Source organism: Petromyzon marinus, unplaced genomic scaffold (genome assembly GCF_048934315.1).
Source record: "Petromyzon marinus isolate PM22_M1 ecotype Great Lakes invasive population unplaced genomic scaffold, UKy_Petmar_22M1.pri1.0 PM_G_Scaffold_88, whole genome shotgun sequence".
Lineage (NCBI taxonomy): Eukaryota > Metazoa > Chordata > Hyperoartia > Petromyzontiformes > Petromyzontidae > Petromyzon > Petromyzon marinus.
In genome coordinates, this window is record NW_027423044.1 from 758,277 (window position 1) to 830,365 (window position 72,089).

Below are 72,089 nucleotides of genomic sequence, written 5' to 3' on the forward strand. Positions count from 1 at the left end.
ATTAAAACAACGGTTCAAAATTAAAATGCAATAACAAGAATAAGCTAAAGTTAGCGGTCCTCGTGCTCACTCCAATTAAGACCAGGCCACCAGATACATCAGTGAATTATTATCCAATAATTAATTCGCTATCAAATGATTTTCACCTTTAATACTTTTACTGTTAAAACAAAGCTTGGAGCAGGAATACCGAGTCACATCAAAGGTTATCGAGAAGGAATGAGACAACGAGCAAACTTGCGAAAGAGTTTAAAAAATATTCCAAGCAACCCCGACCACCTTTGTCTCTCTCACAGCGCGGAGAAGCAGGAATTACACCTTATCACAAGGGGCCATCTGGAAAAGCCAGCCGGGTTTGATGAGGAGACACACCCACCCCACACACGGCAACCAGGCAAAGAAAGTTTTAAAGAAAATTGCAAAATAATATTAATAATAACAACGCGTTAACCTTACACGACATTCCATTATAGAACCTTATAGAACCAAGGGATATGGATTCCAACAATCAAGAAATGGACCTCTTAAACTCAGGATGATAATTATTTTTCTTTTTAATAATTCCATCATAACAATTCGAACCTCGGTAAAACCGAGAGGTGTCGGGAAGACGTAGTTACAAACACGAGTCTTGGCGAACATGGGACCAAATGGTATTTGAGAAATATAAGTCGAAAGTATAAAGAGGTGCTCCCGACCACCTTTGTCTCTCCCGACCACCTTTGTCTCTCCCGAAGAGCGCGAGAGAGGAATTTCACGCCAGGGCAACCAGATCGTTATCGCGGGGACCATCTGCCACACACGGAACTTAGTAGTAGCCCCCACCCCACCCTGCACACGGGCAGCAAAAGAGCGAGCGAGCTTTAAGTTAAACTGTCACACATTTATAAACGCACAAAGTGACGAAAATTAATAAACTAAGTAAGAGCCAAGGTAACGGGGTGGATTAGGCTGGTAGAATGTGGAGTCGAAATGATATTTGCAAAGTATAGAGAGATGGGAAGATCCCGGCCACCTTTGTCTTTCCCTGCAGCACGTGATAAAATGCATACGCTCGGAAGAGCATCTTCACTTGGAAATAAATCAAATACTATTAATCACAAGCAGGATCATAACTGTGTATGATAAGATACCAACTGTGATGTGAAATGTTAAGCTTAAAAAAAAAAATCTTAACCATTTCTTTGTGCGTCGGAATGCGTACGGAAAAGGGGGGGGGGGGGGAACCCGCCCCTCTCTCTGGGTGGAGGGATTAGACAACCAGACGCCACCAAGATGAATCGAGGTGTCTGTTGTCTTGATGTTTATGGCTTGAGGAAAGACCCGAACAGGACCGTGTCATAAATGACACACACACAAACATACACACTGACACACGAACCCCCCCCACCACCGACACACGAACCCCCCCCCACCGACATACGATCAGATCAAAGATAGCTCCGCCTCGTGAGGGGGAGCCGAGAAGGAGAGAGATTTTTGGCATAAAAAGGAGCCGTTCCAGCATTGAAATCAGCTCATCAGCCCTCGGGGCCAACTCATCAGCCCTCGGGGGCAGCTCAACAGAAGAAGACTCATCTCAACTCAGCTCAACAGAAGAAGACTCATCTCTACTCATCTCAGCAGAAGACCCGCTCAACTCATCTCAGCAGAAGACCAGCCATCACCGACGCCGGAGACGTCTCTACAACTCGCCGAATTGGCGAGTGTCGCCGATTGGCGACCCGCTGCCGCTGTTAGCGGCCAGCGCCACCACGAGCGAATCGTGAGCCTGCAATCTACAACCGACGACGGAGCACCAGCGCGCCGCTGCGGGCGTGCTTCTAACGCCGTCTACCAGACGGTCATCTCAGCTACAACAACGCATCTACTCGTTCACCAACGTCCGTCGAGTCAGAACCAACTACTGAAAGAAGAATCAACTGATACGTATGATACACTGCCCCCCACTACACGACAAACCAGACGTCTGCTTGACGCAAAGAATCGATTCCGAACATTGGCCTACTCTTTCACCACTCATACCATTCAACACACACACACGGGTCATTAACAAAGCCTAAAAACCTCAAGCCATTGAACCATCCGTGATTGTGGAAACATCGCAACGACCGAGTGAATAATCCATCGTTTTTAAGAGTGTTCATAATTTTTCTCTGTAATATTGTGCTGGGGCTGTACTTCTAACCGCATAAATTACCAACTGACCCATTAACAAGGATTAATTCTTGACACCTCACCACGGAGCACCGCTCGCGGGGATAGAGAGCGTGTTCAACCGGTTCCCTGTCAGGGGTCTGGCCACAATTAATTAAAAGATTGGCCCGAGATAAGGATATCAAAAGGAAACATCGCCACCCATTGAGTCGCGTTGAGAAGTGGATTAGAAATACTTGAGTCGTTCGTTAATATTTGTCTTTCTGCATAATCTTGCTGGTATCCATGAATGAAATAACGAATGCAAACGCATATTTGTGCCTCCAAGAATAATACTGGTTGGAGTGCCCTGTCAACGAGTATCGTTGCATAATAATCAGTCATCCTATTGTGAACAACGTGACAATAATTGCATTAAGGGCCGCGCATGATCAATGACCGAATGCTGTGTTGTGTGACAATTCAAGTAACGAAGCATTGTGGCCATCGAGTGGTGTTGATAAGGCAATTCGAAGTATTTCAGTCGAACGCTTTAAATTCATAATCGTTATGAATCAATGAACGAACATCAACGTGGTACTGTGCTGACGATTTCAAGCATAATAACTTCGCATATCAGAATGTATTAAGGATTGGATACGAATCAAAGACCAAGTGCCGTGTTGTGTAACAATTCAAGCATACGAGTTTGCATATTATAAAGTTAAGGTTTGATAGAATAGTTCGCATGTTTTTAATCTCTCTCTCAACAACCGATTGATTGCGTTACGCGTCGGGAATTAACCACAGGTGCCGCTATCGAGGTGAAACAACGTAATCGTGATGGTATCATGTTCACGCTGTGTTGAAATTCCAAAATCCCGAGATTGAGTTTTCATATTATCCAAAAATTAAAGTTAGCTAGAAAATAAAATTGATTAAAGCAGAAGGTTTGTGTGTGATTCTTCCTGAAATTCTGCCTAATATTGTTCTGCGTATGAGATCTGAATCCTGGGGACCTATCATAAGCACACTATCACCACACATAATCCATAACACACATAATCCGTAATGTTCAATCGAGAGTAATCGTATCCTTATCGATAATACGGAATTAAAGAGCAGAGTCGAATCGACTCTCTCTCATTCACGCTCACAACGCCTGCGTCACTGCATACGATTAATTGCGTCATTCCATAATTCATAACACAATCCTCGTCACCAAGGCTCGACCTGATAATCCATAGCGACCTGCATTATCATAACCACGCCCACTCGCATAAATTAATACAATTATCTCTCGAATCAGCATAATTTATGCGCATAATTATACTGATTAACATAATTTCGGATAAATTATGCAAATCTCAAATTTAATTTAATTTTCATTATTTTCATCAATTTTCATAACACCTATATATACAACATATTGGGCGCGTCGTCCGGGATCTCTCGCAGACAGTTTATGCTTGAATTAAGGAACAAATCACTGTTGTAATAACCAAGGTTTTATGATCTAACGCTACCCTGTGACTGTAACGGGTGTAAAACAAACAAAAAAACGCACTCTGAAGGGAAATTCCAGAGTAGCAGGGTATAACAAAGACAATTGAAGTAAGATTATTTGCTCGAGTCAAACTGACCACATCCTGTGATACAAGTGTTTTTATATGTACTCTGAAGGGAATACCAGAGTCACACGAGTCGAACTGATGCATTCTGGATACAACTGTTTTGATATGCACTCTGAAGTGAAATTCCAGAGATGCTCGTATTAAGAGTATTTTTTGAGTGGATTGCGGGATATTGGGAACTTGTACCAAAAAGGTCAGGCCGATCTGCTACAGAGCAAACAAATCATGGAGACACATGGAAAGGGAGCTGTATTGATGACATTGGGACACTGCTTAAGAACTGGATAAAATGGTACAAAAGCGAACACGATGTAAAAACCTCAGGAATAGCTACGCTGAACTCAGACCCTCTCGCACAGACAGACAAACAGAGATTATGGAATGAGGAAAAATTCGGAAAAGAAACGGGTGGGGCTGATTACCCCGAAGTCAGAGTGAGACAGAATATTAAAACCAAGTCACTCGGGGATTCTGTACTGATAACGCGAGAAAGGGCGGAGCCGAAGCTCCGAGGCAACTCTCCAGGAAAACGCACACCACGCACAGACGGCCGACACAAACATCGCGACAGGCACGACGCACCAGACAAATATAAAGCAAACACCCCACAAAAACCACATAAGTATGAGCCATGGGACAAACATGAGTCACCGAGCAAAGTTGACCCACGTTACAGGCGCAAAATACGCTACAAAAATCATGTTAAGCAACGCCACCGTGATGTTAATGACTCATCCGAATTTGACTCGGATGACGATGATCAACTTTCCGAATACTCGTTCAGTAGTAACACTCTGAAATTGATGGACAAAGCTCTCGTCAGAATTCCCTATTTTGATCCACACAATAAGAACAGGGACATTCACACTCACATCGCAACGGTAGAAGCAGAAGCAATGATCAGGGGTCTGAGGAAAACTGATGAAAAAGCGAGTTTGCTGAAACGCAGCTTGCATGGACAGTCCATATCATGGGTAAAGTCGCTACCATACGAGGTTCGGAACGATTTCAAAAAGCTGAGCCTGGCAGTGATTTGGAAGTTTGGAGAATATCTAACACTGTCTGAGGGATTTAACGCTGCAAAATCTATGATCCAGTGCGCAGACGAGGATCCTCGGGATTACCTCATGCGATTTAAAAGAGCGTACTACGCAGGCGATGTGGATCAGTATCACGAAGGTGACAAAAGGTTCAAAATTATGTTTTTTGGATCTTTGAGTCCAGAGATTACAGAAATTGTGGGAATGGTCTTGAGTCCAGAGACAGCCTCCTTAGACCACATAGTGGATCGGGCACACATGGCTTGGCAGTACCGGGCTAAAAACAATGATTCCACAGCACACAGAGAATGGGGCAAGGTAACCGGCCTATCAGAGGAAAAGAAAAAACATGTGAGGCATTTGATGCACGCAGGCCCACAGTGCAGAAAACAAGAAGCACCCACGGATTACCAACATAATTACATGCACGGGTGGTCAGATAACAATTACACGAGACAATGGCACACAGACCAGGAGCGATCGCAGCATGTAGGGACGCGTATTTGCGAGAATCGCAACGCGTGGAGACCACGAGCAAAGTCAGACCAGTGCCCAATTCCACGGCACACAGGCCAGGAGCGTTCGCAGCGTGCAGAGACGCGTATTTGCGACAATCGCCACGGGTGGAAGCAAAGAGCAGGACCATATCTTCACCCAATGCAGCGGCACACAGCCGGCCAAAATTACCCACACAGATGGCAAGATAACAATTACGGTCGACAGTGGCACATAGAGAATGGGCGGCCACGACACACAAAGACACATAATCGCGAGAATCACGGCGTGTATAGGCCAAGAGCAGAATCACGCCGATTCCCCATTCCACGATACAGAAGGGGCACACATGGCTTGGCTGTAACAAAGAGGGTGACATGGGCACGTGATAAATCGCTCACACTGGTTGAGAGGAAAATGACAGGGAAAGAGGTGTCCGCTGATCTGAAAAAAAATCACAGCCCTTGGAAAAAATCAAGCAGGTTTGCCTCTCGACCAATCGGATCGCTGGCCCTCCCCCCCTCCCCACTTTGGCACGCGGCGACCAATCAGATCGCGGGGAGGACGCTACCATTTTTAATGCCCTACACGCTGAACGCCGCGCGCCCATGTGCGTGTGAGTGTTTAGTTTTGTTTAATTATTTTAATCATTAAAGTTCGCGAGTGTCAAAGTAAGCTACGTTGACTTTTTTTTAAAGCATTTTCTCAAGAGAACCGTTGTTGCTGCTGCTGCGGCTGTTGTTGTGAAAGGCACGGTACACCCTGAGGCCTTGCCTAGACTAGGACAGCCTTGATGTCACGTGGGTCCACACTCTTTGATTCTTTCGGTAAAGTCACGGAGGTAGAAAATAAAGTTATTTATTATTTAATTTAATTACATTTTATCTTATACCTACGTTAAATTAAATTTAAAATTTTAATTAAGTTAATTGAAACTTATTTTATACCTACGTATTTTTTTTTGTAAATGAATGAGTTTTTATAATTTAAATTTATTTAATTGTATTTTATACCTACGTTAAATTTAATTTAAATTTGTAATAAATTCAATTTTATTTAAATTTATTTTATTTTATACCTACGTTAAATTAAATTGAAATTTTTAATAAATGTATTTTATTTAAATTATATTTATTTCATTTAATACCTACGTTTAATTTAATTTTTAAAATAAATTACATTATTTTATTTAAATAAATTTTATTTTATACCTACGTTCAATTAAATTTTTAATAAATTAAATTATTTTATTTAAATTAAAAAATTTAATAAATGACATTTATTTTATTTAAATTACATTTATTTTATACCTACGTTAAATTAAATTAAATGTTTTAATAACTAAAATTTATTTTATTTTAATTACATTTATTTTATTTCATACCTACACATGTACAGTCATTTTAACTGCTCTGACTGCTACAAGCTAAGTGCGGCCTGGAAGCGTATTATTAAGTAATGCATTTTACAATTACAATTCCTTATAGAGGAACCCCATACTAATGAACTGACTACGTATCTATATAATTAAAAGACCGCACGCAGATATCGCAAAAGCGGACCCCGTTGTCAATGATATAATTTGATGTACGTACACCAGTTGCTGTACGTACATCATTAAAATTACACCGATTGCAATACGTCACCAAAGACACAATTTTAATTTGACCCCCGGGTCTGATCGCGTTAACTGTGCAGTGGGTGGGGGTTGAGAGGTTACTTGCACGTGTGTGCAGCTTGTTGAATATTGACGTGCGATGACTTGTGGAGAGGAAGAATGATGATGATGGCGATGCAAGTCTTGAAGTCTGACGTTGTTCTCCGGGTCGTGTAGCCGACCGCGTGCAACTTTGGGGATTGCTGCGTAATGTCATTTTAGTTTCCTCTGTGGAACTTTTTATTTTGTTGATTCTAACGATGTAACTAACGTAGGGCGGGCTTGGGAGCGGCGTTGACGATGTGTTTTGGCGTTACACCAACCAGCACCTTTGCATTCAGAAGTTGGAGGTGCTTTGATTGTTACGGCGAGCGGTGGAATCGTCACCGCCATCGTCATGGGTTTAAGTGGGCACGGAGCCCGTCAAGGGAATGGGTAGGTAGAGGAATGGGGTTGGAGAGTATACACAACTTGCATTTCTAGTCATTTCAACAATTTATGGGCATGCGCATCATTAACAGTATCCTGATTTTTTTCGATTTAAAGCTTTCGTGACTGCAATGATTCATCTTCTTTGGTTCTTTCGGTAAAGTCACGTAGAATGAGAATAAAATAATAAATTGATAAAATAAAATAACACAATAATATTCTCACGACGTTTCGGCCACAACACAAGCGGCCTTCATCAGGTGAAGGGACGAGACTGTCTGGTAGGACAGCGCTGGAGTGAAAGAGCCACGTTCAGATCACGGCTTTTAAGCTGTGTGAGAGGAACAAAGCGCCCTCAACTTCAGCACCACGGATAGCTACAGCTCAACTTCAGCACCACGGATAGCTACAGCTATCCGTGGTGCTGAAGTTGAGGGCGCTTTGTTCCTCTCACACAGCTTAAAAGCCGTGATCTGAACGTGACGCTGTCCTACCAGACAGTCTCGTCCCTTCACCTGATGAAGGCTGCTTGTGTTGTGGCCGAAACGTCGTGAGAATATTAATTGTGTTATTTTATTTTATCAATTTATTATTTTATTCTCATTCTACGTGACTTTACCGAAAGAACCAAAGAAGAAGTATCCTGATTGATGAGCAAAACAAAGTCATCAATCTATTGTCATAAATGAGTCCGAAATATCAATAGTCATGCTCAAAACCGTATTCCTATTATAAAAAATAATTTAACCCCCACTCATGATGACAATTCCAATATGGTCATTATGATGCTCAGAATTACACTTATATTCTCAGAATCATGAACATTTATTAAAACAGCAGTGTGCTCAAAATGCAAATTTACCAATTTCAACATGTACATAATCAATTCTAAGATTCTAATCAAAGTAAGTCCTATGTATCTTGGTGTTTTCATGCTTATCCATTATTGCGCGCCCCCCAAAAAAATATACAAAAGTGTATTTTTATGTTTGCACGGTGTACAGTCTGGAAATTACCCACATGGCAAATTTCAAGCTTGGTGCGTGTCGGGAAGTACGCTAAACATTTTGAACAGACACACACATTCACAACTTTGCCTTTGATATATATGGAGATTAGTAATAAATTGTTAATTTAACTACTTTCATGTTGACGGATTGGAACTATGAATAGCACTGTCTCACCACGGGGCTTATCGCGTGGTATCTGGGCACTTTATTTGAAACGTAAACCCCACAGTGTGTGAGTGCAATTCCTCGCAAGTTGCGTCCACAGAAACAGACTGACAATGACGTTTCTAGGTAAGAGTAAGAAATGAATCTACGTGTCGAGGAGAGACGAGAGAGCCAAGAGGTCACCTCGGGAGACGGGGCGGCGCGGCAACCTTAGTCACGTGACTGAAGGAGTGTGGGCGTGCCGTGCGTACGTGTGTGTACTGTGTGTGTGTGTCCCGTGCGTGTGTGTACCGTGTGTGTGTACTGTGTGTGTGTGTACTGTGTGTGTGTGTGTGTACCGTGTGTGTGTGTACTGTGTGTGTGTACTGTGTGTGTGTGTACCGTGCGTGTGTGTACTGTGTGTGTGTGTGTACTGTGTATGTGTGTAACGTGCGTGTGTGTGTACCGTGCGTGTGTGTGTGTACTGTGTGTGTGTAGTGTGTGTGTGTGTACTGTGTGTGTGTACTGTGTGTGTGTAACGTGTGTGTGTGTACTGTGTGTGTGTGTGTGTAACGTGTGTGGTGGTAGTCTAGCGGTTAGTGCACTGTACTACGAACATAACGACCCGAGTTTGATTCCCGCTCACAGCCAACACACAGTGACGATTATTTGAACCGGTTCTGGGCCTCCCCTAGGTCGACTCAGCCTCAAATGTGTGTGTGTGTGTACGTACACTACACACACACACACTGTGTGTGTACGTACACACAATAATGTCCACGTTGTTGTTGCTGAGTTCACGCACCCAAGGGAGGGGGCAATGGAAAATGAATCTAAATCAACTTAAACTCCATCCCCGCTCTGTGACGTCACCACTCAGCATGACCTCATCGGCATGAAGTGCCAGCGGGAGGTGTACCTCGCTAGTGACGTCATGTCACCAAGGTATTCACACTCCCCCAACCCCGTCCACGGCGCTCTTGAGCGTGACGTCACCTCCCCTTGGGTCACTGCAGATATTAATCCAGTGGCAATCCTTATTTGGGCAAAGCTACGCCCAGTGACGGCGGTTCATTAACATAATGTATCCGTTGAAGCCGTCGGGTTAAGCAGCCACGCCCCAGCCCTCGACATATGGCCAGTTAACATTAACATAATTTATTCAATTACAGAGCCGCTCATGTGAGGGGCGTGTCTCTTACCCCGGAAGTGACGTCACGTTACCTGCTTACCCGCGTGACGTCGCGAGGTAACAGGAGGCTGCCGATCCACGCTTGCACTGAAATCCGAGGTGAGATTCTCATGGTGGTGGTGGTGGTGGTCTTTGTTGTTGTTGTTTACCAAGGTAGAGCCTCGCTCTCTCTCGAAGAATGTCAGTTGAGTAGCAGCGAGCATGGGAATCGATGTCCAGGTTGGAACTTTACAACGCGGGGCCTAGCCACGCGGGGCCTTGCCTCCTGCCCTCGCCTGATTGCGTTCACTTTAATTATCTCGCTTAAGTTTAATTTGTCTTCACCCGGCTCGCCACTTTGTAACTTTTTTATTGTAAATATTCACGCAGTTTTTATTTTCTTTTGTTAGCAGGCCAAGCCCGCTTGAGCTGCTATACCGCTCTTGTTATCAGAAGCGACCTGCCCACAACAACACAAGGTGAGGCTTTGTCAACGTGTGTGAATGTTTTGACTTAAAACTTTGGTGACTGCAGGAATTAATATTCTTGGTTCTTTCGGTAAAGTCACGTAGATAGAAAATAAAATAAAAAATAAAAATAAATTGTAAATAAAGCAAAAAAACTCACGTTTTGATCGCAACACAAGTGGTCTTTATTTAATGTAATTGTATTATCTGTTGTTATTTTCTATCTACGTAACTTTACCGAAATCAACAAGAATACGTGTGTCAATGTCTATCGGTCAAAGACACTCAGCGGAGAGACGCGTAAACTCCAAATATACAGCAGGCGTCAGGGTCGGGATCGAGCCCACGACTTCCTGTATACCAGGTGAGGTAGTTAACATCTCACCACGGAGAGAGACACGCAAACTCCAGTTAGCCTCGGCTATGTTCGTTGATCCTCAATTAATTACTTGGTGGAGTGAGGAAGCATTAATGCTGAGCAGATGAAGGTGGCCAGGCATGATTCTAGACACGCCACCGCCTGTTTGCCCAGTGACAGTGTACAGTTTGTGTTTGCAGTAACATCTATTAACTCTGTTGAACACGGAGGTTATATCATGACAGTAGTTTACTTTTGTTTTCCTCTGGAACTCTTTGTAAGAATGGAAACAGGAGGTGAACACAGCACACACATGCAGCTGAAGTCGGAACTGTTGATCCCAGCATTTAAGGACATCTGAGCCTGGATTCACACCTCTAAGTTGTGATTGAACATTAATTTATGCATTTCTGCCTAACACAAATAGTATTGTTTTCAACACCCTCTGCTATGTCAGCTGAATTTAGCTCTCGTAAATATTCCTTTTGTAGCCAGACAGCCGAAATTGTGTGCTCGGAGTTTTGGGTTAACATTCATTTTGAAGATACGAGGGTTTCCAGGCATATTAATGACATTTGCCCTCTCATTGTTTGCCATGACAGCCCGTGTGAGGAATTTGGGAAACTTTTTCACTGCATCATGAATATATGAATAAGTATAGACGTGTAAGTCACATGTGACTATATATGCATTCCTCTGTGCCTCGATACTGACGTGTAGATGGTGTGGATATTCTTATTTTCTGTCTGCAGCTGACGCTGGTCTGATGGAGCAAAGGCAGTCAGCACAGCAGCTCGGTACGACAAGTCAACAATGCGACCAGCGTGCATACAGCACGGATCGGACTGGAAATTTTACACAGCACCAGAGAACTCACACAGGAGAGAAACCCTTCAAGTGCACTGTGTGTGGGAAGGCATTGTCACGGTCATCTGCTCTTAAAAGACACCAGAGAACACACACGGGAGAGAAACCCTTCAAGTGCAGTGTGTGTGGGAAGGCATTTGCACAGTCATCTGCTCTTAAAAAACACCAGAGAACACACACAGGAGAGAAACCCTTCAAGTGCAATGTGTGTGGGAAGGCGTTTTCACATTCATTTGCTCTTGTAAGACACCAGAGAACACACACGGGAGAGAAACCCTTCAAGTGCACTCTGTGCGGGAAGCCATTTGCACTTTTATCACATCTTCAAGTACACCAGAGAACTCACACGGGAGAGAAACCCTTCAGGTGCACTCCGTGCGGGAAGGCGTTTACACAGCAACCACATCTTCAAGGACACCAGAGAACACGGAAGCATCAGAAGATCCACAATGAGTGGAGTCTGAAATCGGCTTGTGAAAGTCAAAGTGCCACAATAAGCCCATCGGTCATGAAACAAGAACCGGAAGAAAATCCCAGCTTGTACACTTTTAAAGTTATCAAGGTGAAATATGAAGAGGTGATGGTGAAGAGGGAAAAAGCGATGGTGAAGAGTGAAGAAGTGATGGTGAAGAGGGAAGAAGTGATGGTGAATAGTGAAGAAGTGAAGGTGAAATGTGAAGATAAAGATTCAAGTCCAAAATGGGACCTTCACATCGATGGAGGCAACGTGAAGCAGGAGGAGAATTCTGACTGTGAGGCAGAGCGAGGCAACTCCCAGCAGTTTGTGGAAGTGGAGGTGTGGGTGGACTTCCTCCGAGACAATCCAAAGTCAAGTGGAGACGCGGTAGATGTGAAAGCTTGAGACGATGTCGCTCCAATAGATGCACCTTTGTCACAGGCCTTTAATGACAAGAATGTGAAGTTGAACACTCAGTTGCTAGGTTCAACCTGCAGAGTAAGAGCGGCCAGTCTTTGTGGACCTGTGGGTTGGGTCAATCTCACCAGGAGCGAGAGCTAATAAGCTCCCAAGCATTCACGATGTTCTCGTGACAATTGCTTTTACGCTTTGCTCGCTTAATCGCCTCGGCATCTCGGAGTTTCGTGTCTATCTCATCTGAAACACTTGAAGAGCATCCCCAAGTAGCAGCTGCCCCTGTGTGGCACCAGGTGGCCCTGCACCGGCCTGCATGTGACCAAGAGCCTGTCAATAGGGGGCGATGATTGATGCGTTATCTCAGTTGTGTAGTTTGTAGACAATCTGCATTCGAAGCTTTTGTGACTGCAGGAATCCACACTCTCTAGTTATTTCGGTAAAGTCACCACGTGGGTAGAAACATAACAGATCACGGCGTTTAGATCACAACACAAGCAATCGTCATCAGGTGGGACAACCACAGCAAGAAGAAGACGCTGAAGTAGGCGCCTACTTCAGTTTTGTCTTCTTGCTGCTGTGGTTGTCCCACCTGATGACGATTGCTTGTGTTACGATCTAAACTCCTTGATCTATTTGTAGCTAATGTTTAGAATTTGCTACATTTTGACCCAGACGCCAGCATGCAATGGCCTACTCGTTTTGAATGACACTACAATAGTACGTTGTACATACACTGTTAAGCAGGCGGTGCGTATTTTTAAAATAGCCTCTTGTTAATACGATGTAACCTGATGCAGTCAATTTCACTGCAGTAATTCAATTTTGTTAATATGCCTGTCAATAATTACGAATGAATACTTGTCTGTGCCTATTTTAAATGTTATTCTTTTATAAGGTGATGTTGATATCGAAAACTGACACATAACCGGCATGCCATAAATAGGAAATTAACTCTGCTTATTCGAATCAATGTATTCATATATGTTGATAAACTGTTTTCAAGCAGATTTTGTCTCTAACGGCGACTACAGGGACCACGTGATTGTTTAAAAATGTCTTTGATTATAACTATAATTGCCTACAATTCGTCATGTGTAGCTTATTTAGACTATAATTTATTCACTACCCAAACTGTATTTACTTGAAAACATAGAGCTGATATTTGTAAGCAGTCTTTTTTATTTATACGTTTGAAAAAAATATTTGCACAAATTGAACTTGTTCAAATACAAGGTGAATTCACAAGGCGTTGTAAAAAATGCAATATCTCAGAATTTTTGTCTTAACGGAGAATATTTTTTTAAATGTTGGTAAAAATACAGATTAAGAAATATATATTGTGCCGTGTCTACAATTTTATTGTAAAGTGGAATTGGTAAAAAAAATTGATGGTTTAATGAGCCACTCTGTCTACGGGAAAGGTACACATACGGATGCTTACCTGAAACCGGATTCCCACCACCATCCATCCCAGAAGAATTCCCTCATCAAGACTCTGCACCATAGAGCCCAATGCATATCCGACCAGGAACACAGCCTGTGAACTCAAGCACGTACACCAAGCTCTTAAGGCTAATGGTTACTCCGACTACACAATCTGCAAAGCTATCACTCCAACCATGAAGAAGGACCCTCTTGAGGAGCCTTTCAAAACCATCACTTTACCCTACATTGCGGGATCACAAAAAAGATCTCCAAAATCTTGAATAAACACAAGATCCAGGTCCATTTCAACACATTACATAAAATCCGTGATCTGGTTCCGTCTGTAAAAGATGTGATTCCGGACATACAGTACCCTGGTGTCTACAAACTAAGTTGCCTCTGTGGTAGTAGTTACATTGGAGAAACCAAACGCCATGTCTCGGACCGCATTCGTGAACACAAAGCAGACCTTAAACACGGTAGGACCAACACCTCGGCCGTGGCAGATCACTGTTATAATTCAGTAGGCTTACATGGCATTGTATTCTCCAAGACGGAGGTTCTCTGCAATCCATCTGGCTACCATGAGAGATTCGTTCATGAGGCTATCCACATATACAAGCACAGAGACAATTTTAACCGAGAAGATGGATTCTGGCTTAGCAATCATTGGAAGGATTTGATAAACCATTTCCGGTCTTAATTGATTGTTCACGCTTACGGTGGCTTTCAGACAGCATACATTAATTTTTCGTCTACCCCCTCCTCTTTTCAGAACATAGATGGACTAGTCCTTCTAAATTGCCAAATCGCTCTCCGTGGTGCTAACGTTTAAAAATAAATAAATACAAACCGCCACTTCTTTCAAATGTTTCTTGCCGTTGGTTTTCACACCTGATGATGACTGATTGTGTTACAGTCGAAACGTGAGAATTTTATTATTTTATATATCTTTTTATTGTTTCCCTTCAACGTGACTTTACCGAAAGAACCAAGAATATAATTCATTGTTATGTTCGTGTTACATTTTAAACAGAAAATGTTTACGTTTGCGGGACCTCTTTGGCCCATAATTAAAATGGTGACATAGAAAGGGACGTGGCGTGAACACCTACACACACTCAGTGTACACACACACAGAGTGTACACACACAGTGCACACACATAGTGTACACACACAGTACACACAAACACACAGTGTACACACACAGAGTGTATACACACAGTGTAAACACACAGTATACACACAGTGTACACACACAGTGTAAACACAGTATAAACACACACAGTGTACACACACAGTGCACACACACAGTGTAAACACAGTGTAAACACACACAGTGTACACACACAGTGCACACACACAGTGTAAACACAGTGTAAACACACACAGTATACACACAGTGTACACACACAGTGTATACACATAGTGTACACACACACAGTGTACACACACACAGTGTATACACACAGAGTGTACACACACAGTGTAAACACACAGTGTACACACACAGTGCACACACACAGTGTACACACACACAGCGTATACACACAGTGTACACACACAGTTTATACACACAGTGTACACACACAGTGTATACACACAGTGTACACACACACACATTGTGTACACACACAGTGTACACACACACAGTGTACACACACACAGTACACACACACAGTGTATACACACAGTGTGTGTACATACAGTGTACACACACAGTGTACACACACAGTGTACACACACACACAGTGTGTACACAAACACAGTGTACACACAGACACAGTGTATACACACACATTGTACACACACACAGTGTACACACACACACAGTGTACGCACACAGACAGTGTACACACACACAGTGTACACACAGTGTATATACACACAGTGTACACACACACAGTGTACACACACACAGTGTATACATACACACACAGTGTACACACAATAATGTCCACGTTGTTGTTGTAGCTGAGCCCACGCACCCAAGGGAGGGAGCAATGTAAAATCAATCTAAATCAACTTAAACTCCAATCTCGCTCTGTGATGTCAACACTCAGCATTACTTCACTGGCGTGAAACGCCAGGGGGAGGTGTACCTCGCTATTGACGTCATGTCACCAAGGTATTCCACCACGCTCTTGAGCGTGACGTCACCTCCGCCTGGGTTCATAGTTCATTTAGTTCATAGTTCATTTATTTGGTATAGCCCTGTGAGCCATTCGGCTCTTGAATCGGGTGCAACCGCAACAAACAAAAAACATGAACAAGAAAAACGTCTTAAAGTGATTATGTGACTGTGCAAACAGAAAATACAGGACAAAAACATCAAAATATTCCTGAAATAGCACCGTACACCAACGCTGTGTGCAAAAATCCCAGTGGGATGCAAGTCAAACAACAACAACAACAAGACAACTAAGATTAAAACCATCAGTCTAACTCCGTACTACAATAAACAAAAACATGGCCGATTGCGTTCCAGTGCCAATCCTTATTTGGGCAAAGCACGGCCCAGTGACTGGCGGTTCATTAACATAATGTATTCGTTAAAGCCGTCGCGAGTTTATTGCGACGGGTTCATTGCCCACGACATATGGGACGAGTTACATTAACATAATTTATCCACTCTCTAATTTATTTAGTTACAGAGGCACTCATTGTGGGAGGAGCGTGTCTCGTACCCCGGAAGTGACGTCATGTCACCTGCTGCTGCGGCACGTCACGAGGTAACAGCAGGAAGCTATTGCTTCCTGCTCTGAAATCTGATGTGAGAAATTCTCATTGCAATTGTGATTGTTGTGGTGGTGGTTGTGGTGGTTGTTGTTGTTTACCAAGGTAGAGCCTCTCGTAGGGATGTCAGTTGAGTAGCAGCGAGCATGGGAATCGATGTCCAGGTTGGAACTTTACAACGCGGGGCCTAGCCACGTGGGGCCTTGCCTCCTGCCCTCGCCTGATTGCATTCACTTTTGCATTCACTTTAATTATCTCGCTTAAGTTGAATTTGTCTTCACCCGGCTCGCCACTTTGTAACTTTGTTTTATTGTAAACATTCACGCAGTTTTTATTTTCTTTTGTTAGCAGGCCAAGCCCGCTTGAGCTGCTATACCGCTCTTGTTATCAGAAGCGACCTGCCCACAACAACACAAGGTGAGGCTTTGTCAACGTGTGTGAATGTTTTGACTTAAAACTTTGGTGACTGCAGGAATTAATATTCTTGGTTCTTTCGGTAAAGTCACGTAGATATAAAATTAAATTAAAATAACATAATGAAAATAATTTAAAAAAATTGTAAATAAAGCTAAAAAACTGACGTTTTGATCGCAACACAAGTGGTCTTTATTTAATGTAATTGTATTATCAGTTATGGTTATTTTCTGTCTACGTAACTTTACTGAAAGAAACAAGAATACGTGTGTCAATGTCTATCGGTCAAAGACGCTATACGGAGAGACGCGCAAACTCCAAATATACAGCAGGCGTCACGGTCGGGATCGAACCCACGACTTCCTGTACACCAGGTGAGGTAGTTAACATCTCACCACGGAGAGAGACACGCAAACTCCAGTTAGCCTCGGCTATGTTCGTTGATCCTCGATTAATTACTTGGTGTAGTGAGGAAGCATTAATGCTGAGCAGATGAAGGTGGCCAGGCATGATTCTGGACACGCCACCGCCAGTGTGTGACAGTGTCAAGTTTGTGTTTGCAGTAAAGTCTATCAACTCTATTGAACACGGAGGTTATATCAAAACAATAGTTTATTTTTGTTTTCCTCTGGAACTCTTTGTAAGAATGGAAACAGGAGGTGAACACAGCACGCACATGCAGCTGAAGTCGGAACTGTTCATCCCAGCATTCAAGGACATCTGAGCCTGGATTCACACCTCTAAGTTGCGATTGAACGTTAATTTATGCATTTCTGCCTAACACAAATAGTATTGTTTTCAACACCCTTTGCTATGTCAGCTGAATTTAGCTCTCATAAATATTCCTTTTGTAGCCAGACAGCTGAAATAGTGTGCTCGGAGTTTTTGGTGAACATTCATTTTGAAGATACGAGGGCTTCCAGCCATGTTTATAACCATTTGCTCTCTCATTGTGTGCCATAACAGCCCGTGTGATGAATTTGGGACACTTTTCCACTATATCATGAATATATGAATAAGTATAGACACACGTGTTACTGTGTATATATGCTTTCCTCTGTGCATCGATACTGACGTGTAGATGGTGTGGATATTATTTTTTTCTGTCTGCAGCTGACGCTTCCTCTGACGCTTCCTCTGCAGAATTGGTCTGATGGAGCAAAGGCACTCAGCGCAGCTCGGTATGACAAGTCAACAATGCGACCAGTGTGCATACAGCACGGATCGTACAGGAGATTTGACACGGCACCAGAGAACTCACACAGGAGAGAAACCCTTCAAGTGCAGTGTGTGTGGGAAGGCGTTTGCACATTCATATAATCTTGTAGAACACCAGAGAACACACACAGGAGAGAAACCCTTCAAGTGCCGTGTGTGTGGGAAAGCGTTTGCACATTCATCTGCTCTTCTAGCACACCAGAGAACACACACGGGAGAGAAACCCTTCAAGTGCATTGTGTGTGGGAAGGCGTTTGCACAGTCATCTAATCTTGTAGAACACCAGAGAACACACACAGGAGAGAAACCCTTCAGGTGCAGTGTGTGTGGGAAGGCGTTTGCACAATCATCTACTCTTGTAGAACACCAGAAAACACACACGGGAGAGAAACCCTTCAGGTGCAGTGTGTGTGGGAAAGCATTTTCACGGTCACCTGCTCTTGTAATACACCAGAGAACACACGGGATAGAAACCCTTCAAGTGCAGTGTGTGTGGGAAGGCGTTTGCACAGTCATCTCCTCTTGTAATTCACCAGAGAACACACACGGGAGAGAAACCCTTCAGGTGCACTCCGTGCGGGAAGGCGTTTGCACAGCAACCACATCTTCAAGTACACCAGAGAACACAGAAGCATCAGAAGATCCACAAGGAGTGGAGTCTGAAATCAGCTTGTGAAAGTCAAAGTGCCACAATAAGCCCATCCCTCATGAAACAAGAACCGGAAGAAAATCCCAGCTTGGACACTTTTAAAGTTATCGAGGTGAAATATGAAGAGGTGATGGTGAAGAGGGAAGAAGTGATGGTGAAGAGGGAAGAGGTGATTGTGAAGAGGGAAGAAGTGAAGGTGAAATGTGAAGATGAAGATTCAACTCCAAAATGGGACCTTCACATCGATGGAGGCAACGTGAAGCAGGAGGAGAATTCTGACTGTGAGGCAGAGCGAGGCAACTCCCAGCAGTTTGTGGAAGTCGAGGTGTGGGTGGACTTCCTCCGAGACAATACAAAGTCAAATGGAGACCCGGTAGATGTGTAAGCTTGAGACGGTCGCTACAATAGATGCACCTTTGTCACAGGCCTTTAATGACAAGAATGTGAAGTTGGACACTCAGTTTCTAGGTTCATCCTGCAGAGTAAGAGTGGCAAGTCTTTGTGGACCTGTGGGTTGGGTAGATATTTAACCAGGAGCGAGAGACAATAAGCCCCCAATGATTCACTATGTTATAATAATTGAATTTACACCGTGCTTGCTTAATCGTCTCAGCAACTCGGAGTTTTGTGTCGTACCTCGTCTGAAACACTTGAAGAGCATCCCCAAGTAGCAGCTGCCCCTGTGTGGCACAAGGTGGTGGCCCTGCACCAGCCTGCATGTGGACAAGAGCCTGTCAGTAGGGGGCGATGATTGATGCGTCATCTCAGTTGTGTAGTTTGTAGGCAATCTTGATTCGAAGCTTTCGTGACAGCAGGAATCCACACTCTTGAGTTATTTCGGTAAAGTCACCACGTGGGTAGAAACATAACAGATTACGGCGTTTCGATGGCAACACAAGCAATCGTCATCAGGTGGGACAACCACAGCAAGAGAAACTGCTGAAGTAGTAGGCGCCTACTGCAGCAGTTTCTTCTTCTTGCTGCTGTGCTTGTCCCACCTAATGACGATTGCTTGTTTTGCCATCGAAACGCCGTGATCTATTATTTGTAGCGTAATGTTTTAAATTTGCTACATTTTGACCCAGACGCCAGCATGCAACGGCCTACTCGTTTTGAATAACGCAACAATAGTACGTTGTACATACACTGTTAAGCAGACGGTGCGCATTTGTAAAATAACTTCTTGTTAATACGATGTAACGTGATGCATTCAATTTCGCTGCAGTAATTCGATGTTAATATGCCCGTCAATGGTTTAGAATGAATACTTGTCTGATTGTGCGCGTGCATGTAACATTTTGTATGAGGGTCACACATTGAATAAGTGATGTTAGGACAAAGTGTGTGTGTGTGTGTGTTTGGAAGTAACCTGTACAGAGAACTCAGGTGAGACCCGTTGTTCTTGTGATACAGGTCAAAGGGTACTTTTGTGTTTCACGAAGCATCTGGAGCAACTCATTGTCTTTGACATAGGTAGCACGCTCGGATCATTAATCAGTTACAAGGCATACCCCTTAAAAGTTACACGTATAGGAGGAGGTACATTCTCTACAACACGAATTGTAGTTTTGTCTTACGTGTTGTCGTAGATTTTGTCTAACTAGGACTAGAAATGCTCCTTGCTGATTGACGTCTGGATGTTCGTACCTATCGGTTGAAGCAAACCCCACTGCTGTTGTTGAGACGCTGTGCACCAATAATGGTCCAACACGTTGACGGCCTTCAGGCCAGGAAAGTCACAACATTTGCACATGAAGGACGCATTCACGCAAGTACCCCATGCTCCGTTTTGAAGTTTTAAAATGAAGCATCTTTGAATTGTGTTGTGTTTTGAATTGGATGATTTTACTTCTTCATTAAAAGGTTGTATCAATTTACATCTGGAAGACTTCATTGAAAAGGACATTTCGTGTGAATTTTCTCTCGTCATTAAGTAGATGGCCTTGCCGGGGGTTCGGTTCGATGCGGACTTTCACCTGTTTGGGATTGCGGGATCGAGATAAGACGACATCGAGCTGCTGGCCGTGCGAGAAGACCGCCGTCTGCAGATCGATTCCAACGTAATCGAACGTCTGTCCCTGTGCCTCCGTCGTCCATGCAGGGGGTGTGTAAGTTTGCAGCGCCCCCTGCATGAAAACAACGGAAAGTGCAGCGCTCATCACAGATAGATAAAGTTGTGCGCTTATATTTAAAATGTTATTTTATAAAGTGATGTTGAAATCGAAAAGTGTTTGGCCAGTTCATGATTGCAATCAGATTGATTCATTTATTATGAACCACATATTTGAGCTTTTGTGGTCCTGTTGAGCTAAAGTTGGAAAAAGTCCGTGACTATAACTTCGCTCAATATTGTAAACGTGTTTCTATTATTTAGTTATTTAATACAAACTACTTCAGATAATGGGTTTCAAGATGCACTTGAATGGCACGTTCGTTGTTCCGGTGTTTAATGGCTTGGACGTCATGGCAAATGGTGTATGACGTCACAGAGCAGTCCTTATAAGGGCCTCAATGCACGTTGGTGTATGACGTCACAAAGCAGTCCTTACAAGGGCCTCAATGCACGTTGGTGTATGATGTCGCAAAGCAGTCCTTATATGGGCCTCAATGCACGTTAGTGTATGACGTCACAAAGCAGTCCTTATAAGGGCCTCAATGCACGTTGGTGTAGGACGTCACAAAGCAGTCCTTACAAGGGCCTCAATGCACGTTGGTGTATGACGTCACAAAGCAGTCCTTATAAGGGCCTCAATGCACGTTGGTGTATGACGTCACAAAGCAGTCCTTATAAGGGCCTCAATGCACGTTGGTGTATGACGTCACAAAGCAGTCACGAGGCCGTCCCACAGCGCGACAAAGCTGCAAACGTCACCCACCGACGTGGGGGTTGGCCATGTTGCGCACGCACGCAGTTTTGTTGGGGTCCGTGGCTATCCCGGACTCGCTGATGATGTGCCCCAAGTAGCGAACCGATGTCTGCAAGAGATGACACTCCTGTGGTTTAAACGTAAGATTGGCCGCCCGAACGTTTAACAAACACCGATCGCGACCGCTGCAGCTGCTCCTGGAACATGCATCCGAAGACGATCACGTGGTCCAAATAAATAAGGCACGAGTCCCATTGGAGGCCTGCTAGGACCAGCTGCGTGAGTCGCTGGAACGTGACCGGAGCCGAGTGGAGTCCCATCGGGAGACAATTAAACTGGAATAGAGCCCGAGGTGTTCAGAACGCAGGATTTGGTTTAGAGCTCTCATCAAGAGGCAACTGCCAACACCCCGACGACAAGTCAAGTGTGGTAGAAAACCCACACGGCCGACAGGGCATCCAATGAATCGTCCATCCGTGGGAGCGGGTGTGCATCTGCCACGGAGACCCTGTTCAATTGGTGGAAATCCACGCGAAGCCGCAGACTCCCATCGTGTTTCTTAACGGGAACAACGAGAGCTCCCCTCGTCGACCGCAGTGGCGAACGTGGTCCTCCTCCTGACGACTGAGCCCGTGTGAATTCTGGCGTACGGAAGCGGCGTTGCCCGTGTCAATGCGGTGCTGCCATTAGGGACGTGCGCCCAAAGTGTCATATTTACCCTGACTGAAAATGTTTTGAAAATTCGCCCCGCCGCTCGCCGGATAAAATCGGAATTCTTGCAGCGCAGCGCGTCCATCCATGATTCGTCCGGCTCGCTCCTCCACTTCACCATGGCCACGAGACATCTGTGGTCGCCTTGCCGGCCTCCCCACGACACGCGGCCACTGCGTGGGCCAGAACGGTGCCCGCCTGGACGACCGCAGCACCCAGGCCGACGTTGAACACTCTGAACGGCTACGTATGCATAGTCACACCGTTAGTGTCAGTAGCATAACTCTCAACCACTTATCAGTGCCCTACCTTATTACAGACCAACTCAGACCTTACTGATCACCCCGTGGCCCTTATAAATCTCAACGTTCATCCTATACATTATACTACACTATACACTACACAGCTGTCAACCCCTTATCGGCGCTCTGCCTTATTACAGACCAATTCAGACCTTGTCGATCACCCCGTGCCCCTTATAAATCTCAACGTTCATCCTATACATTATACTACACTATACACTACACAGCTGTCAACCCCTTATCAGTGCCCTACCTTATTACAGACCAATTTCAGACCTTACTGATCACCCCGTGCCCCTTATAAATCTCAACGTGCATCCTATACATTATACTACACTATACACTACACAGCTGTCAACCCCTTATCAGTGCCCTACCTTATTACAGACCAATTCAGACCTTACTGATCACCCCGTGCCCCTTATAAATCTCAATGTTCATCCTATACATTATACTACACTATACACTACACAGCTGTCAACCCCTTATCAGTGCCCTACCTTATTACAGACCAATTCAGACCTTACTGATCACCCCGTGCCCCTTATAAATCTCAACGTTCATCCTATACATTATACTACACTATACACTACACAGCTGTCAACCCCTTATCAGTGCCCTACCTTATTACAGACCAATTCAGACCTTACTGATCACCCCGTGCCCCTTATAAATCTCAACGTTAATCCTACAAAGTCCCATCACAAGGAAGAAACACAAACAAATCGACACAGATTTTTATTGTTGTTTGCCCGTATTGAAACGGCTGTACGCCCGTACGGGCCTGAGAACTCACTTTGCCTGCGCAAAGACCACGACGGGGTAAAAGCGTGATGGGCTTCTACAGCTCCGCAATAGTCGAGTGTGAATAGTCGCCTAATAGTCGCTATTGGCTATCAGAGGTTCTCCCCAACAACCAGTCAAACAACGTGTGGGCGGTCATCTTAGGTAGGGGGGGGTGTGTGGTGGATTCTCCCTTACCAAGATGGCAACCCCCCTCCCACCACGAGTCACGTGGTGTTGATATTTTGTGGGTGTTTTTTAATTGGTCAGCTCCATTGCACGTGACATTGAACTTTATTTCATAGCCCGGAGTAAGGCCCATGGTAAATAGCATAGACTAGATAAGGCGCTGCTGCGTTTCAGATTATACCAAGCATAGCCCGGAAGAGGGGGATGAAAAGCATCAAAACTCAAGACGCGCTGAATAAATGTAGCGAATTTGTTTGATGTTTAATTATTTCATCCATAGCGACAAGAAGCAAGAGGGGCTCACTGGCGTTAGTGAAAGGTGGAGTTTGCTGTGTACCCCCCTAAATTAAAACAATTTAAGTTCGCCGGTGGCATTCACCCCTCCATCGCCCGCTGCTCGCGTTGGTTTCGCCCACGACCCTCTCCCTCCACCACCGAAGAGTCGCGTTTTGGCGGGAGAAGGCGGCTGTGTGTTCTGAGGAGACTAACAACCAGCACCACCATCACCACAACATCTATAATCGTAAGTATAACTACTACTATAATAACAACATCTACAATCATAACTATAACACTAATAATAACATCAACAACTTACAACAGCAATAATATAAACAATTACAATAGTAAAAACATGAACTGCTATAATAACTAATACTGTAATATCAACAACTACTACGACTATAATAAAACAAAAACGTGAACGAGAGCGGGCGACACAAAACGAGGGCGGTGAGTGAGAGAGTGGAGCCGACCTCTCGCCCTCACAGCCTGAGGCCCACAAAGACGCGCGGGCTCTGTCAGCCTCACGCAGCCCGTCAGGGAGACTACACGGGGAGACATTTGTGTTGTGTCTGTGTCTCTGTGTGTGTCTCTGTGTGTGTCTCTCTGTGTGTGTGTCTCTGTGTGTGTCTCTGTGTGTGTGTCTCTGTGTGTGTCTCTGTGTGTGTGTCTCTGTGTGTGGGTGTGTGTGTCTCTGTGTTGTGTCTCTGTGTGTGTGTCTGTGTGTGTGTCTCTGTGTGTGTGTCTCTGTGTGTGTGTCTGTGTGTCTCTGTGTGTGTCTCTGTGTGTGTCTCTGTGTGTGTCTCTGTGTGTGTGTGTCTCTGTGTGTGTCTCTGTGTGTGTCTCTGTGTGTGTGTCTCTGTGTGTGTCTCTGTGTGTGTGTGTCTCTGTGTGTGTGTCTGTGTGTGTGTGTCTCTGTGTGTGTGTCTCTGTGTGTGTCTCTCTGTGTGTCTCTGTAAGCCTCACGCAGCCCGTCAGGGAGACTACACGGGGAGACATTTGTGTTGTGTCTGTCTGTGTGTGTTGTGTCTGTGTGTGTGTCTGTGTGTATCTGTGTGAGTCTCTGTGTGTGTGTGTCTCTGTGTGTGTGTGTCTCTGTGTGTGTGTCTCTGTGTGTGTGTCTCTGTGTGTGTCTCTGTGTGTGTGTCTCTGTGTGTGTAAGCCTCACGCAGCCCGTCAGGGAGACTACACGGGGAGACATTTGTGTTGTGTCTGTCTGTGTGTGTCTCTGTGTGTGTGTCTCTGTGTGTGTGTGTCTCTGTGTGTGTGTCTCTGTGTCTGTGTGTGTATCTGTGTGAGTCTCTGTGTGTGTCTCTGTGTGTGTGTCTGTGTGTGTGTGTTGTGTCTGTGTGTGTGTCTCTGTGTGTGTGTCTGTGTGTGTGTGTCTGTAAGCCTCGCGCAGCCCGTCAGGGAGACTACACGGGGAGACATTTGTGTTATGTCTGTCTCTCTGTGCGTGTCTCAGTGTGTGTGTGTCTGTGTGTGTTGTGTGTCTCTGTGTGTGTGTCTCTGTGTGTGTTGTGTCTGTTGTGTCTGTGACTTTAATGCCCGAGTTGGTCATGATACTGGCACCTGGTCTGGAGTGAGTGGAGGGCATGGGCCAGATCAGCTCAATAGCAACGGTAGGAGGCTGCTAGATTTTTGTGCAGCCCATGGGCTTGTAATTACCAACACGCTGTTCCGGCATCGGCGCATCCACACAACATCATGGATGCATGCCGGGTCCAAGCAAGAACAGCTGCTGGACTACATAGTGACGGACGAGCGGATGCGAGCCCATGTCCTTGACACCAGGACCTACCGTGGAGCTGATCTGCCCTCTGACCATCGACTAGTCATCTGTAAGATGCGCCTGCCATTCTACCACTCCGGAGGTGGGTGTACACCCAGGACCCAATTCCGACCTAAAGTGGCCTGGTCTCAGTTATCTGATGAAAGTTGCAAGCGAGAATTTCATCATCGCTTGCGGCTGGGATTGGCATCGTTCCCGACTCCTCCTGATATCGAGGGTAAATGGGCGAGGTTTAGGACTGTGACTCATGCAGCTGCAATGGCTGCTTTGGGTACGCGGTCCAGACCTCCCCAGAGATCCTGGCTGACAGAGGAGGTGTTCAGGATGGTTGAGAAAAAGCGACAGGCCCACTGTCATCGGCTACAGAATCCCACGTCAGAGAATGAGGCTTACCGCAGCCTTCGCTCGGAGGTTCGGAGAGCCGTGAGGCGCTGCAAGGATGGGTGGTGGTCGCGGGTTGCTGAGGAGATGGAGTCTGCCTCAGTGGCCCGTGATCACAAATCTCTATTTAACTCCATCAAAAAAGTAACCTGCAGCACCACACCTATTACCATCATTAGGGGAAAAAACGGTGATCCAATCTCCGACCCCCAGGAACAGGTTTGCAGATTTGCTGAGCATTTCTGTGAGGTCCTGGGGGAGGGAAAATACCTCAGCCAGGAAAACATCGTGGCACAAAGTGAGGATGACCCTGCTAAGGCTGCGGTGCCTCAAATATTGGAAGAAGTCACCCCCTGTGAGTGGCTGGCTGAGGTGCCATCTGTTGAGGAAGTACTGAGGGCGATCCGGAGTCTGAGACCAGTAAAGGCAGCAGGCAGAGATGATCTCCCAAGTGAAATGCTGAGGGAGGGTGGCGTTTGTGCACAGACTGCCCTATATGACATCATAACAACAGTCTGGACCACTGGACGGGTTCCGCAGGATTGGAAGGATTCCCTGGTGGTCCCCCTCTTTAAGAAGGGGGACCGCACAGACTGTAACAACTACAGGGGCATCTCAATCCTCAGTGTGCCGGGAAAGGTCCTGGCAAGGATTATTCAGCATCGCCTTGCCAGGCACGCTGAGGAGAGGCTTGCGGAGCCCCAATGCGGCTTCAGGAAAGGGCGGTCCTGCACAGATGCCATATTTTCTGTCCGTCTGCTACAGCAGAGATGTAGGGAATTCCAACAAGACCTACATTTCTGCTTTATTGACCTGGTCAAGGCCTATGATACCATCAGTAGGCCTGGGCTCTGGGTCGTTCTTCGTGCTTTTGGAGTACCTGACCCTCTGCTCACGATCATTAAGGACCTTCATGATGGTGAGCGGGCCCGGGTAAACTACGTGGCCGGGAGTCAGAGCCATTCCCTGTACACCTTGAGGTGCGACAGGGGCAAGTGCTGTTAAGTGCTGTTAGCGAGTAGCAGCACCTATGAAGGCTACCGGCACTGTGGCACACGAGGGGGCGGGTGGCCAGCACCAGGCCCGGCCGCCTTTGTCTCCCCCAGTGCTAGCGATGTGCACCGCTCTACTACACCGCTACACCGGCTACTTATTTGCGGCTGAGTCGAACTGGGGGAGGCCCAGGACCGGTTCAGATAACGGCCGTCACTGGGTGTGGGTTGAGTCGCGAGCGGGAGACAAACTCCCCAAACACCACCACCACCGAGAGAGAGGGGGGGGGCACAGGGGGGTGAATGAGAGGGGGGCCCCAGGGGGTGAATGAGAGGGGGAACCCAGGGGGTGAATGAGAGGGGGTGGGGACCCCAGGGGGGTGAATGAGAGGGGACCCCAGGGGGGTGAATGAGAGGGGACTCCAGGGGGTGAATGAGAGGGGGTGGGGACCCCAGGGGGGTGAATGAGAGGGGACCCCAGGGGGTGAATGAGAGGGGACCCCAGGGGGGTGAATGAGAGGGGACCCCAGGGGGTGAATGAGAGGGGACCCCAGGGGGTGAATGAGAGGGGACCCCAGGGGGGTGAATGAGAGGGGACCCCAGGGGGTGAATGAGAGGGGACCCCAGGGGGGTGAATGAGAGGGGACCCCAGGGGGTGAATGAGAGGGGACCCCAGGGGGTGAATGAGAGGGGACCCCAGGGGGGTGAATGAGAGGGGGTGGGGACCCAGGGGGGTGAATGAGAGGGGACCCCAGGGGGGTGAATGAGAGGGGACCCTGGGGGGTGAATGAGAGGGGACGCCAGGGGGTGAATGAGACGGGACCCCAGGGGGGTGAATGAGAGGGGCCCCAGAGCGGTGAATGAGAGGGGGGGGGACCCCCGTTACCTGAGACTGTTGCTCTGTGATCAGCGCCACCGCCGCCACCGCCAGCAGCAGCAGCAGCATCACGCGGCGCTCCATCAGCCTCACCCACGGGGTTCTCTCTTCAGTGCCACACTCACTGATGCTGCTGCTCATGGCGACATTAAGCAGGAAGTGACATTATCAGGTGACATTAAGAAGGAAGTGACATCGTCAGGCGACATTAAGAGTAAAGTGACATCATCAGGCGACATTAAAAGGGAAGTGACATTTTCAGGCGACATTAAAAGGGAAGTTACATCATCAGGCGATATTAACAGGGAAGTGACATCAGGCGACATTAAAAGGGAAGTGACATCATCAAGCGACATTAAAAGGGAAGTGACATCATCAGGCGACATTAAGAAGGAAGTGACATCATCAGGCGACATTAACAGGGAAGTGACATCATCAGGCGACATTAAAAGGGAAGTGACATCATCAGGCGACGTTAACAGGGAAGTGACATCAGGTGACATTAAAAGAGAAGTGACATCATCAGGCGACATTAAAAGGGAAGTGACATCATCAGGCGATATTAACAGGGAAGTGACATCTTCAACAGGTGACATTAAGAAGGAAGTGACATCATCAGGCGACATTAAGAGTGAAGTGACATCATCAAGCGACATTAAAAGGGAAGTGACATCATCAGGCGACATTAAAAGGGAAGTGACATCATCAGGCGACATTAAGAGGGAAGTGACATCATCAGGTGACATTAAGAAGGAAGTGACATCATCAGGCGACATTAAAAGGGAAGTGACATCATCAGGCGATATTAAGAGGGAAGTGACATCATCAGGTGACATTAAGAGGGAAGTGACATCGTCAGGCGACATTAAGAGGGAAGTGACATCATCAGGCGATATTAACATGTAAGTGACATCATCAGGCGATATTAACATGTAAGTGACTACGAGATTACGAGTTAAATGTTCTTGCTGTGGTTTTCACACCTGACGGTGATTGCTTGTGTTGCGGTCGAAACGTCTTAAGAATTTTATTGTTTTATGTTTTTATTATTTTATTGTTTCCCTTCTACGTGGTGACTTTACCGAAAGAACAAATAATATGAATCGCTGCAGTCACGAAATATTTAAATAATTAAATAGAATCACAAGAGATTGTGTTGCGTGCAAAAGAGAGTCGCGTAACCGATCACTCAGAAGTGGGACCTGCGCCTTTAGTGGCACCCCGACGTGAAACGAGCACACGGCACCAACTGTCCCCACCTGAAACGGAACGGGGTTTTACAATCGATGCACGTGCAACTAGTCTAAATGATTGTTGCGCACAGGAGTGCTTCAGGAGAGCATCAGCGAGGTTTTACTGTTCCTCCTCCACTGGAGGGGCGCAGGCTACAGCACAGCGGTTTACCACCAGGCACTCCGTAGTTTGGGTTGTGTGGACACAACATCGCAGGGCTGTGAGACTTCTTGAAGGAGGAGATGTGGCACATCAGCCTGTTGATGTTTTGATTTAAAGCTTTCCTTACTGCAGTAATTCATATTCTTAGCTCTTTCGGTAAAGTCACATTGAAGGGAAACAATAAAATATATATTGTGTTTTATATATATTTTATTGTTTCCCTTCAACGTTACTTTACCGAAAGAGCTAAGAATATGAATTACTGCAGTCACGAAAGCTTTAAATCAAGAGTCCATCTATGTTCTGAAAAGAGGAGGGGGGAGACGAAAAATTAATTTATGCTGTCTGAAAGCCACCGTAAGCGTGAATAATCAATTAAGACTTGAAATGGTTTATCAAATCCTTCCAATGATTGCTAAGCCAGAGTCCATCTTCTCGGTTTAAATTGTCTCTGTGTTTGTATATGTGGATAGCCTCATGAACAAATCTCTCATGGTAGCCAGATGGATTGCAAAGAACCTCTGTCTTGGAGAATTCAATGTCATGTGAGCCTACTGAATTATAACAGTGATCTGCCATGGCCGAGGTGTTGGTCCTACTGTGTTTAAGGTCTGCTTTGTGTTCACGAATGCGGTCCGAGACATGGCGTTTGGTTTCTCCAATGTAACTACTACCACAGAGGCAACTTAGTTTGTAGACACCAGGGTACTGTATGTCGTGATAGCGAACTAATGCGTATAACGCTCCCACATTTATAATGAACTTAGGTGGGTGACCACTTGATTCCCATGTCACAGGGCTATACCTAATACATGAAAACTTGAAATGAAACTTGAAATAACAGACTGTTGAGGCAATTGCTGTTGGCGAGTAGCAGCGTCTATGAAGGCTGGCACAGCACACGAGCAGTGCGTGGCCAACAGCAGGCCCGGCCACCAGAGACCCACAGGGACACACAGAGACCGACAGAGACACACAGAGACCCACAGAGACTCACAGAGACCGACAGAGACACACAGAGACCCAGAGACACCCACAGAGACATACAGAGACCAACAGACACACAGACACTCACAGAGACCCACAGGGACACACAGAGACCCGTAGAGACCCGTAGAGACTCATAGAGACCCATATAGACCCAGAGTGACTGAGACTCGTAGACACCCATAGAGGCTCAGGGACTCACAGAGACCAATAGAGACACCATCACCACAACCATCATCACAACCATGATCATCACCACCATCACAACCACCACCACGATCACACTGCACCAGGTACTCATTTAAAGCTATGCCGACCCATGGAAAGCGGTTTAAATATTCGGCACCGTTATTGGTTGTGAGTGGGGAGGAATTGAACTCTGTTCACTGGGTTCGCAACACAGCGTTGCAAGCCACCACACTGCCGCTCCCCATTAGGACGACGCACACGGCATTGACAACCTTGATGCTTCCGGTTGCTTGCGATGAAGTGACCGGTTGGCTCAGCCTGCCAAGAGCACCGAGCTGTACCGCTGAGACCATGGGTTTGAAATTCAGGCAACTTGCTTGTGATTTTAAACCAGGTTTCTCAAGCGTATTGCATTTGGCTAAATTCCAGCTGAGAATGAAAATATCAGTTTCACTCTCTTACGTGAAACATTTTTCTCGGTGGCAGGGCGTGTGGGGAGGTGCTGCTCATGACTGTTTGGGGGGGGGGGTAGTGGTGGCACGTGGCCCCCCAATGATCCGATCAAGATCCCTCATTTCGATCGGATCATTGGGGTTTACAGTGAGGGAAAAAAAGTATTTGATCCCCTGCTGATTTTGTACGTTTGCCCACTGACAAAGAAATATAATTTTAAGAAATATAATTTTAATGGTAGGTTTATTTGAACAGTAAGAGATAGAATAACAACAACAAAATCCAGAAAAATGCATGTCAAAAATGCTATAAGTTGATTTGCATTTTAATGAGGGAAATACGTATTTGACCCCCTCTCAATCAGAAAGATTTCTGGCTCCCAGGTGTCTTTTATACAGGTAACGAGCTGAGATTAGGAGCACACTCTTAAAGGGAGTGCTCCTAATCTCAGCTCGTTACCTGTGTAGTGGGTTCCAGGACACGGAGACGGCAGAATAGAAGCAGCACTATTTATTTAAACCTTAACAAGGGTTACACTATAAGGGGTAGCGGCCCCTCCACCCGTATAACTCAGGAACACACCCCAGGCTCTCTAGCCTAAGCTCTAGGCTCCCAGTTCCTCCTGGTAGGGCTATCAGATCCGGCCCTGGTTAGGCACAGATCTCGGCACCCCGCCGACCAGACCGGCCCTTAGAAGGACTCTGACTCTGGGGCTCTGGGGCTGCACCACTGGCTTGCTGTGCCGGCCCTGAAAAGGGCAGCGGTCACAGAAGTTCCAGGGTCTCACCTAGCTGGCCTTCTTTCTTCACTGGTTGCTTCAGCCTCGGGCCCCACACTCTGCCCCGAGCTCCCTGGCTCCCCGCACATTATACCCACTGGAGCCTTAGCGGACGTTGTTGTAGCCACCAAGGTGTGGGTGAACCACACCTTCCCGTGCCATGTGTTTATTCCCCATAGCACCCCTACATCACCCCCTCCCGTGTAACCCGCAGCCGTCCCGGCTGCAACAATACTCGAACAATAAACACAACAAACCCCCACCCGTGCGTGCCTCATAAGAACGAACACCCCAATAAATAACCCAACCCACCTATACAAAATTACACTATATACACATATACATTGTACCCCCCCATCAACGCAGCAAGAAAACTTAACAGTGAACAACAAGAGTAACAAGAACCATTATTACAACAAGCGGCGCATTTTGGCACGAGTCCGTTTTGCGGGTCCATCGTAGGGGGAGGGTCGGGTCGGCCCGGCAGTGGGCACCGGCTGTGCAGGTGCACCGTCTTCCGTCACCCAGGAAGGGCAAACTCCGTCCCCACCGGGTGGCGCAGGCGCGCTGGAAGCCGTCATTCTTGAGGCGCCTGAAGGTGGAACAGTTAGCGAAGCATCAAGGGCAGGTGACGAAGACGCCGTCCGGGAGTCAGCGGACACATCACATGCTCGGCCCGTGTAATGTGGTGGAGGGACGCGCGGCACCACAAACGGCTTCAGACGCGAGGGGTGTACGTACCAGCGGCGTTTCCCCCACTGGATACGAACGCACTGCGGCCGCATAACCTTCACAATAACCACAGGGCCCCTCCAAGGCCGCAACAATTTCGCCGAGGTCGCCAACGGCACCTGAGGGCAGTGCAGCCAGGCTTGATCGCCTGGTTTCCACGCATGTGTGCGTGATTGGCGCGATCGCAACCTCTCGTTGGCCTTCTGCCGAGAGGAAGAGTTTTGGGCCACTGCCTCCCGCGCCTCGGTCAACCTCAGGATATTAAATTTAACGTGGTCGGCCAATTTAGATTTTCTGCTGGTTTCTGAGACGCGGAGCTGAGTTGCAATTGGTGGGTCAACGTCGCGACCGTACATCAAAAAGAACGGCGAGAAGCCGGTTGCCGCGTGAGGAGCCATTCTATAGGCGGCCAAAACCCCCGGAATGTGAAGGTCCCAATCGGTTTGGGAGTCACACACCTGGTGACACAACATAGATGTAAGCATCCTATGCAGCCGCTCCACCATGCCATCGGTTTGTGGGTGATAGGGGGAAGTGCGAATCTTTTTCGTACCAAGAAACGCACACACCTCGTGCAGAAGGACGCCAGAGAAGTTCTTCCCTTGGTCAGTCAGCAGCCGTTCGGGAGCACCCTTGTCGAGGACATAGCCCTGGACAAAGGCCTCGGCAACGGCTGCTGCTGACTGGTTAGCGAGAGGCCATGCCATAGGCCATCGGGTGAAATATTCCACGCCAACCTGCAGGTACTTGTTACCCCTAGGGGTCGCAGGGATGGGCCCCAATATATCGAGTGTGACGAGTTCGTTAACCCGAGAGACCGTGATAGATTGTAGCGGTGGGCAGGCGCCTTTCGCTGGTGGTTTTCGTTGGGCGCACTGAGTGCATGCACCCAGGAGGTCATCCACATCCCTTGCCATACCCGGCCAGAAGAAATCCAGCTGGAGCACGGCAAGGGTCTTGTGGGTCTCCAGGTGCAAAAGCCGCTCGTGTGCGGTCCAAACGGCCTTACCCCGCAAAGCGGATGGCACCACAAGCCTGTGACGGCAGGCCCTCCCATCCCAATGCATTAGGAGCCCCTGGAGCAGCCCGTACGAATCAATCCCCGCGACCCCCCGCACGGAACCCCCTGCGCGACGACGCAACGCGAGGAGGGATGCGTCCTCCATCTGGAGGCGCCCCCATTCCGCAATGGACAACCCCAGCAAGGAGTCCGCACCTCCCTCCCCGACAGGACCCTCAGGCAAGGGGTCCTCAGTGGCAGCAGCGAGAACCGGGATATCTAAGGGGGAGCTATCCTCTTGCGGCTTACAACGCCCCGATCCCCTGAGACAAGCGCAATCTGAGGCGGGCGGCAGGCGAGACAGCGCATCCGCATTAGTGTGCCGAGCACCCTTCCGATATGTGGTCGTGAAATCATAATCCTGAAGGATTTCGAGCCATCGGGACAATTGCCCCGAAGGCTGCGTCACCCGCAAGGCATATTGTAATGCCGCATGGTCCGTACGGACAGTGAAATGCCGACCGTACAGGTATGGGCGATACTGTTGCATAAAAAATACAATAGCCAAGAGTTCCCGACGCGTGACGCAGTATCTCTGTTCCACCGGAGACAAAACCCTACTGCCATAAGCCACGACGCGTTCCACACTACAGATCACCTGTGAGAGCACACCCCCAATGCCCGTATTGCTGGCGTCTGTATCGAGCAGGAAGGGTTCCGAAAAATCGGGGTAGCTCAATGGAGGGGCCCGCACGAGAGCGTCGCGAAGGGAACAAAAAGCGACCTCCTCCTCCTGGCCCCAGTGAAATTTCACTCCCTTCGCCGTCAGAGCGTGTAAGGGCTTAGCAATGGTCGCAAAATCCGCGACGAACCGCCGGTAATAAGACGCAAATTCAATGAAACTCCTGACCTCAGCCACCGAGGTGGGGGTTGGCCAGGAGCTGACACACTGCGTCTTTGCGGGATCGGTGGATATGCCCGAGCGGCTGACGATGTGCCCCAAATAGCGTACGGATTCCCGTAGCAGGTGGCACTTTTGTGGCTTAAATTTCAAATTCGCAGCACGCATTTTGAGGAACACGGCGCGCAAGCGCAAAAGGTGTTCGTCAAATGTCTTGTTGAACACGATGACGTCATCCAGATAGATCAAACAGACGTTCCACTGTAAGCCAGCCAAAACCAGTTCCATAAGGCGCTGAAATGTCCCCGGAGCGGAGTGTAATCCCATAGGTAACCAGTTAAATTGGAATAGGCCATGTGGTGTGCGAAACGCAGTCTTTGGCTTGGACTCATCATCCAATGGGAGTTGCCAGAATCCGGATAACAAGTCCAACGTAGAAAAAAAACGTGCGCCAGCCAGAGCATCCAGAGATTCGTCCATCCGGGGAAGTGGATACGCGTCGGCCACGGAGATCTTATTAAGGCGGCGAAAATCCACACAGAATCACAAGGACCCATCGCGCTTTTTGACAAGCACTATGGGTGCTCCCCATGGACTGGTGGAAGGGGCTATAATGTCTGCAGCCAGCATGTCATCCACTGCCGATTTGACATGATCTTTTTCGGCCGGACTTAACCGAAAAGGATTCTGGCGTACCGGGGCATTGTCACCCGTGTCAATGTGGTGATGCAACAATTTCGTGCACCCAATGTCATATTTGTGTTTACTAAAGACATCGGAAAATTCCGTCAGAAGGGTGCGTAGGCCGGCACGCTGGGAGTCGGACAGATCACTTGTGCCCGAACATAGTGCGTCCATCCAACTATCGTCCCCCTCAGAATGCGGTTGAGCCAGAGGATCGGTCCCCACATTACCCATAACCGTGTCTACCACGGGGACCGGCGTCGCGTGCGTGAGCACAGTTCCCTGAGGAACGACGGCCGTCTGTACGCCAACGTTAAGGACGAGGATAAACGGGTCATCGCTCCCCTTAACGAGCGTTTAAGCGGCCACCAGATCCAGCCCGTTTTCCCCAGCCCTCGAGGGCCCTAATAGAATTCCCTGGTCCAGAACACCAGGCACGAAAGGCCGACGCAAGCGAAGGGGCACGAGCATTTGCGCCCCGGGAGGTACACGCACCGTCCGAGTGACGAACGCTTGTATCGACGCGCACGCTGCCCTTGAGGTGACAGGGGAAGGCAGGAATGTTACCCGTTGGCCCGAGGGAAGCTCGATGCAACCCTGATCAATTAGAATTTTAATCGGCATTTTGCCCAAAAAGTCCGTCCCCAACAAGCACGGAACCGCCAGCGAGGACGAGACTAATATCGGCCCGGAGAGTTTGATATCGCCAATGCAAATTTGTGCTCGAATTTGGCCTATGATACCCAGCGAACCCCCGTTCGCTGCGTAACACGGAACGGTGACTGGGAGCAAGGGGCGGCTTTGAACGGGAAGAATATTATAAATCAAGTCTGACACAATGGTCGCCGAAGCTCCCGTATCGACGAGGATACGCACCTCGACCCCGTCAATGCGACCCGCGACCACGGACGAGCCTGCCAACGCAGCAACAATGCGGTGGGCCAATTCCGTCCACTGCCCTGGCCCGAGCACCCTCTCGACCCCGCCGCCACCCAACTAACCAATGGGCGTACCCCGAGGCCCGTACACCGAAACGCGCGAGGTGGGGACAGGTGTGTGCACAGGCTGAGCATGTGGGGTGCCGCGACTTGCCGGGTTGCGATGCGGAGGCCTGTAGGCTGGAGCGCCGTCCGACCGTCCCGGCTGTCGTTGACGAGGCGCCTGGCATTCCGCAGCCACGTGGCCCTTGCGGCCACAGTTGTAGCACGTGATGAGCACCTTGGGGTGCTCCTGGCGATCCAGTGTTGTCCCAGCCGGCCTCCCTCCGGATCTCCACTCCACCGGGCGACCCGCCGCGAAGACCTCCTCGGAGGGGGGGATGGTCGGCGTCCCAGCGCACACCGCAGCTGCGCCCTTGGGGACGAGAGGTGATCGACGCTGCGCTATCAGGTGCGCGTGGATGTGTCTTGCTGCCCGCAAGTAGCACATGTCCGCGTCGTCCTCTGCGACGATGACGATCTGTAGCTCCTGGGCCAACGCCAGGAGCGTCTCCGTCACCATCGCGTCCACCCCTTCGCCGTCCATCCGCGGGAAAGCCGCTTTTGCGAGGGCCAGGAGAGCCGTGCGATACGCCAGCGGTGGCTCCTTTTGGCCCCTGCACCGCTCGTGGAAGAGTTTGCGGCAGTCCGACGATGGCCCGTAGGCTATGGTGAGGACCTGGAGCGCCGACTGTAGCGTAGATCGCGTTGATCTGGGAGCTGTGATGAGCGTAGCAAGGGCGTCATCGTCCAGCATGGCCGGTAGCGCACTCAACGTCTCGTTGTCCATCCAGCCGGCCATCTCTTGATGAGCGAGAAAGCGGCGTTGAAAGGCCCCCCCAGTCGCCGCCGTCTGAAACGAACTCCTTCAACACCGGCAGGCGTTGTTGAAATGATGGCTTCGTCTCTGAGAGGTGCCGCGCGCCATCTCCGGCCTCCCCGCCGGTGTTGGAGGGGCTGGGGACACCCATCGGCGGTCGCGCAGGTGATGACGATGCGCCCGCCTTTTGGTCCTGACAGCGGGCGTCCGTTGGTGATGACGTCACCACCGCTGATTGGCCCACAGCGTCCACGTCGAGCTGCGACCCTCCAATCGCCGTGGCGGACACTGTCATGGCGGCAAATCCGAAATCTGGTGGCTGTGTTTCGGCGGGAATGGCCGTTGAACGGCGTTCGTCTCTCTGCCGCCTTTGCGCCCGCAGCTCCGCGCGGTTGATTTCCTCCAGCGTGGAAGCCGCGGCATACAGCAGCTCAGCCAGTCGAGAGTGAGCTGCCTGCAACCCGTCCTCCATCGGCGGCCACTCCTCCAGCGGCGGCTGCTGTTGGGGCGTCTGGGGCATCCCAGGATCGTCGGCCGCGGCCTCTGGCGCAATCCCAGGCGAGCCGTCCTCCTCCTGGGGTGCCTGTGATCGGTTTGTACTCCTTGTGTTCATTTTAAGACTACTTCTGACACCAGTTGTAGTGGGTTCCAGGACACGGCAGAATAGAAGCAGCACTATTTATTTAAACCTTAACAAGGGTTACACTAGAAGGGGTAGCGGCCCCTCCACCCGTATAACTCAGGAACACACCCCAGGCTCTCTAGCCTAAGCTCTAGGCTCCCAGTTCCTTCTGGTAGGGCTCTAAGGGAGGCTATCAGATCCGGCCCTGGTTAGGCACAGATCTCGGCACCCCGCCGACCAGACCGGCCCTTAGAAGGACTCTGACTCTGGGGCTCTGGGGCCGCACCACTGGCTTGCTGTGCCGGCCCTGAAAAGGGCAGCGGTCACAGGAGTTCCAGGGTCTCACCTAGCTGGCCTTCTTTCTTCACTGGTTGCTTCAGCCTCGGGCCCCACACTCTGCCCCGAGCTCCCTGGCTCCCCGCACTTTATACCCACTGGAGCCTTAGCGGACGTTGTTGTAGCCACCAAGGTGTGGGTGAACCACACCTTCCCGTGCCATGTGTTTATTCCCCATAGCACCCCTACACCTGTATAAAAGACACCTGTCCACAGAAGCAATCAATCAATCAGATCCCAAACTCCCCACCAGTCAACGCCCTACCTGGTTGATTGACGTTGAGAGACCACGCCCACACACGTGATCGTCTAACGTGGTCGATTCCCACGTCTACACAGTCGGAATCGATTAATGAAGGTTCATTTTAGACCACTGTTGATTCCCATGTTATCCCAATACAAATCGATTTTTTTTAGCCTAAGCCACAATTAATCGATTCCAATGTTATCCCAAAGGAAATCGACTCATACATCCGTAACTCTACTATAATCGATTCCTAATGTTATCCCATTAGGAATCGGCACGAGTATAGTTAATCGAAATTTAAATCGATTTTCTCTGCAGGTGACTTGGCGTGGAGTGAATGGGGATGCGGAACTCTTCGTCCTGCACCTCGTCACGTGGTGAAGCAGCCTCGTCACGTGGTGCAGCAGCCTCGTCACGTGGTGCAGCAGCCACGGTGAGCCGAGCCGATCGACATCGGGTGCCAGGTTGTGGTGGACGTGGGGAGCGGTGGTGCAGTGGTTAGCGCACTGTGTGTGTGTGGGGAGCGGTGGTGCAGTGGTTAGCGCACTGTGTGTGTGTGGAGCGGTGGTGCAGTGGTTAACGCACTGTGTGTGTAGTGGAGAGCGGTGGTGCAGTGGTTAGCGCACTGTGTGTGTAGTGGGGAGCGGTGGTGCAGTGGTTAGCGCACTGTGTGTGTGTGGGGAGCGGTGGTGCAGTGGTTGGCGCACTGTGTGTGTGTGGGGAGCGGTGGTGCAGTGGTTAGCGCACCGTGTGTGTGTGGGGAGCGGTGGTGCAGTGGTTAGCGCACTGTGTGTGTAGTGGGGAGCGGTGGTGCAGTGGTTAGCGCACTGTGTGTGTGTGGGGAGCGGTGGTGCAGTGGTTAGCGCACTGTGTGTGTGTGGGGAGCGGTGGTGCAGTGGTTAACGCACTGTGTGTGTGTGGGGAGCGGTGGTGCAGTGGTTAGCACACTGTGTGTATGTGGGGAGCGGTGGTGCAGTGTTTAGCGCACCGTGTGTGTGGGGAGCGGTGGTACAGTGGTTAGCGCACTTTGTGAGTGAGTGTGGGGAGCGGTGGTGCAGTGGTTAGCACACTGCGTGTGTGTGGGGAGCGGTGGTGCAGTGGTTAGCACACTGTGTGTGTGTGGAGCGGTGGTGCAGTGGTTAGCGCACTGCGTGTGTGTGGGGTGCGGTGGTGCAGTGGTTAGTGCACTGTGTGAGTGAGTGTGGGGAGCGGTGGTGCAGTGGTTAGCACACTGTGTGTGTGTGGGGAGCGGTGGTGCAGTGGTTAGCTCACTGTGTGAGTGTGTGTTGAGTTTGTGTGCGTTGGGGTGGTAGCTGTGAACACAGTGGGGACTGTGGTTAGTAGTGAGTAGTACATTATTATACAGCAGTGCCTTAAACTTGTTATTAGATTCAAGTATAACGTTGCAATGACTATTGTTTGCTAAACATAACTTAACATTTTTAATGACTGAGTTGAGTTTATGCGTGCGCTGGGGTGGTAGCTGTGAACACAGTGGGGACTGTCTGTGTACTCAGTAGTGAGTAGTTCATTATTATACAGCAGTGCATCTCATACACACACACACATCTCATACACACACACATCTCATACACACACACATCTCATACACACACACGCATCTCATACACACACACACATCTCATACACACACACACACATCTCATACACACATGCATCTCATACACACACACACATCTCATACACACACACGCATCTCATACACACACACACTCGCATGCATCTCATACACACACACAAAGACAAAGACCCCCGTATAGCCTCAACAGACTCGGGGCAATGGCTGGGAGCCAACACCTATGAAGGCCGGCCCAGCACACGATGGGGTGGGTGGCCAAACACCACGCCCGGCCGCATTTGTCTCCCAAGTGGCGATGTTCACACCCTGCACCAAGTACTCATTTAAGGCTGAGTTGACTTCAAAGACGGAAACAGGAATACTTCTTCACAATTATGGCAAATCGCCTGATGAAGCTGGTTGTAATAATCAGTGAAACGTCATACTCTAATGGTAAATGTTCTGGGTTTACTATCCAATACACCAGTGTGCTGAAGCAGTAACTAATTGGCACGTTTTGTTTACGTGAAATATGCTCTGACTTTAACATAGCTATTTCTGTGACCAGTTACAAGCTAATCACTCAGCTATTTCAATGCTAAATTCTATGCTAATTCCTTTGTCAAGGGGTACCTCTGCAGATGTGTATACTTTAACTTAGCTATTTCAATGAGCCATTTCAATGCTAAATTATATGCGAATTCCTTTGTCAAGGCGCTTTGTGTTTTTCTTCTCACACAGCTTAAAGGTCGTGATCTAAGCGTGGCTTCTCTCACTCCAGCGCTGTCCTCCAGACAGTCTCGTCCCTTCACCTGATGAAGGCCGCTTGTGTTGTGGCCGAAACGTCGTGATTTTTTGTTATTTTATTTTCACCTACGTGACTTTACCCAATAGAACCAAAGAGTATATTTTATACTTTTTGCATTGTTTACAGTCTGGAAGCTACCCACATGGGAAATTTAAAGTTGTTGCATGTCGGGAAGTATGCTAAACATTTCGAACAGACACACATAATCACAAATTTCCCTTTTATATATACAGACGAAGGGGTGGGTGACAGCACCACGCCCGGCCGCCTTTGTGTCCCCAGTGGCGATGTTCACACACCACAGCAATTACTCGTTTTAGGCTGAGTCGATCTAGGGGAGGCCCAGGAGCGGTTGAAATAATCGTCATCGGTGGTGGCAGTGAGCGGGAATTGAACTCGGGTTGCCGGGTTCGTAGCGCAGTGCGCTAACCACTACACTAATTCGTTACGCTTCCACATGCGTGGATCACGTGACAGATTTGACGTCACAGCTCACTTGCCGTGCAAAAAAATGCATTATTGAGCTCCCCCCCCCCCTCCTCCCCCCAGAAAAAACACAAAAGTGTATTTTAATATTTTTTGCGTGGTGTACAGTCTGGAAAGTACCCACATGGCAAATTTCAAGTTTGTTGCATGTCGGGAAGTACGCTAAACATTTTTAACAGACACACATAATCACAACTTTGCCTTTTACATATGTATGGAGATAATTTCGGCCAGGGCTGCCCTGTGTCAGCGACTCTGAAAAACCTGCTGACACCCGGCACACCACGTCCCGTGTGTACCTTTCGCTATCGCCGTGGCTACCGGGGCTGTGCTGCCCACTCCACTTCGCACCAGCGACCCGGAAAATATTCAGTGACAGATTAAGCCCTGATTATTATTCACACAATTACACATCCAGTGGAATTTGAACACGTGATTTTGTGCTTACGGGACAAGGTGTTTACTCGGTGGGCCATAGCTGCAGCTCCCCAATGCTGCATAAACCCATGGTTCTTGTTATAATTCCAGTTACAGTAATGCTACTTTATCAGGCACTGGCTGTATTTCCACTGAAATACACAAGGAGAATTCTCTGTTATTACGAATCTTATATCTGACATGTTTAAGTGGTGCTTTTCTGTTCGGTGAAATGTGTTGCTATTAAATGTGATGCGAGCAAAGAGACGTGTTTATTGATCGCTGATCGATCGATTGACTTCATGGCCAAGCGGTAGCGCGTTGCAGATGTTTGTGGTACGAGTCCCACGACCGCCCCGGTTAACGCTGTGGGTGTATGAACTGTAAATATTGCGCACTGTCTGCTTCACAGTCGGATGCTAAAGATCTCGGAGATGTAATTTAAATAAGTAGTATGCCACGTGTGTCGGCACAACTCTGTAAATGCGACAACTACTGTGGGCTGTCCGTGAAGCGTAGCGCCTCCAGGGTGTAGCCTCGTGTGTACTCTGAGCTTGTTTCGCACCGTACGTAGCCAACCGTGCTCATCGGAGGCGCCTTGCGCTGCACGAATGGAGCGAACGCCAACGTGCACTCGCAAAACCCAAAAGCTTTTTGATTGCCCTCGTTTTGTCCGTTGAAGACGATGCAAGCCGCGCCGCAGGACGATGGCCGCGAGCACGAGAAGCCGTGCCTCAGCGAGTCCCGCGCGGCGGAGCTGGTGGAGCGCCTCTACGGGGTGAGCGTGGCGGGGGTGAGCCCGCTGGCGAGCTACGTCGACCAGAACTACCGCGTGCTGGCGCGCGACGGTCGCCAGTTCGTGCTCAAGCTCACCAACACGTGGGACAGCCAGCGGCCGCAGATGCTCGAGGTGCAGATGGCTATGATGAGGTTCCTGCGGGAGAGGGGCTTCCCATGCAGGAGGTGGTGGACAACATCAGCGGGAAGATCATGTCGCTCGAGAGCATCGGTGAGCTGCGCCTGCGTGGGTCCCGGGAGCAGAGACATTGGAGAAGAGATGTACATAATACTAAATCTTGTTCTACTTGATGTGCGTCTCCATCTCCCTTTGTCTCCCCCTACATGCTAAGGCCTCGGCACAGAGACCCTATCTCTCTGTGCTCCGTACGTTGTGTCTCTCTTTGTGTCTCTGTGTGAACTCCCTTCTACTTAGGTGTCTGTATATATATCTGCGGTTCTATGTTTCCTCTCTCTCTCTTAAATTTAGCTCTTCTATGCCTGATGATGATTGCTTGCGTTGCAATCGAAACGTCGTATGCTATTATGTAATTTTATTATTATTTCTTATTTCTACGTGACTTTACTGAAAAAAACCAAAGAGTCATTCCTGCAGTCACGAAAGTGACAAATCAAGTTTAATAGATGTACAGTGCAGTACAATTGATTTTGCTGCAACTGAACTCTGGCCCCCACAACATAGCACCACGCAGCAGCCTGTGATGCCTGTTTAATGCACGATTGTCACCCATAGAAGCCCTAATCCAGGCTCAACCTGCTTAGCTTTCAGATCTTATGATAGGGCACATTCCAGGTGATTTAGTCATAGGCTGATAGTAATCATACGAACACAGCATTGGTTTATACTTGCAAAGACAACGATCAATATCCGAGCATGAGGCGGTGGTATAATACTGGGTCGCACTCCACTGACGATAAGTGATGTAAAAGGATCATACTTTTTAGTTTTTGTGAGGTTGGTGGATGTAACGCACTGCTTGTTGGTACTGGCCCAAGGTCCACATTGTGATATTTTGTAAATTCTTCATATATATTAAAAAAACAATGTTTGGTGTGTGGGATGAAACTGGAATGACTGCTCACAGCAAAGCCACACGGACGAGACGATAACATCTGTGGTGAGAGATCAGAAGCACACTTGCTGTTTTCTCATCTACTGACCTGCAGGTTGGTAGATATAATGTTTGTACAGTTCACCGACGCCGCCATTCGCCAACTGCACAGTGTGTTCCACCTCCCCACACCTCCGATGAGCACGGTTGGCTACGTACGTATGGTGCGAAAGAATTTCAACATACTTACAAAACCTAAATCGTAATTTTTGTTTCTGCTTATCTTCCCACGAGACCCTGAGAAGCAAACGTCAAACTCTTTGCATCGAGTTCCGGATTGGCTGACAAGGGGAACACGTCAAACCAAAACCATGTATTACATGAACAAGCATAGACGGGAAAGATATGTCACAAGCGATATATTGTAGAGATATGAGAGAGATTTATTCATGATAAAGGTTTTTGGGTGAGATCGCGTTATTTATAAATGTGTCATAACCCTCCACCACCCGACATAGCCAAACAGTAAAAAAATGTGTCACGTTGACAACAGACAAAATAGTTCACTACTTTAGCCCACCGGTGTGATGAAGAGTGAATCCACAACATTTACAATATTTGAATACGACGTTTCGCTGGTAATTACATCCAGCATCATCAGGCAATTCGCCAGAATGGTGAAGCCCTCACTTGCTCCTGGTCTTAAATAGAGCAGCAGGGTCATGTCATCATTTAACTCATTCAGAGAGAGATTTAATCAGAAATATGATATTTATATGGAAGAGATAGGAGAAAGATCTATCCGCAAGAGGAGAGATTTAGAGAAATGCAAACATGTCGATACAGAGCTTATCTCTCCCCCACACCCACTTCGACCTGCATCGCATCACTTCTATTAATATTATTATTATTGTAATCATCATCGTTACACTTGTTTTCACAGCAGAGCCTCACTGAATATCGGGAGGGTCTTGTCAAACTTTTCAGTTGGGGGGCGGGCGTGGGGGCGACGGTTGTCGTGTGTAATTTCAAGTGAGTATTGCTGACTGAGACATGTACTTAATTAGTTCCTGTAAGGCGTGGCGGGATAGTTGTCCTGTAGACCAGAATGAATTAATTTTGGTGGTTCGGGCTTGGCCCACGGGCTGTAGTTGGGACAACACTGGGCTGCTAAACATTTGTAAAGCAAAGTGCTTCATAGCTCATCAGATTCCTCCAGTAAAAGTACATATTCTGATTATAATGCCTGGGCTAGCAGCGCTCCTTTAAACCCAGGCTCGGGGTTCATCGCGTGAGCTGACATCACCGCCCAACGCCGTGTTTGGAATGCGAAGATCACGGAAAGCCGCTGACCCTTATATTTACGTGATGGAACGAGCGATAAAAGTCGCCTCCTGATGCAGATGGGCCCCCATTCACCCTGCTCCTAAGTAATTTGCTCAAGCTGAACCCAGGGAATTCAGCTAGACTCGTGTGCTGACGTATCCATTCTGGCCCGAACCTGGGCGAATTGCCCGCGGTTCCGGTCAGCGTGCGCTAAGGCACGAGGGTTGCATGCCACGTTGCAACTTTGGCCGATGCCTTACGCATGGGTGTGGCGAGGTATTATTCCTCTCAAATGCTTTATTTAGCTATAGCGGTTTAGACAACAAGGCCATATAGGAATGCGAATTTCGGAATGCGTTCGTGTTATTAATTTCTGCGTTAATAGTACCGTGAAAGAAAGTCATGAGAAAAAAATCACTCCAATTTACTATTTTTTTTGGGGGGGGGGGGGGAACAGAAATACTCGTTTCAAGTTGCTTGAGAGATTGGCGTTTTAAAGACTACACGAATTTTATGTGCGTTATATATCGGACTTGGCACGTTCATTATTGTTATTAACCATTTAATGCTGAGCAGCAAATTGTCGCTTAATTTCCTAAAAAAAGAATAGTAGCCTTGGCTATCAGTTGAGCAATTCATTAGAGACCCTGTGTAGTATAGCACGTGGGTAATGAACACAGGGCGCAAAGTGGTGAGTTGACACTTTGGCCAGACCTTGGAGGTTCCGATATCAGCTTCCGAACAGCTTTTTATGTTCCAGCAAAAGGAAGCGACGGTGAGATTTCACTAACCGTGGTGACCTCTTGACCTCGGTGGCGACTCCTGCTGTGAATTCTCAGACTGCGGCGAAGGAGAGAAGGAGTTCAACGTGCGGCTGCTCACGAACCTGCCCGGCGTGCTGCTGTCCAGGGTGCTGGTGGATGGCAGCCTGTACTACCAGGTGGGCAAGCTGGCAGCGAGCATCCACCAAGCCCTGCAGCAGGTACGAGCGCACGAGCGCCTCTTGACAGGTGACGTGAGACTGCAGGGATTCATATTCTTGTTGCTTTCGGTAAAGTCACCACGTAGAGGGGGAAACAATAAAATAATAAAAAATATAAAACAATAAAATTCTCACGACGTTTCGACTGCAACACAAGCAATCGTCATCAGGTGTGAAAACCACAACAAGGAAATTTGAAAAAAAAATTATTGCTGTGGTTTTCACGCCTGATGATGATTGCTTGTGTTGCAGTCGAAACGTGAAAATTCTATTGTTTATATTTGTTTTATTTTATTGTTTCCCTTCTACGTGACTTTACCGAAAGAAACAAGAATATGAGAATATTCGCCAAAGTAAAAAGCCAAAAAAGAAATAACTCGCAAATTACTTCATTGGGAAATGCGGAGCGATAGTTTCCCCAACCCCTTACTGCGACAATCTTAAAAAAAAACTCTTGAGTTTCGGCGAGCCTTTTCTCTCGGTAAGCAAGTGTAATGTGACGTAACGAGCCCACTTGCTCGGAACGTACGCAGCTGTTCATAATTAGCAACGTGAGAGTCCTTCCAAGTGATCGAATGACTGGTTTTCAAGCGGCGTATTTTTGGTTTAACATGTAGGCTTTCGAGACCAATATTATTCATAATAAAGGTTTTTGGGTTAGATCGCGTTTATTTATAAATGTGTCGTAACCCTCCACTACCCGACACGGCCAATCAGCAAAAAAAGTGTCACGTTGACAAAAAGACAAATAATTCACTACTTTAGCCCACCGGTGTGTTGAAGAGTGAATCCACATTTACAGTTTGAGTACGACGTTTCACTGGTAATTACATCCAGCATCATCGGGCAATTCTCCAGAATGGTAAAGCCCTCGCTTGCTCCCGGTTTTATATAGAGCAGCAGGGTGACGTCATCACTTCACTCATATCAGCTTCAGTGATTAGAGGCGGAGGGGGGGGTATTGTAATTATATAATCGATTAGTAATCAGTCATTGGTTATGATTAGTAATGAGTTGTAGATTAGTAATTCTTTCCATCAAAATGTAATGTGTATTATTTAATAATATGCTTCCAGGCCGCACTAAGCCTGTAGCTGTCAGAGCGATTAAAGTTATTCTTGTTCCTCTCAATTTCAATGGATTCTCAAATTAGTCTTTGCCAGTAATAATTAGTTTTACACACCACTGCAACGTTGTCAAAGTCAATTCAGTGTCCTTGTTGACAAGCATGTTCTGCCACTGCCGACAGTTGTGTTTGAGATAATTTAATATTTCTCTGATGTTCTTTTAGTCTTACGCTGATGTTACGTCCCGTCTGTCCAATGTAGCAGCTGCCACATAAACAATGAATCCGATATACACCTTCTGTTGATAATTTAGGTAATGCGTCTTTAGTCCCAGATGCTAGTTTTTTTTTATTTTGTGTACTGTACCAAATCTTGCTTTTGCAAAACACGGGCTAATTTGTCAGTTACTCCCGAGATATATGGATTTTTTATTGTTTTAACAATCTGGTCGCTTTCAGCAGTATTGCTTTGCAATCGTGATTTGGCATTCAGTGCTCTGTTAATTTGAGCATTATTGTAGCCATTCTGTCATAGTGCGTCTTTAACGTGGTTAACCTCTCTCACTAGACTCTCACCATCTGACACTGTTTTAGCCCGATGTATGAGCGTCTTGATAAGAGAGGATTTCTGAGCTGGATGATGATGTGATTCTGCATTCAGATAGGTATCAGTGTGCGTTTGCTTTCTGTAAACGCTGTGTGTTATTTTACCGTTTAGGCCATGTCCAAGCAAAATATCTAGGAATGGGAGTGTGTTATTCACCTCCATTTCCATGGTGAATTGGATGGCCGGGTTTTGTGCATTGAGATGATTTAGAAAATCATTCAGTGTATCTTTAGCATGTGGCCAGACAACCAAAGTGTCACCCACATATCTAAACCAAAAGGATGGTTTTAATGTGCTCGAGGCAAGTGCTCTTATTTCAAAGTTTTCCATGTACAAATTTGCTGTAGCAGGGGATAAAGAAGAACCCATTGCTGCTCATTCCTTTTGTTTAAAGAAATTCCCTCTCCATAAGAAGTAAGTGTTATTTAAACAATGGCCAGCAAGTTTCGGAATATCTTTTGGTAAACCGGTATTCTTTACTAGTGTATCAAGTAATTTAAGCGATTCGTCCACTGGAACCTTAGTGAATAGAGAAATCACATCAAAACTTACCAGAATATCATCAGGAGTAAGTTTAATATCTTTAAGCACATTCACAAGATGTTCTGAATTTATTTTTTTATGAATGAAGATGTCCTACCGATGTAGGGCTGTATTTGTTGGGTTATATATTTTGCTAATTGATATGTGGCAGAGCCAATTGTACTGACTATGGGTCGTAATGGGATGCCGATTTTATGAATCTTTGGTAGCCCATAGATTCTAGGTGGTTTTGAGGCCCTTGGCTTAATTTGGTATTGCTCATTTTTAGGGATTAATGAATTTGCAATTATTGCAGTGGTCTTACGTTCTAAAGTATTAGTTGGATCTCGTTTAATTTTAATGTAGGTACTTTCCTCTAGTAAATTTCTAATTTTATTATCATAATCGGCTCGTGACATCACTACAGTAGTGCGGCCTTTATCAGCTGCTAGGATTTGGATATCCTTGTTTACACGCAGCTCTCTTAAGGCTTTTGCCTCGTTAGAGCTAATATTTACTTTTGGAACTTTGCTATTCTCAATTATTTTAGCAATCTCATGTCTAGTCATCTCTGCCTCATTATGTGGAAGGAGTCTAACTGCTGATTCTACCTCAGCAATTATCTCATCCACTGGAATTGTGTGTGGGGTAACGGCAAAGTTAAGGCCTTTAGAAAGGATAGAGACCATGTCACCGGTTAATACAGTGTTAGTCAAGTTCAGTACGGTTTTGTTTTTAAATTTTTGGTTTTCAGTAGGGATTTGTTTATTATGTAGTCTAGAAAATGTATTAATTTGGTTAGTTTTTGTTAGTTTAAACACATTATGAGCCGATTGTTGTGTTATGTTATCGATTATATTCCAATAATGCATAGATACACTATTGCTTATATCTAAGTGTAACTGCTTTAGCGATTCCGAAATGTAAGATAATTCACTCCTATTGTGCTGTATTCTCTCTATTAATAATAATTCGCTAGCTTTGTGTAGTATTTGGTTAGCTTTAGAAGACTTTATGTGATGTGTTATTTTAACTGCGTTTGGTATTACCTTTGAATCTCTGCACCTTTTGAGGAACGCCAGTGAAGATATCAATTTCATCCGCTTAATGCGGAGCTTCTCCAATTTTCTGGTTTTAAGAAAAGTATCCTCCCCATAGAAGTTAGTCAGTTTAACATGTAGGCTTTCGCGACCAATATTATTCATAATAAAGGTTTTTGGGTTAGATCGCGTTTATTTATAAATGTGTCGTAACCCTCCACCACCGGACACGGCCAATCAGCAAAAAAAGTGTCACGTTGACAAAAAGACAAATAATTCACTACTTTAGCCCACCGGTGTGTTGAAGAGTGAATCCACATTTACAGTTTGAGTACGACGTTTCGCTGGTAAATACATCCAGCATCATCGGGCAATTCGCCAGAATGGTAAAGCCCTCGCTTGCTCCCGGTTTTATATAGAGCAGCAGGGTGACGTCATCACTTAACTCATATCAGGTGCAGTGATTAGAGGCGGAGGGGGGGTATTGTAATTATATAATCGATTAGTAATCAGTCATTGGTTATGATTAGTAATGAGTTGTAGATTAGTAATTCTTTAAATCAAAATGTAATGTGTATTATTTAATAATACGCTTCCAGGCCGCACTAAGCCTGTAGCTGTCAGAGCGATTAAAGTTATTCTTGTTCCTCTCAATTTCAATGGATTCTCTAATTAGTCTTTGCCAGTAATAATTAGTTTTACACACCACTGCAACATTGTCAAAATCATTTGACTGTCCTTGTTGACAAGCATGTTCTGCCACTGCCGACAGTTGTGTTTGAGATAATTTAATATTTCTCTGATGTTCTTTTAGTCTTACGCTGATGTTACGTCCCGTCTGCCCAATGTAGCAGCTGCCACATAAACAATTAATCCGATATACACCTTCTGTTGATAGTTAGGTAATGCGTCTTTAGTGCAAGATACTAGTTTTTGAATTTTGTGTACTGTACCAAATCTTACTGTAATGTTTTGCTTTTGCAAAACACAAAATAACACAGCGTTTACAGAAATCAAATGCACACTGATGCCTATCTGAATGCAGAATCACATCATCATCCAGCTCAGAAATCCTCTCTTATCAAGATGCTCATACATCGGGCTAAAACAGTGTCAGATGGTGAGAGTCTAGTGAGAGAGATTAAACACGTTAAAGACGCACTACGACAGAATGGCTACAATAATGCTCAAATTAACAGAGCACTAAATGCCAAATCACGATTGCAAAGCAATACTGCTGAAAGCGACCAGATTGTTAAAACAATAAAAATTCCATATATCTCAGGAGTAACTGACAAATTAGCCCGTGTTTTGCAAAAGCAAAACATTACAGTAAGATTTGGTACAATACACAAAATTCAAAACTAGTATCTTGCACTAAAGACGCATTACCTAACTATCAACAGAAGGTGTATATCGGATTAATTGTTTATGTGGCAGCTGCTACATTGGGCAGACGGGACGTAACATCAGCGTAAGACTAAAAGAACATCAGAGAAATATTAAATTATCTCAAACACAACTGTCGGCAGTGGCAGAACATGCTTGTCAACAAGGACACTCAATTGATTTTGACAATGTTGCAGTGGTGTGTAAAACTAATTATTACTGGCAAAGACTAATTAGAGAATCCATTGAAATTGAGAGGAACAAGAATAACTTTAATCGCTCTGACAGCTACAGGCTTAGTGCGGCCTGGAAGCGTATTATTAAATAATACACATTACATTTTGATTTAAAGAATTACTAATCTACAACTCATTACTAATCATAACCAATGACTGATTACTAATCGATTATATAATTACAATACCCCCCCCTCCGCCTCTAATCACTGCACCTGATATGAGTTAAGTGATGACGTCACCCTGCTGCTCTATATAAAACCGGGAGCAAGCGAGGGCTTTACCATTCTGGCTAATTGCCCGATGATGCTGGATGTATTTACCAGCGAAACGTCGTACTCAAACTGTAAATGTGGATTCACTCTTCAACACACCGGTGGGCTAAAGTAGTGAATTATTTGTCTTTTTGTCAACGTGACACTTTTTTTTGCTGATTGGCCGTGTCGGGTGGTGGAGGGTTACGACACATTTATAAATAAACGCGATCTAACCCATAAACCTTTATTATGAACAACGTATTTTTGTTGTTTCCCCCCCAAATTTTATTCCAAGCGTCGGGGTGGAGCGGTGGCGCAGTTGTGCGCACACTGCGCTACGAACCCGGCCACCTGAGTTTTATTTCCGGCCACGGCTAACATTCGTGGCAAGTGATATCTGAACCAGTCCTGCCCCCCCCCCACCCCCCCTTGTCCTCTATCCTTCACCAACCTACACTGACCAGTTTGGCGAAGTATGGTCAAACACCCTACATGACCAACACTGAATACGGCAGTGCCTTGATAAGGGCTGTATGAGTTGTGCTAATTGGTGCCATGTCATGAGATGGAAAAAAACATCTCATTCTGTGCATCACCTCTGGTTAGAGAATGGCCCACAGAAGGTGATCTCACAAAACTACTTCTCAGATCCATTCAAGTGTCCTGTTATTCACAAATACCAATCAAACATTTGCCAGCCGCACGCAGGACTTGGGCAGCCCCACCCTCAGCTGCATAATAAGTCTAGATTTTTAGCTTTCGTGACTGCAAGGATTCATACTCTTTGGTTTTTTCGGTAAAGTCACGTAGGTAAAACTATAAAATGATAGAATGAAAAAAAATGTAGTTTTTTCATTTATTCTTTTATTTTATAGTTTTACCTACGTGACTTTACCGAAAAAAACCGAAGAGAAAATAATAAGTCAAGGAGAACATCTTTTCTGAAACGAAGACTATCCTTTGCTAGCTTGACGTTTTGCTGCCTTTAACTTACATGTGTACTCAACTGGCCAATGCTATGTTAATCTCGTATTGCATTTTTTGTCATCTTACCGCCTTCGTTTTTAAACATCTGCATAGTTTGAGCACCCGTTCCTGCACTCCCTGCAACGAGACGATTTCATCTGGAACCTATCAAACACCCACCTGCTCGAGTCCTACCTCTTCACTCTGGACGGCGACCCCAACCAGGGTCTGGTCAGGGAGGTCATCGCCAAGTTCCGCGAGGAGATCCAACCCAACCTGCACAAGTTTACCAGATGTACGCTCGCCTCGCAGCTTCACCCGGGACGTAGCTCCATGCCTCAGGGGGCGAGGGGCGCTTCAGGCCACCGACGAGGCCTTGAAGCCACGACGGGTGCCGCGTACGTGTGTACGTTGAACTTCTTTTGCACCGTACGTAGCCAACCGTGCTAATCGGAGGTGCGGGGGAAGGACAACAAACTAAACACAAAAAATCAGTTCAAAAATAAATTAGTGTTCAATCTAGGTTTAAAAGTGCATAGCTCCAGTGCCTTCCTAATATCGGAAAGAAGAGCTTTTCAGACGGCCGCAGAAGTGCATCTGAAAGCGCGCGATGCGGTGACCGTCTTTGTTTGTTCGATGGTTAGCCAAAAGCCGCTGCGAGGATCACCCGAGTTCGCATGATGGTTTATGCTGCTTGACGAGATCAGCAAGGTATTGTGATTCATTTGTGGCAAGCATTTTCTTTGCAATGTGCTTTACGTGATTACTTTTACCCAGCATACACAGATGCATTACAAGGCATGCATGTAATGGGGAACACTCGCACAGACACTGATCACAGGTGAAATCAAATGACAGGGTTATTACATTCAGACTACCAAATCATTTTTCAATGCATGCTAAATTGTGTTCAACAGTTTTTGTTACACATATACTCTTAATAATAATGTACAGCCCTTTGTCAATGCACTATCTGGACGAAGGCTTTCCCAGGCTGTGTAGGGTCATGGGGGTTGTTTTGCCACCTTCACCATGCTGGTCGGTGAGGATGTAGGTAGGATCCCAGGACTGGTTCAGATATCAGTGATGTTCTCCATGGCCGGGAATCAAGGGCTCGTGATGCGGTGTGCATACCACTACACACCGCTCCATATCTCGCCCCCGTGCAGGGTTGTACGACGCTGGTGGGTTATTGTAATTCTGTGCCTTTGAAGGCAGGAGAAGAAGTTGGTGATTCACTGAGACTCTGCGGGGGCCATTCTTAGACTCGCACACGCGGCTTGCGCAACCCCAATCGTGCAGCCGGAATAAAAACGTCACGGGCACGAACGATGACGACGGCGACGAGGGGAGGACGGTCAACAATAAAAGACAACGGACGAAATCAAATTCGACGTTTTCCCCCCTCGCCGCAGGCATAATCCATGGTGACTTCAATGACGACAACATCCTGGTGCAGGAGGTGGCCGCAGGAAGCGAGCAGCAGCAGCAGCAGCAGGGGCCCAAGTCGGCGGAGGGAGCGCCGCGGCACCGCGTCTCTGGCATTGTGGACCTCAACTCGATGATGTTCGGCTACCACGTGTACGACCTGGCCATAGCCATCATGTACATGATGGTGGAGAGCGGCGAGGCGATGGAGGCCGGGGGTCACGTCCTGGCCGGCTACGAGAGCGTGCAGGCCCTCACCGAGGACGAGAGGAGGGCCGTTTACTTCCTGGTGGCGTGCAGGTAAGAGCGGAGGGGGGCCGGGGCAGTTCGGGTCGGGTCTGCCCGGATCGCCGTTGGCCGCATCGGGAAACGTTGGCTTCAAAAACCTGTGGCGGTTGCGTAACGAGAATTAATCCAGGTCTGGCGAGAATCCGATAAACTCGATGATTGTGCGGCAAAAAAAAAGTGCTTTATTTTCTTTGGTTCTTTCGGTAAAGTCACGTAGAATGAGAATAAAATAATAAATTGATAAAATAACAATAATATTCTCACGACGTTTCGGCCACAACACAAGCGGCCTTCATCAGGTGAAGGGACGAGACTGTCTGGTAGGACAGTCCAAAGAAGATGAATCATTGCAGTCACGAAAGCTTTAAATCGAAACGTGCTTTATTATTTATTTAAAGCTCTTCATCAGACCAATGATGAATGAAGGTCTTGCCAATGCCATGTCGATCGTCGCGGTAGTTGACCATACTTCACCATGCTGGTTAATGTGTGTTGGTGAACGGGGGGGATCAGTAACAGTTAAGACATAATAATGCTGATTACCATGATGTTGCTAACAGCACTTTTACGGATGCTGCTGATGACGGTGATGATGATTATAGAAAAGACACTCATAGCGATGTTGTTTACGATCATGTTGCTGATCACACTGCTGCTGCTGCTGGAGACGAGGAAGATGAAGACAGCGACTTTCCTTCTGCTGGCACTTCTGCTGCTGACCACGAGACTTGATCCAACTATGGCTGCAATTCCTGGACGCTAAAATCCCAGCCGATCAACAAGTCGGCAGCAAAAACCCTCTTGAATAACAAACGATATTAACCGTCACGACAGCAACGGCGACAACAACAACATGGTCTACTTTTCCCCGCAGGTTCTGCCAGTCGCTGGTCATGGCCCGCTACACGATCCTGCGATACCCGCAGAACGCCGACTACCTGCTGATAACGGCGCGCACCGGCTGGGTGAAGCTACGCGAGCTCTGGACCAGGGGCCTGGAGGACATGCAGAGGCTGTGGTCCGATATTGCGGCACGGTACAGAAACTAGAACCGCGGTGGAAATCGAGACGGACGGCGAGGAGAGAGAAGGGGGAGTTTGGGGTCGGGGGGGGCCCACCGTGAGACACGTCCTCCCACTCGCCCCACCGGTACCTCCCGAGGCTTCGCAAGGAACCGGTTTCAACTTGAACGTGGCGCCGTTGGTTTTGGACACGTGCGATCTTTGAATACGGAATCTGAAAAATGTGAATTGCTCATGCCAGGCACTTAATGCATAGGGGAGGTTTTTCGTAGCTTCAGGTTAGGAACGTATTGTTGCTGCATCCAGCGCTGTTGACAAAACGGCATTCACATGCGCATCCGTGGGTGATAATAATAATAATACTGTCAGAATATTTTTTTCCCGTTCATTTACTCAGGAAATCCTGACTGTTTCTGAGATTTTGTATTCATGAAGTTCCAGCGTTCAGATGTTCGACCAATTCCTTTGTAGCTTGTTTGGCTCGTGAGAGGAAACCGGAGTAACTCGGAGATTACCTGTGCATACGAAAGGTGGTGGGGGGGGTAACACTCGACAACTGCATAGATGTTTTATATTTTTATTATTTTATTGTTTCCCTGCTACGTGACTTTACAGAAAGAACCAAGAATATAAAAAGCGTCACCGTACACCGACATCTGTTGGCCAACTTGCAGCGCAAGGCATAAAACGTCTGCTTTTCCCAGACAGTCTTCAAATTAAGCACTAAACCCAGGCTCTTCCCCGGTTGAGCTTCAAAGATCTGACGAGATTTGGTGCATTCTGGGTTAATTTTGTTATTTTGTGAGTTGCAGTTGCATTCAGATATTTTTGTTAATCTAAACTACAGTTGACCTTAGAACCCTCAGACACGGGCGTGGGGAGTCCTGGCCTCGTGAAAGATCAGTCGACTTTCTTGCGTTGCCATGACCTTCCACTCGGCGGACTTTGGGAACGGTAGTGTGGTGGGGGTGGTGGGTGTTTGATGATTTTGCTGTAAAGGTTTCCTCTACAAAAGTGGGACACTCCTGGGTTTTGCCACCAAGTACTAAGTCATGTTTTGCAGAGGGGTCAAATACTTATTTCCCTCATTAAAATGCAAATCAATTTATAACATTTTTGACATGCGTTTTTCTGGATTTTTGTTGTTGTTATTCTGTCTCTCACTGTTCAAATAAACCTACCATGAAAATTTTAGACTGATCATTTCTTTGTCAGTGGGCAAACGTACAAAATCAGCAGGGGATCAAATACTTTTTTCCCTCACTGTAAGTTCGATTACAGGGAATGACTATAACATGAATTGGAAGTGATATCTGGACCCCTTCAAACAAACCGCATTGACCAGTGTGGTGCAGTATGGTGAAGCAACCCATATAATATGGGGAAAGGCATCATCCAGCAGTGGATTGATCTGAGGCTGTGAAAATTGGCTAAGCCTCGAATGCAGATGCACCACGTATACACTGCCGCCTCCTGTCTTATGCCATTGCCGACGAGAATGTTGCGTTCTCATACTAAATTAAAACTATTTTTTATTTTACCGGGGCCCACTGAGCTATAAAGCTCTTTTTTTTTAGAAGCGACCTGGCCACAAATTATAGCTCAACGAAGTGGCTTATCGTGTGAAAATTTCTAGCAGCCAAATACTCCAAACGCATGCTTCTGAATTGGGAGGGAAAAACCGGAGGACTCGGAGAAAAAGCCACACGATCAAGGGGAGAACATCCAAATATACAGCAGCAGGCATCAGTCGAGATCGAACCAACGACCTCCTGTATACCAGGCGAGATAGTTAACATCTGGCCACTGTGCTTGCAGCCCATCTTACCCGAGTGAATGTGAGCTTGCATTCTGTGCTCTGGTAACCCGAAAGTACACCGCCAGTTTTTCAGGTCGCCCTATCCGATGAGAGCGATCAAACACGAAGCGCGATTCTCAGAGACAGCAATAATATAATCCCATTCCTCTAGAATTACTGTCAGCTGTGCCCCTATGATAGGAAAGGTTATGCCACTCTTCAGAGGTATGGGGTGCTCTCCTTTCCTTCTCACCTCATCTATGCCAACCGTGTCACGATGTATTTATTTCAATTGTGCCTCTCGTTCGCCAGTCTGATTCTTCAGCTTGTGTACGTCTTGTATCGAGTAGGTGGTGTGGCCAACACCACGCCAAAGGGGCCGTCCATAAATGACGTCACGCACCTGGGGGGGGGGGGTGTCAGACATTTGTGACGATGCGTGACGAGGGGGGGGGGGTGATAAATGTGACATCACATCAAAATGCGCAACTTTAAATAAATATAGACAACACGTTCCACTTAATTAAATAGACTTGTTAATAAATGTTTTCTCCTACAACATCAGAGTGCAGCGGCACAATAAATACGCACTACAATGACAATAGTTTAAAGCGATTTGAAGCATGTTTTATCTTTCGATTTAAAGCTTTCGTGACTGCAATGATTCATCTTCTTTGGTTCTTTCGGTAAAGTCACGTAGAATGAGAATAAAATAATAAATTGATAAAATAAAATAACACAATAATATTCTCACGACGTTTCGGCCACAACACAAGCGGCCTTCATCAGGTGAAGGGACGAGACTGTCTGGTAGGACAGCGCTGGAGTGCTGTCCTACCAGACCAAAGAAGATGTTTTATCTTTTTTTTTGGGGGGGGGGGTCAGACATTTGTGACAATGACGAGGGGGGGGGGTCAAAAATCGTCCAAAATCGCGTGACGTCATTTATGGACGGCCCCAAAGCCGCTTTTGTCGCCCCAATGCTGACGTTGTATCCACAGCACACCAGGTACTCATTTAAGTCTGCGCCGACATAATTGAGGCCCAGGAAGTCACCGTTGTGACCACATACACACGCACGAACATTCGCCAATGCGTCATCATCGCCACTCCGATCACTTGGCGGCCGACGACAACGACGACGACGATGTCTGGGGCAGCTCTACCCGATGCAAGGATTCTGCCGACGGATAAAGGCTCCTCCTCCCGTGCGCCTCTGGCGATGCCCCCCGAACAGCGCTGTGCCGAGATGGCTGCGTCAACGGCGGGCGCTGCGCGGCTCCCTGGCGTGTGCACCTGCAGGGACGGCTACTCGGGGCTTCGCTGCCACAAGCGTACGGCCACCATCTGCTGCTGCTGCTGCCGCCTCTCAAATCCCCGCCGTCAACTCTTCGTAGAGAGAAATTGGGGGGGGGGTATCCGATTGGGATTTCCTTGGCATTTTTCCCTCTAGTCCTCTGCATTCTCAAACTGAAGTTTGTGGGCCAGTCTTCCACGGTCCATTCGCATCTCCCATTAGTCGCCATTGAAGTGTTAATTGGACCGTATCGCTGCATTGTATTGCAGGCTGCTGATTTTGTGGGAGTTGAAAAGTGGGCCGCAGAAAGGTGTATCTACTGGCTTTACGAAACACCTGTTGTAGCCTATAGTTACCTGTGTACTAGAGGACATCGAAAGAACTGGTTAACTCCTTGGCAGGTCGGTAAGCTGTACAATGTGGTTATTTATATAAGCATCGTGTCTATCTGTTGATTTGAGAGCTGGAATCGAGACATTCTTCCATATAAGCTGGTATGCTTGATTTGTCACATCGTGTTCCCTGAGATATCACAAATAGTGGCATCAAATGACTGCATCTAACAGAGAAATCCATTTTGATTTAAAGCTTTCGTGACTGGAGTAATTCATATTCTTAGTTCTTTTGGTAAAGTCACGTTGAAGGGAAACAATAAAATAATAAAATATATATAAAACAATAAAAATTCTCACGACGTTTCGACCATAACACAAACGGTCGTCATCAGGTGTGTCGGTTTGCATACATTTTTTTTTTAAAACGGTGTATTTATTTATTTATAAAAACGTTAGCGCCGTGCGTAGCGATTTGGCAGTTTATTTAGAAGGACTAGTCCATCTATCTTCTTTGGTTCTTTCGGTAAAGTCACGTAGAATGAGAATAAAATAATAAATTGATAAAATAAAATAACACAATAATATTCTCACGACGTTTCGGCCACAACACAAGCGGCCTTCATCAGGTGAAGGGGGCGAGACTGTCTGGTAGGACAGCGCTGGAGTGAGAGAGCCACGTTCAGATCACGGCTTTTAAGCTGTGTGAGAGGAACAAAGAGCCTTGACGAAGGAATTAGCATAAAATTTAGCATTGAAATGGCTGAATGATTAGCTTGTGACTGGTCACAGAAATAGCTATGTTAAAAGTTAAAGCATACACATCCGCAGAGGCACCCATTGTTAAAAGGAATTAGCATAGAATTTAGCATTGAAATAGCTAAATTAAGGCATACACATCCGCAGAGGCACCCCTTGATAATGGGATTAGCATAGAATTTAGCATTAAAATGGCTGAGTGATTCGCTTGTAACTGCTACAGAAATAGTTACGTTGAAGTCAGAGCATACACATTCACCGAGGCACTTAGTACAAATCAAACAGGAGAATTTAGCATTGAAATAACTAGGCGAATTTAGCATTGAAATAACTGGGTGATTTGCTAGTGACTGGTCACAGAAATGACTACACATCTGAGCTATTCACAGTACTATATAGTGAACCAATAAAAACTAAAATATAAATTACCTTCATGTTATCAATAAACTCTATATTCTCCAATCAGCTAAGCTACCAACCATAAGTCGTTATATATCACAATGCTATATGGTGAAAAAATGGGTGGATTCTTACCCTCAAATTTCCGTACCACGGATAGCTACGGGCCCCGTTCAGACGGACGAGTTCGTCCATGGTCGGAACAGAGGAGGGGGAGAGAGACAGCTGCGAAGCCCTAGTATACTCCATGTTGTAAACCATACCATTAACCGTGGTGTGAGAGGTATTAAGAGGCAATGCTGGCGAAAGAGCTGCGGTCTGAAGGTCATCGTAAAATTACAATTAATTAAGAACAGAAATGATTTAACACATCTTTCCAGTGGTTACTAAGCCTGAATCCATCTTCTCGGTTAAAATTGTCTCTGTGCTTGTATATGTGAATGGCCTCATGAACGAATCTCTCATGGTAGCCAGTTGGTTTGCAAAGAACCTCAATGTCATGTGAGCCCACTGAATTGTAACAGTGATCTGCCACGGCAGAGGAGTTCGTCTTACCGTGTTTCAAGTCTGCTTTATGTTCACGGATGCGGTCCGAGATATGTCTTTTGGTTTCTCCAATGTAGCTACTACCACAGAGGCACTTTAGTTTGTAAACGCCCGGGTACTGTATGTCTGGAACAGCATCTTTTACAGATGGAACTAAATCACGGATTTTATGTACTGTGTTGAATCGGACCTGGATCTTGTGTTTATTCAGGATTTTGGAGATCTTTTTAGTGACCCCTGCAATGTAGGGTAAGGTGATGGTTTTGAGTGGCTCCACAAGAGGATCCTTCTTCATGACTGGAGTGATGGCTTTGCGGATTGTGTAGTCGGAGTAGCCATTAGCCCTGAGAGCCTGGTGTACGTGCTTGAGTTCACTGGTAATGTGTTCCTGGTCGGAAATGCATTGGGCTCTATGGTATGGAGTCTTGATGAGGCAGTTCTTCTGGGATGGATGGTGGTGGGAATCCGGTTTCAAGTAAGCATCTGTATGGGTAGCTTTCCTGTAGACAGAGTGGCTCATTGAACCATCATGTCTCCTTTTAATTAAGACATCCAGAAAGGGTAGTTTGCCATCTTTTTCGACCTCCATGGTAAATCTGATGGCTGGGTGTATGGAATTGATGTGGTCGCGGAATTGGTCTAGAGCAGGCTGGCCATGTGGCCAGATGACAAAGGTGTCATCAACGTACCTCTTCCATAAGGTCGGGCGTAGAGTGGCAGTCTGGATGGCGTCAGTTTCAAATTTTTCCATGAATACGTTGGCTACAACCGGAGATAGGGGGGAGCCCATTGGGGTGCCCTCAGTTTGTTTGTAGAAAGTTCCATTCCAGGTGAAGTATGTGTTGGTTAAGCAATGTCTCACCAGGGGGGGTACATCAGTATGCAGTCCTTGATGAACCAGGTCTTCAATGATAGCGATGGTGTCAGGTACCGGGACTTTAGTGAACAAGGACACCACATCAAAACTGACAAGCAGGTCGTTTGGGGACAGGGAAATGTCTTTGATTGTCGATACCAGGTGAGTAGAATTTAGTACCGCAGAGGTGGTTTTTCCAGTGAAAGGTCGCAGTATATCAGCCAGAAAACGTGCCAGTTTGTAGGTGGGGGAGCTGATAGTAGAGACGATGGGACGAAGGGGTGTATCTTCTTTGTGTATCTTTGGAAGGCCATATAATCTTAGTGGTCTGGCAGCAGAGGGTTTCAACGAGAACTGTTTGTTCTCATCAATTAATGCTGTTGAATCAGAGATAATTTTGTTCGTTTTGGTGACCAGGCTGTTGGTGGGATCTCTTTTTATTTTTGTATAGCTGCCATCGTTGAGTAGTTCTTGAATTTTGTTGTTATATTCTGTTTTGTCCATGATGACAGTGGCAATGCCTTTGTCGGCTGAGAGAACGTCGTTCTCTCAGCCGACAAAGGCAATGCCAAAAATATCTGAAATCGCTGCAACCTTCAAAAACGCTAAGATGCCAGCTAGCAACCTCAGCAAAGATGAGCGTTTTGAATTATATAAATTAAAAAAGAGGGATGATATTGTAGTCCTCTCAGCTGACAAGGGCAATGCTACTGTCATCATGGATAAAATAGAATACAACAACAAAATTAAAGAATTACTCGACGATGGTAGTTATACAAAAATAAAAAGAGATCCCACCAACAGCCTCGTCACACAAACCAACAAAATAATTTCTGATTCAACCGCATTAATTGATCAATCTAAACAGTTTTCGTCGAAACCTTCTGCTGCCAGGCCACTAAGATTATACGGCTTAACAAAAATACATAAAGTAGATACACCCCTTCGTCCCATCGTCTCTACTATCAACTCCCCCACCTACAAACTGGCTCGTTTTTTGTCTGAAATCCTGCATCCTTTCACTGGAAAAACCACCTCTGCGGTACAAAATTCTACTCACCTGGTATCGACAATCAAGGGTATTTCCCTGTCCCCAGACGACCTGCTTGTCAGTTTTGATGTAGTTTCCTTATTCACCAAGGTTTCTGTACCTGACACCATCGCAATCATTGAAGACTTGGTTCATCAAGGACTAAACACTGAGGTACCCCCCCTGGTGAGACACTGTTTAACCAATACATACTTCACTTGGAATGGAACTTTCTACAAACAAACTGAGGGCACCCCAATGGGCTCCCCCCTATCTCCGGTTATAGCTAACATTTTCATGGAGAAATTTGAGACTGACGCCATCCAGACTGCCACTCTGCGCCCAACCTTATGGAAGAGGTACGTGGATGACACTTTTGTCATCTGGCCACATGGCCGGCCTGCTCTAGACCAATTCTTCGACCACATCAATTCCATACACCCAGCCATCAGATTTACCATGGAAGTCGAAAAAGATGGCAAGCTACCTTTTTTGGATGTCCTAATTAAAAAGAGACCTGATGGTTCAATGAGCCACTCTGTCTACAGGAAAGCTACCCATACGGATGCTTATCTGAAGCCGGATTCCCACCACCATCCATCACCGAAGAATTCTCTCATCAAGACTCTGTATCAAAGAGTCCAATGCATATCCGACCAGGAACACATAGACAGTGAACTCAAGCACGTACACCAACCTCTTAAGGCTAATGGTTACTCCGACTATACAATCCGCATAGCTATCACTCAAACCATGAAGAAGGACCCACTTGAGGAGCCTTTCAAAACCATCACTTTACCCTACATTGCGGGGATCACAAAATAGATGTCCAAAATCTTGAATAAACACAAGATCCAGGTCCATTTCAACACATTACATAAAATCCGTGATCTGGTTCCGTCTGTAAAAGATGTGATTCCGGACATACAATACCCCGGTGTCTACAAACTAAGTTGCCTCTGTGGTAGTAGTTACATTGGAGAAACCAAACGCCATGTCTCGGACCGCATTCGTGAACACAAAGCAGACCTTAAACACGGTAGGACCAACACCTCGGCCGTGGCAGATCATTGTTATAATTCAGTAGGCTCACATGACATTGACTTTTTCAAGACAGAGGTTCTTTGTAAGCCATCTGGCTACCATGAGAGATTCGTTCATGAGGCTATCCACATATACAAGCACAGAGACAATTTCAACCGAGAAGATGGATTCTGGCTTAGCAATCATTGGAAAGATTTGATAAACCATTTCAGGTCTTAATTGATTGTTCACGCTTACAGTGGCTTTCAGACAGCATACATTAAAATTTTTCGTCTCCCCCCTCCTCTTTTCAGAACATAGATGGACTAGTCCTTCTAAATATACTGCCAAATCACTGCGTGTGGCGCTAACGTTTTTATAAATAAATACACCGTTTAAAAATAAATATATGCAAACCGACACACCTGATGACGACCGTTTGTGTTATGGTCGAAACGTCGTAAGAATTTTTATTGTTTTATATATATATTTGATTATTTTATTGTTTCCCTTCAACGTGACTTTACCGAAAGAACTAAGAAAAAGAGAAATCCATGTTTAGGAGTCTGTCTCCTTCCTGTTTTATTTCCTCGTAATGATGAATATTTCATATTTTCAGATTCTGGTTAATGTATCAAGATGCGTTAAAATTGTGGGAAAGATATGTGACCGTTAGTCATTATACCCTGGTCAATGCAGGTTGGTGAGAAAACTCACCCGACGTGGATAACCACACACCACTTCCACTCAGATGACCCCAACCACTCGGGACTCAAGCAGATACACGGATAGCACCGGGAGGTCTTCATCCAGCTGTGGATTGATCGTGGTCAATGATGACATTCAATGTTTAAGGTGTAGTAGCGGTGCAATTGTTAGCGCAATGCACTATGAACCCAGCAGCGACTCAAGTTTGATTACTGATCATGGATGACATCACTAGCGAGTGATATCTGAACTAATTCTGGGCACCTACCTGTCCACCAATCCACACTGACCAATGTGGTGAATGATGGTCAAACAACCCCCATGGCAGAAACATCGTGGTGGAGGAATTTATCCAGCAGTGGATCGACAAAGGTCTTCACATTTAAATAAAATGTTTAGTGCCAAGTGATTGGACTACACATTTTAATTCTAGATTTAAAGCTTTCGTGACTGCTAGGATCCATACTCTTTGGTTCTATTGGGTAAAGTCAGCGCTGTCCTCCAGACAGTCTCGTCCCTTCACCTGATGAAGGCCGCTTTTGTTGTGGCCGAAACGTCGTGATTTTTTGTTATGTTATTTTCACCTACGTGACTTTACCCAATAGAACCAAAGAGTACTACACATTTTACCCAGCAGAATGGCGGTGAGTGTCGCACGCGCAAAACGAAATTGTCTCGCAAGTTCACAGTGTCATATTGTGCGTCTTCATTCTTTGTGCCGTCTGCCTTTTGCTCAGGCCAAGCGCGACATCCCGTGTAGTCACGGTGCTGTCACTGATCACCAATCGATTATATAATTACTGCACCTGAATGAGTTAAATGAAGACGTCACCCTACTGCTGCTCTATTTAAGACCGGGAGCAAGTGAGGGCTTTACCATTCTGGCGAATTGCCCGATGATGCTGGATGTAATTACCAGCGAAACGTCGTATTCAAACTGTAAATGTTGTGGATTCACCCTTCAACACAGCGGTGGGCTGATGTAGTGAACTCTTTTGTCTTTTGTCAACGTGACACTTTTTTGCTGATTGGCCGTGTCGGGTGGTGGAGGGTTACGACACATTTATACCTAACGCGATCTAACCCAAAAACCTTTATTATGAATCACGACACTAATTACACCATAACTAGCTACGTGTCCACCAGGCTAACTACACTAATTACAACGTAACTAGCTACATAACCACCAGGCTAACTACACTAATTACACCGTACCTAGCTACGTAACCACCAGGCTAACTACAATAATTACACCGTAACTAGCTACGTGACCACCAGGCTAACTACACTAATTACACCGTAACTAGCTACGTAACCACCAGGCTAACTACACTAATTACACCGTAACTAGCTACGTGACCACCAGGCTAATGACACTAATTACACCGTAACTAGCTACATAACCACCAGGCTAACTACACTAATTACACCGTAACTAGCTACGTGACCACCAGGCTAACTACACTAATTACACCGTAACTACACTGGGAGTAGCTACAACGGACAGGACCCCAGCTTGGGTCCAGGTCCACGTGTTGGTGACTCTTCACGGACGTCGAATGTAGATCTTCAGGATGACAACAGCAATTCTGGGGACCCAGCTTATATCCTCCGTGGTCGTGGCTGGCCGCACCCTTGGCCACGACCACCTTCTAGAATCCTCGAGCAGGATCTCGCCCCGACACGTGACCACCCCTAGCCCCCCACTTGGGGACCCTGTGTAGACTTTACCAGTCACGTGTTCTCCGGGGTCAACCAGAGTGCCATGGCCTAAAGTAACCCGATTCCATGGCTGACACTCTCACACCCCATCCTGTAGGGGTCGGCAATGCACACCTGAGCGTGGTGTCACTCAGCGCTATGACTCAGCGCTCACAGAGCCCCCTCTAGGGCCAGCACGACACCCGCATACAAGTGGTGTCCACGATGTGAGTACATCGCACGCCGTGCCTCTCTAGGGCCTGCATTACACAGTGACATCCACGATGTCACTATATACGTGGTGTCCACGATGTGAGTACATCGCACACCGTGCCCCTCTACCGCCGGCATTACACAGCGACGTCTGCGATGTCAGTACATCTGCATTCCTCTTTCCATCCCGGAGTAACTCTCAGCATGCACCGCTCCACGCTTTTTTCCTAAATACTTTTCAGCTTTTGTTCCATGTTCTTGTTTGATAATTCTTATTTATCACCGGTGCTATGGTATAAGCCATGGTCCTTGTGTATTCTGTGCAATGGCATGGACCATAAATAGCTCGGCACACACCCGGCTTGTTGATGTCCAATTGAACGATGCAATGCGGTGGCACTTGAACCTTAAAGCAGGATCCACAATCCTGGCTTCTCGAGTTGCCACGCATCACTTCCCCATCCATTTGCCTCAATACTGCAACTGTCCGGGAAGCACAGCAAATCGTGGAAAAACGAACGTCTCCCCATCCACTCGGATCTCAATACAGTCCCTCGCCAGCACTCGAGTCGCGCAAGCCTTTTTGGACCCACGCGCTTAACCTTCAACAATGTAACTTCAAACGTGATATTCTTGGGTCTTTCGGTAAAGTCACGTAGATAGGTTCAAAGAAAATAACAAAAAAACTACGACGTTTCGATCACAGCACAAGCAATCGTCATCAGGAGAGCAATCTCATTATCTCTGAGATCAGGGCTAGGCCAGCCCTGAACAAGATCCGTCGACTCGATCAAGTGACTCACATTTCTGAAGAGATGCCGCAACACTAAGGTAATACCGATTGCCTTCACACTGACATCTGCTGTTGTCACTTCTCCCAATGGTAAACGGATCTTGTTCAGGGCTGGCCTAGCCCTGATCTCAGGGATAATAAGATTGCTCTCCTGATGACGATTGCTTGTGCTGTGATCGAAACGTCGTAGTTTTTTTGTTATTTTCTTTGAACCTATCTACGTGACTTTACCGAAAGACCCAATAATGTGAATTCCTGCAGTCACGAAAGCTTTAAGTCAACATTCAAACGTGATTCTTGGAAATCCGAATGAAGTCCATAAGACACAAACACCTCATGAAAGACCCGATGTAAAAGGTACCTGGCTTCGATCTTCCGTAAAGCTTACGGGCTACCTTAAACAACATCCGGTCGATGCACAAAAAAGGAAAATAGAAAAAACTCTCCAGTGTGCGACTGGGCTCACCCAGAACCATGGAACATATAACAATTCAATGCCCGATTCACAAACATAATGGAGGCATTACAGTGATACAATCTGCTACAGCTGACGCAGTCATCCGGCTCTACCACCTCAAAGAAACATTATTGTAGTTGCTACACGTCTGCACATACGAATAAGATGTTTGTGAAACTTGAATCGATGTGGTCATGCTATATAAAGCTGCTGCACTGGCTGAAATTGTCAGTTTGTATTTATGCATGTTGTTGTTGCAACGCGTTTTCTCAGTGGTCCGTGAACAGTACACGTCGTGTTGAGTGACCAGAACGACACGTACTGCCCCTTCGAGCTTAGTTGTTCCCCTAACTGATAAATGGAGGCTAATGAAAACACTGTTCGTACAGACGTGTCTAATGCCAGACAAGACATTGATGTATGGCACCAATTACCGCAAATGCGAGCTGTTACCTGAGCAAAATGTAACCAAGCAAAAAGTACATTTAAAATGAATAAATCCAACACTCAGTTCAGCAGAAAATACTGAACGTATGACCACCAAAAATAGAATGCGACTTCTAGATTTGAAGCTTTCGTGACTGCAAGGATGAAATTGTCAGTTTGTATTTATGCATGTTGTTGTTGCGTTGCAACAACAACATGCATAGTGGTATTCCAAACTCCCAGGGTGGTGTATTATCATCTTGTGCTAATTCCAAGCTTTGTCAGTGGTGCGTTTCATGCTAATTTCCTTTGTCAGAGCGTTTGCTGTTTGCCCCCTCACAGCTTAAAGGGAGGCGACCAGCGCTTGGCTTTCTTCACTCCAACGCTGCCCGCTGGACAGGTTGGTCCCTTCACCTGATGAAGGCCGCTTGTGTTGTGGCCGAAACGTCGTGATTTTTGTTGTTTTAATTTTTTTACCTACGTGACTTTACCGAATAGAACCAAAGAGTAAGAATGCCACTTATAATTATACACATTAAACAGGATGTAATTGAATGGAGTGGTGGCACTAGGAAACTGACGAAACAACCAGTTCAATTCCCAGCCACAGTTAACATCAGTGGGTGAAGAATGACCGACATGGTGTGGTGAGGCCTTCGTTTAAGCAGTGGGTTGACAAAACGCTGTAAATGATGAACAGTGAACACATTACAATTCTCCAGTGAACTGTTTATCAACACATGGTAAACATGCCTTTAAAAGTGGCAAGGAAATATACACTTAAGTTTACCTTTGGCTCCAAAATACAACTTGTTAAAATGTTGCTGTTGGGTGTCAATTGAAATTTTACATATCCACATATCTGTAACATTCCCAGAGTAAAGAACATGACAACTTAAACTGGACATATTTCCAGGTACATTCATGTTTATTCAACTTTTAAATACACTGCAAAATAGATTCAAAGCTTTCGTGACTGCAGGAATGACTCTTTGGTTCTTTCGGGTAAAGTCGTGTAGTAATTTCTTTCGACGAGACTTTACCGAAAAAAGTGTAACACTGCAAAATGTCATAAATGAAAATATTAACATTATCAAAAACAATTTTAATGAAAAAAATGTGGAATAAGTGGTGCAGAGCTAAAAGCAGCTTTTTTTCTTATATCCAAATACTGATTTCTAGAAGAGATCAGATAACAGTAATATATTTACCATATGAAAAGGGTTTATATTGCCATTTATAATGCAAATCAATTTAGAAAACACGTAATATACAAAGAATGGTTCATTTTGCAATTCCAATCATCTGCTGACAATTCATTGTAAAAGGGCCTTACAAAACATTTATATTACATCCAAAACAGTATTATCTGTAATGGAAAAAGATAAAAGGTCAAACATTGGGGCACTATACCGCATTACTAGCTTCAAGTTTATATTTTTGTATTACAATTGTAGCAACATTTTTTAATTAAACCAATTAACATATTTTCATCTCTGAATATGCATAAAAACTCGTGGGAAGAACCCAAAACTGTCTTGCATGCAATCACACTTTTTCAAAACACACACTTTTTACAAAGACCATATTATTATTTCTGCAATTATATATATTTTTTTGGCAGTTACAGTATATCCATTTTCCAATAAACATTTACATTTGGCGCAAAGTATTTTCAATTTCGGAAGTCATACAAGGCAACAATTTGAAGAGTACATTATCGGTAACTGCCTGATACATTTCAGGGTTCAATTAGTCCACCGCACTGGCTGCACTCTGCTAAGAGTTTTTGTCACACTCACTTACGACAGCATAGACTTGCTGCAGATTAGAACCCCAATCAGATTTCAATGCTTTAACTCTCACCATGACAACAAATAACTTCCCCGAATCACCTAATCAGTTTTTAATTGAATAGGTAGAGTGCAATGTACCATATACATCTTTAGCATCAAATATATATAAGGACGAAACTAAAATATTAAACAAATAACAAAATAAATAGACTGCTTACAACACTGGCTATCCTTAATTTTGCATGTATTATCCAACTTGTTTTGTACGTTTAACACGTAAAAAAACCTCCAACATTCTCGTCGTTTGCATTTGTTCATATCCCAACACATTGCATTAGATTGTAATATTCTTCAAATCGACTCAAATCCATGACACTGCTCATTTGTTGTACTTTCATATTATATCCTGCAGCTTTGAATATTATTTAAATCTGTGCTTCCAAATCTATGTGTGTAATCCTTCAAAGCTTATGCAATTTTATGTACAATTTAATTTTAAGTGAGAGGTTACGTAAAACAGCGCTGATGCAAAAATTATGGTCCTTCCAATCACGTAAAACTCTGGGTTGACATGATGCTACGAGTTGGTAATAGATGAAATTCATAATAAAAACAAATCATTACAATATAATACGAAACAAAACTTAGAAACACAGCACATCTTGTTTCCGTGAATACAAACTACTAAATTGATGGAAATAAGATTTACTTTTGTTGTAAGTCAAAAATCTTTGGGTCATACATGAAAGCCCATACAAGCAAAAAAGTGAAATGTTATGAACTGCGTAACATGGCCAAATTGATGCTGTGCCTTGCCTTTTCTTACACCGAGTACTCCATCCATGCTTTGTTATACGCAGGATACACGACTGCAATATTATCTTTGTCAGTCTTCAAACTCGGCAATCATAGTACTCCTGTTCTAGTCAATGCATAAGCTGTCTGTGCAATGAAAAATCAATCTGAAAAGTTTACCTCTTGAATTAAGGCCTTATATGGCTTGGCACATTCTTATCTTTCAGAACTGGTTGTTCTCTATGCCACTATCTGTAACCTTGAGTACACAGACACTGGACGAATACTCATCCTTCATGTTAAGGTAGACATTGCAGGGTTTTAGACCATTCTGTTTTTACTTAACTAAACAATTGAACCAAATTGTCCTGCCACCTAGGGACAATCACATCGAACGTTTTATTTTACACTCTCTCAATTGGGATATGTCGTGGTGTTTATTAGGCTGTAGTTTTCCATTTTTTCTACATATGTACTTGTTTATAGAGTTGTAGATGTATAGATGTAGCACTATATTACATGGTAAAGTGAATTTGGCCACCTTTTTGTGAAAGTAAATAAATTTGCTTAAATTAACATTATTTTCAAAGCAGAGGAAAGTTGGTAGTCTGATGCAAAGTCTTCACGGTTGTTTGCATGGAGGCCACAGGTAAATAACCGCACCGTGCAGCCCAAGTTTTCTTGGTCATAGATGTTCTTTGCCTGCCACCGTTAAGTCTGTTTGAGACGCTTGCATGGAGGTCCCAGCTGTGGAGACTGGGCCGTGGCCAAGGCACGGAAAGCATCCGCAACCAGGTGAGGGCGAGACAGAACCATGGACTTCCAGCCCGCCGTCTCCATTACGTCCATCGCATGACTGCAAGTACAAGTCAGGGTTAAGCGAGCTCCTAATAAGCAGTGTCTATAAGGATTGGGGCAAACGGTTAGTCTCCATTAAAAGGGACTGTAATGCAAATTGCCATGTAAGCATCATCAATGTTACGCAGCTCAGTGACAGTCACACTCTCACTAGACTTGCCTGTTTATTATGAAGTCAATGGCCCGGGCCTTCAACTGCTCTGCACTGTGCAAATCGGCCAAGATCAAAGTCTCCGCAACATTTTCCACCGACAAGTTTGTGCATAGTGCATTCTCGCACATCACCTTCAACCTCTCTAATGCATACTTGAGAAAAGTAAAAATAAAGTGCAATTTCAGTATTAAGAACACTATTTTCTCTACCTATTTCGCTTGTTTAATATTCCCTCACCCCATCAACTACTTTATAAACGCAGTATACAGCAGTCAAATGTTTGATAATTTTCTTAAAACATGGCATCAACCTTTCAGCATATTTATGTTTTAAGTCATGTATTTATTGATCTCTACTATAATTAGGGGTCCTTGTCCTAAACTTGATTATATTGGTTACAAAGTCATGCAAATTACAAAGGAGGTGAGATGTTGTTTTCCAAGAGCTTAAAGAGTTTGGTTGTTAAGCTGATAAACAATGCAACTGCAAGCCACCATATTTCAACTCTAGCAGAATATGAAACTTTAATGAACAAAGCTTAAACATGCGACTTTATACGATTTGTATTCTTATTTTATTACAATCGCTTTAGGAACTATTGAATATGATGTTCCAGAAGGGAGAGTAATGACTCTTAACTGATTATCTGGCAGATCTTCAGGAACAGCAGGATATCCGTTTCCTTAATAAAAGTATATTTGTTCCAATTTATTTCTATACAGCCATGCCACATCAAACAATCTTTTAAAACACTTCCCTTTATTTTATTACTAATTGTATCAATTGTTAATGTGATTAACAAAAAACCCTCAATACAAGAACACACAGCCAAATGGTTGCACTTAGGATAAAAATGCTGCATGTGAATGCACTTCAATGCACACGTACTAGCCTCTAGCATGGACTAATACCAGTTTGACATTCAATTCCATTGTGAAATTGCATGACAATTTATATTTTTTGTTGAAAATTCAATCATCTCCCAGGACATCAATTCCAAAACCTGAAAGCACTAATGTGAACGTCTGCATCATATACATTTGCTATTCATATTATTTGTGACATGAGCTTTAGAAAATACCTAAATGCTGTTTTAATTTCACTTGCGACCTACAACTGCATACCGATACATCACAAGGTGGTGCGATCTCATGTTAACATTTTAAGCGTGTAACCTTGTCAGCAGCGGCCAGCAGGTCATCGGCCATCTTCTCGAGGTTTGGAGCCCTTCCCGTATAGACAAAACGCATCATTTCCTTGAACACGTCAGGCTCCACATCATTAATCTCCACTCGATTCTGCAAGGTAGCAACACAATATATTCAAATTAACTTCGGCATATATTGGGAGACGAAAATATAGCATTCAATTAAATAAAATAAACATCCGTTATATCTACACAACACATGTAAAGTGGCTCCATTAAAGTTGTATTCAACTTGCCGATGACTATTTATTGCGCGTAATAAATCCATTCTTGACACACATGCAATGGCCTTCTGTGAAATGTTATATAAAAAATAGCTATAAAATACAATCTAACATTCCCTCGGAATGAATACTTTTTGATAATAAATGTGCAATGCGCCAAAAGAGTTACTAGGGTAATAGTTCAACATTTGACAGCACTCTCAAGAGATACTTATCAACCGATCCATTGTGACAAATGCACCTTGGAAATGTATGATCACAGTATTAATGTGCTGTATTAAGATTGCATTTAAAGATACCTTTTTGCTCTCTTCCATTTCATGTTCAAACATAGCATTAAAAACAAGTGACCGACCTGAAAAAGGTAAAGCAACTGTTAACAAATACAGTGAAACCTTCGATTGCGAGAATAATTTGTTCCGGAAA

At 45.9% G+C, this 72,089-nt stretch overlaps 2 protein-coding genes across 4 annotated transcripts in view; one reads left to right on the top strand and one right to left on the bottom strand.

Moving 5' to 3' along the window:
- The first annotated feature begins 23,771 nt into the window (after positions 1 to 23,771).
- Positions 23,772 to 55,485, top strand: LOC142921737 (hydroxylysine kinase-like). Of its 2 annotated transcripts, none has more exons than XM_076063055.1 (7): positions 23,772 to 24,100; positions 38,341 to 38,455; positions 41,995 to 42,321; positions 45,328 to 45,470; positions 51,668 to 51,848; positions 52,969 to 53,281; positions 54,144 to 55,485. In XM_076063055.1, the coding sequence occupies exons 3-7, from the start codon at positions 42,267 to 42,269 to the stop codon at positions 54,316 to 54,318; spliced, it is 867 nt and encodes a 288-aa protein (XP_075919170.1). In that variant the 5' UTR covers positions 23,772 to 24,100; positions 38,341 to 38,455; positions 41,995 to 42,266; the 3' UTR covers positions 54,319 to 55,485. The 2 variants fall into 2 exon arrangements, with proteins under 2 accessions (XP_075919170.1, XP_075919171.1); XM_076063056.1 differs by lacking the exon at positions 23,772 to 24,100 and adding an exon at positions 27,905 to 28,073.
- An 11,852-nt stretch (positions 55,486 to 67,337) lies between these two features.
- LOC116937546 (speckle-type POZ protein-like) overlaps positions 67,338 to 72,089 on the bottom strand; it is a 15,857-nt gene continuing 11,105 nt past the window's right edge. The window contains exons 8-11 of one of the 2 annotated variants that reach the window (XM_076063058.1): positions 71,963 to 72,018; positions 71,408 to 71,530; positions 70,239 to 70,384; positions 67,535 to 70,076 (exon numbers count right to left, since the gene is read on the bottom strand). In XM_076063058.1, the coding sequence (XP_075919173.1) occupies positions 69,932 to 70,076; positions 70,239 to 70,384; positions 71,408 to 71,530; positions 71,963 to 72,018 (470 nt within the window). In that variant the 3' untranslated portion in view covers positions 67,535 to 69,931. Of the gene's footprint in view, positions 70,077 to 70,238; positions 70,385 to 71,407; positions 71,531 to 71,962; positions 72,019 to 72,089 lie in introns of both variants that reach the window. The other variant, XM_076063057.1, reaches the window with a different exon arrangement.

Bases quoted from the DNA above. Each gene is read 5' to 3' on its own strand.
- LOC142921737 (XM_076063055.1), top strand. From the start codon at position 42,267: ATGCAGGAGGTGGTGGACAACATCAGCGGGAAGATCATGTCGCTCGAG. The intron at 51,849-52,968 runs GTACGCTCGCCT...CCCTCGCCGCAG, and splicing joins CCTGCACAAGTTTACCAGAT to GCATAATCCATGGTGACTTC. The intron at 53,282-54,143 runs GTAAGAGCGGAG...TTTTCCCCGCAG, and splicing joins TACTTCCTGGTGGCGTGCAG to GTTCTGCCAGTCGCTGGTCA.